General features: G+C 32.3%; 1 protein-coding gene across 1 annotated transcript; it reads left to right on the top strand.

The window, feature by feature from the left end:
• Positions 1-41878: 41878 nt before the first annotated feature.
• LOC120187674 (transcription initiation factor TFIID subunit 5-like) lies at positions 41879-47866 on the top strand. The gene is made up of 4 exons (XM_039191337.1): positions 41879-41947; positions 42210-42319; positions 42516-42642; positions 47643-47866. Exons 1-4 carry the CDS (start codon positions 41911-41913, stop codon positions 47864-47866), a joined length of 498 nt encoding a protein of 165 aa, XP_039047268.1. The 5' UTR covers positions 41879-41910.
• Positions 47867-72089: the final 24223 nt, after the last annotated feature.

The raw sequence follows: 72089 nt of genomic DNA, 5'->3' as shown, positions 1-72089 counted from the left end.
GTATATTGGTGGTTGAAACACACTAATGCATTGTTGGGTATCGAAAAGGCTGACTGCGAGCATACTAGTTTATGAACAACCTCAGTGTTACAGACATGTATTGAATTAGCATCGAACTTTGTTTACATGGATGAGGCCGGATAAAATCAACAACTGGTGCTTACAGTATTAAACGAGTCCACCTGAATCTGCCTGCAAGAGTATGATTTACTTTCTTTCGTACTTGTTTAATGCCTACTATGCACTATTCCACTATCATGAAGGATCACATATTTTTGTTACACTCTATTGTCTTTGGCCAACATATTAATGTGGGAAAAATTATATCCAATGAACTATATGTAGGTTCTCAAAAGATATTTGCATATTTTTTTCTCATCTTTAATTATTGCACTATACAAGCAAGCACAAGTGGTTTCTATTAGTTCTCATCAGGTCTTTGAGAATAGGGGTGCTATAACACCCTTATCCATTAAATGAACAATGCAACTAAAGAAGTTAGCTTTAGATCTAAGAGATGAAGGAACAAAATATGCCACTATTTGACAACAATGTTGTAAATACAAATGTACCACAACACAAACAAGCTTTGCAAGAGTTGCAAACTACTTTGGCATCAATCTCTACAAAGCAAGATAGAATCGTGTCCATGCTGAGTCACACCTTGTAGAATAAATCACAAATATATTATGCCCAAGTTTTATAATGAGAGTTTTCCCTAGAGTGAGACAAAGTAATTTAAAAGGTGTTTCATAAGAAATATCCTAAGGTGGTTGTGATGTTTGCAACGTTTCCAAGCCAAGTTTTGGAGGATTTAACTTCACCCATATTACATGATGAGGATAAGAGTTCAACTAGCACGAATGAGGATGACACCAAATATGGAGAGGATGATGTTGCCCAGGATGCCACTGCCCAAAATATTGAAGAGGAATAATAAGATGTTGAAGAGGAGGATGGTGCCGAAGATGCGTCTGGTGTAGCAGATTCTAAGGAATCTTAGAACGTCAATATCATGGATGTTGACTAGGAGAAATCTAGCCACCAAAAAAATGACTAAATTTTGGATGAAGGTAAGAATTAAGCCAAAGAAGTTGCTCGACAACTCCTTGATATGAATTACAACAAGGCTGCTTGTGAGGTTGATGTTGAGGAAGAACATAGTCTTGATGCTGATACAATTATTGGCAATGTTGTCAAGAATATCTTGAATGATGCTAAAGTGAGCTTGCCTGAGGAATCTTTTACTATAAAGGTTGGCGACATGAAGGTACAACTTGAAAAGTTAAATGTACAAACACTTGTACATGCACCTAAGAAAAAGGTTGTTCTTGTAGAATCTGTAACTCCAGTCCCTACTACTGTTGTGGTTGCTGCCATGTTAAAGTCAATCATCAAAAAATCAAAGATGACAATGAAGGTTGCAATCTCTACTAAGAAGACTCATCTTAGTCTGGCCAATTCAAGAAAGAGACTAAGGAAAGCCCAACTATGGGAGTGTTGTTTTTCCCCTTCCCATTCTATTTACTTTTATTTTTCTTATTGTTAATTTTTGCATGCATTGAGGACAATGAAACCTTTAGGTTTGGGTGTGTGTTATCCATTTTTTATGTACATATTATGTCATGTAGGACAACAAGTTAGTTTTAGTTATAGCATTTATTGTTGCATATTGTTGCATTTTGTTTGCGTTTCAGAACTTGTTGTTTAAAGCATTTAGGAATTGCATATATAATGTTGTAGGTTTAGTATTATTAAATTAATGAAGTTTTTAATTAAAACTTGATTATGCCTTATGATGAAAAATTAATTTGCGAAATGCCATGGGAGTGTTTCATATACTTTTAGAACTAGGATTTATAAAAAAACTTTTACCCTATAGGTGTATGTTCTAAATACATAGACTTTAGAAATGTTTGAACTATAAAACTCATATATTTATTAGTTATTATAGAAATCGTAGAATTTTTAGAATGGAGGTGCCTTCAACTGGCTCAGGTAAAAAAATATTTTGAAATTGCATATTGTTCCAATATGTTAAAGGCGCCACCAACTAGCTTTAGCAATATATATGGAAAAGAAAAAAAATCAAAGAAACTAGAGTGGCCCACAACTAGCTCCAGGATTAGTTATAGGTTAGGAAGATTGCTACAACATAGAAGAATCATTAACTGAGTAGAAACATTTTTTTCTAAATTTGCTAACACTTGATTGGATACACCTAGCCTGCACACAACTACACTCTATGGATCTAGATTCTATTCAGTTGGCATTATATTCCCTAATTTGAGATCATATCTAAGAATCATTAACTGTTGCAGCAATAAATATACTGAGGACTGAAAAGGAAGTTAAAATACGATTTGATTTGGTGAAATTATCATGCAACATTTTTGTTTAGAAGTAGTTGCATTGAATGCATGTTGTTGCTTGATGACACGTAAACACTTAGATTTATGTGTGTGATAACTATTCAAAACAATTATCATTTATCTTTTTACCTAAGTTAAGTTTGAACTTTAGCATCATTAGGATCATGTCAAGAATATTTTAGGTTTATTTTATCATATTTTATATCATTTGCATTATGTGAATAATTGTGAAACTTGGGCTATTTTTTGTTTTTATGTTGAATATGTTAATCTAATGATATGACAATGCTCTATGCTTTCGTTAATGTTATGAAGTGATTATGTGTTGAATTGTTGTGCAAGGCGGGTAGCAACTGCGGGAAGCAACTGCTTATTTATCAAGTAGTTATGGAAAAATTCTAGAAAGAGGACAACTGTCAAGGTAGTTTTAAATGGCCAAAATATCTTGATATTTGTGGCATCTTTATATTAAATGAAGGATTGACTATTTATGCATATAAAAGGAGGACGAGGCAATACTTTTCGTAATCCTTCTTCTTCACCAATTAATTTCTTCCAAAAATTTCTCCCTTCTAAGCCATGGCCACCTAAACCCTCCGCTATAACGTGTAGCAGCAGTTGGGGGAGCACTATTGTGCAGAACAACGATCGAGTGGAGAGCTATTTTAGTTTTCATCCCTTTGTTTGAAAAAGGGAAGTGAAATTTATTAACTTAAAATATTTCTTTATTTTTATATTGTTCGGTTTTGAAATTAAAATGTTCGATGAAATGTTTTTATTATGATTATTGCCTCTATTTTGATATCATGTGTTGTAGTTTTTACAAGATGAGTTTAGAATGAATTTATCTTTATGTATGTGACTTTGATATTTTTAGAAATGAAATTTATTATTTTGCATACTACCTTCTTGTAGAATGGTATTGCGAAAGTAATTAACATATGGGAATGTGTACAACCAATAGACATTGCATAGTTAACTATTTAATCATTTGGATTGCTGAAAATTTCTTTTAAGTGTTTAGGTAGGGTTAATCTTAGTGAATACATCTACTTTAATTGAAAACTATCAAATGATAGTCGCATATGCTAATCCCTTGATCTATTGCTCTCTAAAATTTTACTGACTGCCTGACAATTTCATCCTGATTTTATTACTTTTCTATCTTTTCATTGTTTCCCTATTTCATCCAAATATTCTTTTATACTCAATATTACAACTCTTTTGTGGCATTCACTCTCTGTAGATTTGGCATTTAAATCTCTTTTATCATCCACTTTACTACTTGGATACGATATGTATATTTGCATTGAATGTTATAGAACTAATTGTAGCATCGATGTGGCCTATGAGCACCTTAGCATGCATGTGTGATTACATTTATATTATGTAATTGATATACATGTTGCTTGGCTTAACTATTGTTGTGATACTGAGACAATGCTATGTTTGAGCCGGAATTATACCGAGGTTGATATGACATTGGGTTCCCCTCCATGATCGCCCTGAAGGCTATGTTAGGACTAGGAGATCATTTGTATGTCTAGTGGGAAGTTTACCAAGGTTTATGTGATACCATACTCTCCTATTTGTGTTTAGTACCTAAAAGTTATTGCGATACCAAGTACCAATATTGTGTTGTATGATGATGCATAGCGGTATGATATTGTGGTTAAAGACCCAAAACATGTATACTCATGATGAGGCCCTTAGAAGAAGACTAGGGGAAGCATGAGGAGAAGTAGATAACACTTTAATGATCATGCATGTATCTATTGCTTATTAACACGTCTTCTATAATGTTTATGTTTATGTGACTCATAATGCTGCTTTAGATTAGTGATTATACTGTCGGATTTTTTAAGCTCAGCATTGAAATGTTTTCGTTTGCATGTAGTAGTTTGATCCATTTGAGGAGAACCTTCGTAGCATGATTTCCAGCATCCCTACTAAAGTATTGTATTGTTACTTTTTGTAGGCATGTGTATTCGTAGGACCTTTATCATTATAATAAGTTTGTAAACTTTGAGATTTTAGTATTTTAATTAAATTGTTTGAAGGAGCTCCGGATTGTAAAAGTATTTTAAAATGGTCATGAGTGTTATATTTTAGAAAATATATAGTGTTTTAAATGAAAATAAAAAAAGGTTTTTAAGATTTAGTGGTTGCCTCGGCAGCCCATTGTGATAGTTTAAGTCCTATAGGGTTTAGGGTGTTATAGAATATGTCAACGGAGAGATTTTAGTCACATACTCTAATAATTGTTAATAAAATTATCGCTATTTTAAGATAAAATAAATAACTTATTGTAAATATTAATGACACTGTTATTAAAAAAATAGAAACCAAATTGAGTAAACAAGTAAATGTTAGATGGTAAAAAGTATATTAAACTATAATATATGGAAAAAAATGGATGTTAAGCTATATTTATATCTTATATCTTAGGTCCAAATTAAAAAAAATCAATAGGCAAACCCAATTGATAATTATTACTAGAATAACTCTTGGCTTCACACAATAAAGATATAGTTTTGGTTAATTTATTGTAATGATTAAATTTTAAAATAAATTGTTTTAGAGTTTTAAAAAAATCAATGACCACAAACTATGCGAATATGAAATAAAACAATAGAAATATAATTCCGAAAAAGGAATTAATACGGTATAACTACATAAATGTTCAAAATATGTATAGAATTAAATTATTTTAGAATAAAGTTTAATATGAATGTATTTAAAATATGGAAAAACAATACGTACTTAAAAAAACACTTGAAAATTGTCACTATAATACTATTGAAAAAAATTACCAAAATAATCTAACACGAATATTATTTTCCAGACTAAGATTATTGTTACAGATTGCAAAGAAGAAAATGTGTAGTGTTCATGCGCCTTCAGAAGATATACGGTGTACAATGCGTCTTTGGCTTACATGTTCGGTCAACCCATCTCCTTCCCCATGCTTTTCTTCCCCTTCCTACGTGGCTTCAGATTCCCATACCCTGCTAACCTAGGGAAACAATTTTAATATTAAAAAAATTATTTCAACTTTACATGTTTATGAGTTGCGGTAGGAACGAAGTGATTGAAAAAAAAGAGCAATTGGAAGTTGAAGCATTAGGGAAGAGTGTTTAAGAAAAAAATTAACGAGTTTTTCTTTTATTATTTTAAGTATTATTCAAAAATTATGTAAACTTTTATATTTTACCTCGTATTATTCTATTAAAAACATTATTTTTAATATGTTGAGTTGTTTTGTAGATAAAAGAATGAGTAAGATGTTTCAAAATATTATTTAAACCAAATTGTTTGAAGAATCTCTTAAATAAGTGTAAAGAGATTTTATTATTTATTGTTATGTTAATATCAGTTTTGAAATATTCTTTATATTGTAGTAAAAATGTTAAAATAACTTGATATTATTAGTAATTACAAAAAATATTTTTAGAAAAATTTAATCACAAGTCAGGTAATCTGATGATGAACATATTTAAATAATGGCGAAAAAGTCAAAATTAAATAATATTTTTTATTATAATTAATAAATTTTCAATTATTAATTTTATTTTAGTTTTAATAATTAACATTAATACCTTTAATATAACATGCCACAATTTTTTATTTATGTATTTTTGTTCTAAATATATATGTTTTTCGTATGTAGAGAAAATAAGAAATAATTTTTTCATGATTGTCCATTATAATAAACAAATTATGGGAAATGAGGTCAGTGTGTTAGAACCAAACCATAATAAATATGAAAAACAATCACGATCTAATTATGACAACACATCAAGAATAAAAGAAATACTAGATGCGGAAGTGTACTTGAATTAATTGATAGGTTGAAATCATTGAATCTTCCTTTAGTTGTGATCTTCCAAGAAGATAAAGTTCTCTTGAGTATAAACTCTTTGACGGGATAAAAGAAAAATATGAGATTATCTATCTCTTGTGAGCCATAACTCTTTATATAGTTGATTTAAGAATCAATTGTTGTATGTACTTATAAATCTACCTCTCATCAAATTATAAATACAACTTTTATACTATCTAGACTTTTATTTCTATGATACTTCTAATATCTTAAGAGTTTATAACATAAATTGTCACTTAATTTATTGCATATTTTATTATAAAAATATATATTAAAAATATGTGCCAATAATTATGGATTTTAATCCAACAATCTCCCACTTAGCCAACATATGTTTTGTGATAAATGTATAACCTTATGAGCTCAAAAGTTGCTATCATGTAATAGGTAATCTATAACAATCTCATCCATCAACTATATATATATATATATATATATAGTATCAAGGTCGTCTTTTTCATATCAATCATGACTTGACCCATCAATGGTCGCGTATACAAACACAATCAAATGACATAGATCAATCATGGAGTGTTGCATGGAAATTACATGAAATGTGAACTGTACATGTCTATTTTTAACTGGTCCTCTTTAAACATTTGTGGGATCAAATTTTACCACAACCAGATTGTGGATAAACCAAAACAAACTATATTTATGTAGAAAATAAATTTAACATAAATATCCTTAAATTGAAGTAATTGAAATTGTGTCTATAACAAACGAGTATTGAAATTACAAACTCCCACTAAAACTAAATATCCTTAAATGATATGACACCCACATGAGTAGTGTGATCATGAATTATCTCGGGTGACAGTTTCTTAGTAAGCAGACAATTATGAGTTTGTACCAATATGCTCTATAAATACATAACTATTCAGAATTTTCTTTAACAACCAAAAACATAATTTCCATGTGCTTAGAGTTTAAGGAGTTTCTATTTTATATGGAATAAAGGATTGCAGCTTTTTTTTCACAAAATAACTTGAGTGATCTTTCTTATTAATCTATAATTAGCAGTTCAAGTGACAAAAATTTGTATCCATATTCTAATAAGTTAGAATTTGTACACCTACTATCTCTTACTTTTTAGACCTCTGATATGTGTTGTGACACCCTAAAATTTCCATCGATGACTAAACTGATAATATTTTTAACGTTGATGACTAGTGTATTGATTTTCATAAGTGGTAGAATTAAATATGGCTCTTGGTTAAATGGGTTATGTTAAAAATTGACTCAGCAGAAGAGTAAGGATTATTTTGTTTATAATATTGTGCTAGTTTAAGGAGTGTGGCTAAAACTCTAGAAAACCCCACATGGATTTTGTGTGAGAAACTAAAGATTTTGTGAGAGAAAATATCAAATGGAGTGATACTACTAGTATATTTATTCCATGTTTAAATTTATTGCTGAGCATAAATGCACTTGTGAGATTAAGAATGCATATATGAGTATAGTTGGGTAAATAGTTATTGATGAGAAATTATTGTTTGTGCATGTGTGGAATAATTTTTAGAGTTACTCAATAAGACTCAGAGGTTAGAAATTATTGTGTCAAGAAAAAAATCGATATTTGATCCTTCTTAGAGCTTGAGTAGGTATTTTGGTAAGCTAAGTAAATGTAAGTGTAATTCAAATTGTTTAACTTGATTTATGATCCATTGAGGCTTGTGGTAAGTCTTATGAAAACATCGTATATCCGGTTGAATGTATAATAATATAGAAATTTGGTTGTATAAATAAATTGCCCAAGTAGCCTAGATAGTTGTCTTATGGTATAATGGCATACCTAGGGTCGACAGCAGTGTTCGTGGAACTTCCATTTCTTTCATCATAGCAGAGCGACTCCATATTGGTGTTGGTACTACGGTGAGGTTGACACTTCGATGCATTTGGACATACGAGTTTGTTCACCCTTATGAGTCGAGTATCGCGAATGATGTTGTGTATGGTATTATTTGTCAATCGTATTGGCTAGCTTAACCTAGCTAGACCTCTTATAAGATTACTTTGGGCACATCATTAACAAATTCTAATGTTTGAGTATGAATTCCATAGTTATTATACATGTTGGTTTATGAGTTACCATAAAAATGTCTCACTTATTTATTATTGTAATTTGAGTTCTTATTGTCTCATTAAGATGATTTATTAGCGTGTGTGGTTTTTAAACGTAGGTACTTCGAAAGAATCATAGTTAGCCAAGTGTTGCATCACCGAGCAAGGGCCACCATAAGTAATCACTGTAATAGATTTACTTTTTGTATTTTAATATCCTAGTAGTGGTATGTATATGGTGAATTTTAGATACATGATATAGTTGGCTCTTATAAAAAATTGTAATGGTTTTTAAAATCCTTATTTTGTAGGTACATAGATTAATTAGAAATATTTTGAGCATGCCTAATTTACCTTATGATTTGTTTCATGAACATATTAATTATTAATTTCATTGATATAAGTCTATGTTAATTTCACCGGTGCAAGTCTATATTAACTTTCACTACAAGAATTAAGTGTTAATTTCATCGGTGAATGCCTATGTTAACTTCCACCTCAGGAATTAAGTGTTAATTTCACTGGTGTAAGTCTATGTTAACTTCCATCGCTGGTATTAAGCGTTCATTCACTGGTGTAACTTTGTTATGAGTTTAATATTGGAATTATATGCTATATTTGACTGATGTAAGTCTGTTGTGAGTTCAATATTTGAATTATATGCCAAATTTGACTAGTTTAAGTCTACAATAAGTTTGATATTGCAATTATATTCTATATTTAACTGGTGTAAGTATGTTCTGAGTTCAATATTTGAATTATATGCTAAATTTGACTAGTATAAGTATGTTATGAGTATGATATTGAAATTATATGCTATATTTAACTAGTGTAAGTCTATTTTGGAGATCAATATTTGAATTATATGTTAAATTTGACTGGTGTAAGTTTGTTATTAGTTAATATTGAAATTATAAGCTATATTTAACTAGTGTATTTCTGTTGTGAGTTCAATACTAGAAGAATATGCCATATTTGACTGGTGTAAGTCTCTTGTGAGTTCAATACTAGAAAAATATGTTATATTTGACTGGTGTAAGTTTGTTATGAGTTCAATATTGAAATTATATGTTATATTTGACTCATGTAAGTCCGTTATGAGTTAAATGTTTGACTTATATGCTATATTTGACTAGTGTAAGTCTGTTATGAGTTCAATATTTGAATTATATGCTATATTGGACTGGTGTTAATTTTTTATGAGTTAAATATTGAAATTATATACTATACTTGACTGGTTTAAGTTCGTTATGAGTTTAATATTAGAATTATGTGTTAAATTTCAATAGTGTAAATTTTTTATGAGTACAATGTTGGAATTATGTGCTGAATTTATCTCTGTTATAAGCTTAATGATTTATATCATATGTCAAATTTCATCAGTGTAATTATTTGTTATTTTTACTAGAGTAAATTCATGTTTTGAAATATGAAACACCAAAATGAATTTATGAGATGATGAATACTATTTTATATTAGACCATATATTGTTTCTATGATTGATGTGGAATCTCTTACTCAATTATACATTTTAGATCGGGTAAGGGGTGTTACACTTAGTGGTATCAAAGCTAGAGGTTAGCCGGTTCTAGGACTAAACTGAGTCTTAAAGTATACATGCCACTATGATATCTTAAATGTGAAATATTTCTTTTGATCCTTGATGTAACCTCTTAATACAATTAATGTTACATTTCACTTTCTAGATGTCTGAGAATGATGAGTCACGACAAGTGACGAACCAAATAGGCCATAGTGAAGCCCATAGTAGGAGTAATGAGATGTCCAACAATCAACTCCTTAACCATGATCCATTAAATACACCAGTTCATCTCAGGGAATAGGTTGGTTGTCCCCATATTATGGTTGGGGTGATTGTAGAAAGAACCATTATTTTAGAAAGATACGGAGGATTTGAAAATTATAGTGATTGGTGAAAAAGAAAAATCACCGTCCAATGTGATATTGGCAATGATTGCAAAGAAAATGATGTCATAAAGACGTATAGTTTTTCTACCTAGTGTGATATATACTCTTTTCTTTTAAGTAAGTTTGTATGATATTTCCACAGTTCGAGAATTTCCAATTTTTCCCCAGATGAATCACCTGGATTACCTCCAGATCGAGAGGTGGAATTCAAGATTAATGGTTATCAAGGTATTGAACCCGTTTCTATGGTTTCGTATTGAATAGATCTAGTCGAGTTAAGAGAAAAAAAGGCTCAGTTACAAGAGTTACTTGATAAAGGTTTCATTAGACGGAGTGCTTCACCTTGGGGGTACATGTGTTGTTGGTGAAAAGAAAGATGAATATATACGGTTATACATAGATTATCAACAGTTGAATAAAGTGACAATAAGAATAAGTATCTACTTCTGAGGATTGATGTTCTATATGATCAATTAGAAGGTGCAATAATGTTCTTTAAGATTAATCTTCGGTCTGGATACCATCAACTGAAGATTAAAGAAGAGGATATTCTAAAGACATCTTTTCGTACGCGGTATGGACACTACAAGTTGTGGTGATGCTATTCATTTTGACTAGTTCTCTTGTAGCATTTATGGATTTGATTATTTCATTAATCGACTGTTTCAGCTTTATTTTAATAAAATTTTGGTGACTCTTAGAGAGAAAAAGTAGTACACCAAGTTGCCAAAATGTGAATTTGGTTAACAAAAGTTACATTTCTTGGCCATGTTATTTCGATAGATGGCATAAAGGTAGATCCCAAGAAAATTCATACTATAGTGGATTTGAAACCCCAAAGAATATCTCAGAAGTTTAGAGTTTCTTGGTACTTTCTTGTTATTATCAAATGTTCATGAAGAACTTTTCGATGATAGTGTTACCACTAACCAAGCTTTTAAGGAAAGATATGCCTTTTGTTTCGATGGATAAGTGCCAAGAAAGTTTTAAAACACTAAAAAAGGTTTTAACTGAGGCACCAATGCTCGTACAACCTAAGTCGGGTAAAGATTATGTGGTTTTTAGTGATGCATATCATGACAACTTGAGATGCGTGGTTATGCAAGAATTAAAGTTGTGGCATATGCCTTGAGGTAGTTAAAGAATCATGAGAGGAATTACCCAACACATGATTTAGAGTTGGCAGCGGTTGTGTTTTCTTTAAATATTTGGCGCCATTATTTGTATGGTGATTGGTGTTATATTTATACAAATCACAAAAGCCTAAAGTAATTGTTGACTCGAAAAGAGATGAAACTGAGATAGAGAAAATGGATAGAGCTTTTAAAGGATTATGATATGATCTTTGACTATAATACAGGAAAGACTAATGTGGTGGTGATACACTTAGCCGATTTTTTTTACAACTTTGTGAGCTTTAGATGCAAGCTTATCTTTAAACAAAGATGATGTCTTGATTTCTGAGTTAAAATTAAAATTGATGCTTTTGGACCAGATAAAAGAGATGTAAGGAAAGGATGAAAAGTTTTTGGTAAAAATTGCACAAGTTGAAAAAAAGCGAGACTAAAGACTTTGAAGTCAGGACTGATGGAGGTTTATATTATTGTGGAAGACTTTGCATTCTGATTAATAAAGAATTAAAGAAAGATAATCTCTCCGAGGCACATTACATTCCATTGACTATGAATCCAGGTGGAAATAAGATGTATCAGGATATAGAGAGTCGATATAGGTGGCCTGGTATGAAAAGAGCTATCAGGAAAATTGTGGCATAGTGCCTGATATGCCAATAGGTGAAAGCTGAATATCAAGTGTCTTTCTGTTTACTACAACCGATATCCATCCCTGAATGGAAGTGGGAACGAGTCACTATGGACTTTTTTACAGATCTACCTTTAACACCCAATAATAAAGAATCAATTTGGGTGATAGTTGATAGATTAACCAAGACAACTCACTTCATTCTAGTACAAAGAGATTATTCGATGGATAAATATGTTGAGTTGTACATAAAGAGATATATTAGATACATAGAGTGCCTTTACTTCAAGATTCTGGAATTCCTTACATGAGGCCTTGGGTACTCGATTGAATTTCAGTACTGCTTATTACTCGCAGATGGATGGTCAGTCAGAGCGGACAATTCAGATATTGAAGGATATGTTAAGGCATGTGTGATCGAATTCGAGGGATAATTAGAAAAGTATTTTCCTTTATAAGAATTTGATTATAACAACAACTATCATTCAAGCATCAAGATGACTCCATATGAAACACTTTATGGGAGAAAGAGTCGTACATCATTAAATTTGTTCAAGCTAAAAGATCAAGATCTAGTTGGCCCTGATTTGATGAAAGAAATAAAAGATAAAGTGTTGATCATTCAAGATAATCTCAAGATAGCTTTTGATCGAAAAAGTCTTATGCAGACCTAAAGAGATCAAATTCAAGTGGGTGATAAGGTTTGGATGCAAAAGAAAGCTGAGTCTGAGATTTACTGGAACATATGAGAATTTTGAGAGAGTCAGACCAGTGGCTTATTAGCTAGCATTGCCTCCCAAAATGGACAAGATCTATAATGGTTTTTTCATGTGTCGATGCTCAGGAAGTATTGATCAAATCTGTCACATATTATAACCCAAGAAGAAATAGAGATTCGATCAGATTTGAACTATGAAGAGTAATTGATTGAGATTTTGACTTGAGAAGTCAAATAACTATAGAACAAGACAATTCCTTTGGTCAAAGTTCTTTAGTTGAATCATAAATTTGAGTAAGCGACTGGGGAAAGAAAAGATGACATGAAAAGACAATATTCACACCTCTTCACATTAGGTACGTACTAAATTTCGAGGTCAAATTTTTCTTAAGGGGATGAGTGTTGTAATACCCCAAATTTTGGTTAGTGGCCAAAATATAAGTTTTGAATGTTTAATGGCAAGGTAAAAAATTAGGAAAAATTTGGGGACCTAAGTGTAATTTTACCCAAAAAAAATTATTTCATAAATTGATAGTTTACATTTGAGAGTGAAGTTTTATTGAAATTAGATTCTTAATCCAGAATTTATGTTGAAAACTAGAAATGGTTAAAGTCCGGTAAGAAATTGGTAAATCGGATCGAATAAAAAATTTTGGAAAAATTGAAGGATGATAAATTAGACTTAAAAATATTATTTTCACATGTTAAAATGAAGAAAAATAATATGGATCTTTGGATTTTAAGGTTTATTTCCATGTTTAATTTGGACCGTTGGATCAAAGTGGCAAGATTGTAATTTTTGGAAAGTTGCATGGTAAAATTGGAAAATGGTAAAATATATTTTACTTTTGAAAGATGATAAGGTAGATGTGGCTTGGTTGGATCGTAATTATCAAGTTTCATTAAAGGCAAAATGGACATTTTTTATTAAATGAATATTTTATTCATTTAAGCTTAAATAAAGGTTAAATTAACATGAAATTACATGCAAATTTCATGAAACTTAGACCATTTTTCAACTCCATTTTGTTCTCCCCATGACTTAAGGTAAGAAAAATTATCTTTTCAATTTTTGAGCAATTTCCTTTGGATTTTGGATCATGCCGTGAAATAGAAAATTGTTCTATTAAAAAAACTCTATCATTTGGTACCATTATTGCTTGCTAATTTGGTTTGTGTTTAAAGATCCCAAGTTCTAGGGTTTGTGTACACATTAGGGTTTATGAAATTGATAAAGGATTTTGATGTATTTGAGGTTGTAGAATCATATACAAGCATGATTGTTGATTAAAATCACTTGTACATGGCTATATAAACCTATGTTGAATTCGACCAAATGCTAGATTTAGGGGAAAGATGTATTTTGTTGAAATTAAGTTATGGGTTTGATCCTAGAGGTCTTCAAATGTTGAATATAGGTTGGTTTCATACTTGAATCAAGTGAAAATTATGAGAAATATACCCCTAAAACATTTGGCCATGAGGAAATAGGTTAGGAAAATTTGTGGAAAAATTCCATGACTTAGAAATGATATTTGAAAAGTTCTACAAGCTTTATAATTTTTTGGGTAATTTTGTAATTTTTCAAAAGTTAAGAGACCTATTTAGTAATTTTGAAAAGTTAGGGGTTGAATGTATAATTACTCAATAATTGATGTACATTGATGGAAATTATTGTTTGAGGGCTGAAATTGAATTTAGAATGTGAAATTAAGCCGTTTTGGAAAGTTGGCAAAGTTTAATTACGAAATGGTGAATATTGAGAAAGTTAGTGGCTTAAGTGGTAATTATGGCATTGTTGAGGTATTGAGCTTGAAATTTAATGCTGGAAATTTATTGGGCTTATTTGGGCTTGAATTGAAGAGGTTATAACAAGGGCCCATTATGAATAAAAAGGAAAAGTTAAGATGAATTTTAAAAGAATTTAAGAATAATAGTACTTTTGAGTATTACTATTTCGTCAAAATGTTAGTAAGGATACTAACATTGTATTTTATAATTGTATATACTTTGTATTGATGCTTGTGTAGATCGTGATCGAACTCGTGATACGAGCAAAGCGAAAGGCAAGGAAAAGTTCAACAATAATTGGATTTCGTTAGTAAGGCATAATAATGAGGCATACTAGGTGAGTGCATTTATTATATACTTATATGATATGAGGACAACTTGTGATGAGTCAACCTCGAATGTTTTTATAAAAGCATGTTTTACCTTATTTTGAAATATTTTCACAAGCTTTATGAAAAAGGTTTATGGTGATTTTAGGGTATGAACTGCCCCAAAATAGATGGATGAACTTTTATATTATTTTAATAGCTATCGATATTTCAGAATAAAAGTTTAATCTATGAATTTCATTTAAAGGCCTATTGTATGTACATTAAGAGTTGTAGGTGCATTTTGACATACCTTATGAATGATTGTTATCGTTCGATTTTGTTTAATGCATATGTTGCATTTTCGTATCTGTACTTTGTGTACTTTTGGTACTATGTGTGCATCCATGGTATTCATAATGAGTTTGTGAATTACCATTTCGATATATTAGTATAGTGTTGTTGTCACTAGAGAACGTATGCTTTCATTTAGCACTTATGAACAACTCATGTACCTTGCATTATCATTTGGTATACATTGGGCAATAAATGGATATTTTGGAAAATACTGATTGATATGTATGATGGGCATACTAATATTGCTTCACATGTTATTTGAAATAAACTTGGTTTACCAAGTCAATTTTATGTATTATTATGATTTATACTATCAAATTAATATTTTTGATATTTTATGATATACTTATGTTTTGGTTACACCTCATTTATAGTATTATGCCTCACTAAGTAAATACTTAGCTTGTGATGGTTTCACGAGTAGGTAATCGAGTATAATCGGAGTAACGAGTGCAGCTGATACCATCCAACAAGGATTACCTTATCAGTAACAATATGACATCTCTAGATGTTTATTTTGATATTACTAGTTGGCATGTACTTAGATATCATGTGATGCTCTGATAAGATACTTGGTATTTGGTTGTAGTATTATATTACATTTGATTTAAATTACTGTTTGATGGATCTTTAAACGTCATTTTATATATTAGTAGTTGAAGAACACTTTATAAACTATATTATTAATTTTTTTATTTAAAGAAACAAAATTTTATGGTTTTCAAGTTCGAAAATGTTTTAAAAATCATGTGAGATCTGTGAGTTGTGTACGGGGATGTATACAAGAAATGAGTGTTACTTAAAGTTTGAAGCTTCGCACGTTTTGTTGAGTATTATCGGAGATTTATGAAAGGGTTTTTAATGATTACATTACCAATCACCAAGTTGGTAAGGAAAGATGTTCCTTTCATTTACAACGAGAAATGCTTAAAGGGATTTGAAGTATAATAGCCCAAAAATTTGGTTAGTGACCAAAATGTAAATTCTGAAAGCTTGATGGCCAACGTAAAAAAATTAGGAAAAATTTAAGGACCTAAGTTGTAATTTTCTCAAGAATAATTTTTTTCCATAAATTTATAGTTTACTCTTGAGAGTGGGGTTTTATTGAAATCAGATTCTTGATCTCGAAATTGTGTTAAAAACTAGAAAGTGTTAAAGTCCGGTAAAAATCGGTAAATCAGATCAAATAGAAATTTTTAGAAAATTTGAAGGATGATAAATTAATCTTAGAAATATTATTACCCACATTTTAAAATGATGGAAAATAATATGGAGTATTGAATTTGAGAATTTATTTCCATGTTCAATTTAGATCGTTGGATGAAAAATGGCAAGATTGAATTTTTTGGAAATTGGCATGGGCAAAGTTGTAAAGGGAAAACTATTTTGTCCATCTTTGACTTTGGAATATGATAAGGTTTTTGTGGCTTGGTATTGTTGTAAATATCAAGTTTCATTAATGGTAAAATGGACATTTCTCATTAAATGAATATTTTATTCATTTAAGCTTAAATAAAGGTTAAATTTACATGAAATTCATTAGAAATTTCATGAAAACTTAGCCATTTTCAGCCAACATTTCTTGCTCCACGTGAACAAGGTAAGATAATTTTTATTTTTCATTTTTAAGCAATTTCCTTTGGATTTTGGAGCATATCGTGCAATAGAAAATTATTTTATTCGAAAAACGCTATCAATTGATAGCATTTTTGTTTGCTAATTTGGCTTGTGTTCAAAGATCCCAAATTCTAGGGTTTAAGTTCACATTAGGGTTTATGGAATTGATAAAAGATTTTGATGTTATTGAGGTTGTAGAATCATTGCCAAGCATGATTGATGATTAAAATCACTATTACATGATCATATGAATATATGAAGTTTCGGTCTAACCCTAGTCTTGGGAGAAAGATGTGTTTTTGATTAAATTAATTCAGTTTTTTGATTATAGAGATTTTATAAGGTTGAATCGAAGTTGATTTCATGGTTCAATCGAAGTTGATTTCATGCTTGAATAGAATCAAAATCGAGTAAAATCATGAAAACCCTAATCTTGAACATACAAAGCATTCGGCCTTGAGTATAAAGGATGAGAAAAATTCTGTAGGGGCTGGAAATTATGTAACAAGTATTATACAATCCTTAGAAAAATTTGGGGACCATTATGTAATTTTTGAAACGTTAGTGGACCAAATCAACAATTTTGGAAAAAGTTATGAATTGTTGTGTTATTGTTCAATATTTGATGTGTTATGTTGGAAATTAATGTTTGAGTGTTTAAATTGAAGCTAGGATGTGAAATTGGATTATTTTCGAAAGCTTGTAAAAGTTGAGGTTTAAATCATAAATACGGAAAGGTTGGTAGCTTAAGTGAAAATGTTATATGAAGTTGGGATAAAAGGAATTTGAAATGTTATATGAAGTTGGGATAAAAGGAATTTGAATGGTTAATTAGAAATATTAAGGTCAACATTTATGTTGTGACATGAAAATTGTATCGAACAAGCATCGAAAAATTCGTTACGAAATTATTTTCTAAAGTATGTCTATGTTGGTAAGATTCTAACATTTTGTTTGAATTTGTATATGTTTGGTAATGATGATCATGTGCTTGAAATAAAGACCAAATTTTATTAAAGCTATGGAGAAGCTTAAGGATGAAATGGGAAATTCTAAGGAGGTTGCAAGCTAAGGACACCAGGTGAGTGCAAATTTAATTTGTACTTATGTTATCGAGAAAACATTGGCTTGAGATGAGCCAGTGATGGATTTATTATGGTAAGGAGTGACTCCTAAAATGTTATGTTATTTGTGATGCATGCATATATGTGTATTTGGTGAGCTAATAGAATTAGTTAACAAGTTGAAGGCGCAAATTGGTGAAATCTGCTTAGAATTTATGTTATGGAAAGTATGTTTAGAAAATCACCATAAATTTTAAACAAAATTATTAGAAGATGATTTTATATCGTTGGATTCTTATATCTATAAAGTTTTTTTTAGAGCAAACATAAACTGATTTATATGTATATACAAAAAGATATGAAATTTTAATCGATGATTGGTCAGAAAACGAGGCAGCAGATTATGCTCAAAACAGATTTTGTCTGTCAACTTTGAAAATTCCCCATAAATTGTACAAATTGAACTAGAAGGAATGCCTTATATGGATATGTTAGTATTTGAGTCTATGTTCCATTGGTGTAAACGGAATAATTTTTTAAGTAGTAGATTAATACAGAATAATATTTCTTTAAAGGTAGTGCAATTTGCCAGTATATGAAATTATGACAAATTTTGGGATTTAACCAAATTAGAAGAAAATGATCAAGTTAAAGCTTAATGAGACTTATATTTTGACTTCTATATAAGATCAAAATGATTCGAATGCATGCATAACATTATACATGGATGTTCTATACATCATCGGATAGGACTTGCAATGAGTTTACCTTGATTATGTTGGCATGATATTTATGTCATTCATCATATATTTGACATATTATAAATATGTCAAAGGTTTAAAATAGAATGTATTGATAATTGGTTATTATATATATGGTTTTTATCATGAATATATATAATATTTATTACAAATGTTACTTCAGGTATGAACTACCCAATGTTAAAATTATATTAATATACATTACCATGGATGAAATAAAAAATATACTATATTCTCAAGTAAGTCATTGAGGGACAAGATATAGTTGACATGCCATAGAGTATAGCAACTGCATGTTTATATTAGCACTAGTGTGTAAGAACACTAAATGCATGTAGAGGGTACAACCTCATGTTTCATATTCGGATCAGCACTAAAGTGTAAACCTAGTGTAGGTGGTGGGCACAACCTTATGTTTCATATCCGGATTAGCACTAGAGCATAAGCTTAGTGAAGGTTTAGCACTAAGATGCATATATTTCACTCGAATACCTAGGGTTTTTAGGGTTTAAATTGGGCTATGGTTTATTGGTTAATAAATGATAACAGACAAATAAGTTTATGAGCTTGTGGAATGAATGACAAGTATATTGGTAAGAAACTTGATATCCGGTTATATTATATTAATATATTAATATATGGTAACATGGTTGGAATATAAGTAAGTGATCATATTGTATTGAATATGGTTATTCATTTAAATTTATCTGTTGTATTGCTTTGAATATTCACATGATTGTCTCATTAAGTGTATACTTAGCGTGTGATGATTTTCACGTGTAGGAAAAAGAAGGAAAATGAGTAAGGAGCATAGCTTGGCATTAATCACCAAAGAAATATTTATAGGTAGCTGGCATGTATAAGATAATGAAATGTCTAAAATTTCTTAATATAATTAGTATTAAATATAATTAATATTATGAATACATATTATCACATTAAACTATGCTTAAAATAATTATATTATAAAATGTGTTAGACAGTCTTATTTATTTTATGAAAAAGAACATAACTGTCTATCACTACTTGAAACTAGTTTTGAATTGGTAACCAAAAATATTATATTATGATTTTTCTCTGAATAATTATTTTATAATAATTGTTCAAGTTATGAAACTGATGATGTTTGAATAAAACAAAATTTTACTCAGTTCAATTAAAGAAATGTTTGAATTCTAATGTGACATTTGTAACTCGTATTGATTTGCGTATATGGGTTATGGGTGTTACATTAAGAGTTAAAGAAAATTTTGAATAAAGCATCGGAGTTAGTGCAACCAAAATATGGAAAGGGCTTTACCTTGTTTAGTGTTGATGCAAGAAGTTAAGGTAGTAGACTACGTATCCTACCAACTCAAGAAGTTTGAGATAAATTATCCAACTCATGATCTCAAGCTTGTAGTAGTGTTGTTTGAGCTTAAGATTTGACGTCATTACTTGTATAGAGAAAAGTGTTACATCATCACGAACCAAAAGAATTTAAAGTATTTGTTGACATAAAAATAGCTCAATTTGCGACAGAGGAGATGGGTCGAGCATCTAAGAGACTATGATTTCATGATGGACTATCATCTAGGAAAGGCTAACGTGGTGGTAGACGCACTAAGTCAAAAGGCCTTTTCTACTTTAAGGTCCTTGATTGTACAATTATCTTTAAAAGATAATGGTACTTTTTATCCAAATTACAAGTGAAACCTACCTTAGTAGATAGAATTAGAGAGCTCTAACTAACAGATGAAAGGTGCTTGATGAAGAGAATGCAAGTTGGAAGCAATGATGTCAGAGATTACGATAGCAAGTTAAATGAGTGTTTATACTGCCAAAAAAGAATTTATATCCTCCATGATGATTTCTTGAGACAAGAAATTTTACAAGAGGCTCATTGTAATCCTCTCAAATTGCATCCAGGAGGTAACAAAATGTACCAATATTGAAAAGTCCTTTTTGGTCACCGAGAATGAAAATAGTCGTGACAGAATCTATGACCAAGTATTTTACATGCCAACAAGCGAAAGATAATCACTGAGTGCTTTTTTGGTTGTTACAACAAATAAAGATTCCACAATGGAAATGAGAATGGGTTACGATGGATTTTGTGATAGGACTCCCGTTATCCCCAAGCAAGAAGAATTCTATATGGGTAGTGGTGGATTTACTCACCAAGTCAGGCCATTTAATTCCAATTAGGACAAACTACATCATGGAAAGGTATGCCGAGTTATACATGCTAGAGATTATGAGACTCCATGGTGTACCGATTTCTATCATTTTGGATCATGATATGAGGTTTACTTTAAGATTTTGGTGTTCTCTTCATAGAGCCTTAGGGACACGATTAAACTTTAATACTAGGATTCACCCTCAAACAGATGGTTAATCTGAGAGAGTTATCGAAAGTTTTGAGGACATATTACGTGTTTGTGTGATAGAATTCGAGAATTCATGGGAAAGGTAGTTTCCTTTGACGGATTTCACATACAACAATAGATAGTGTCAAGATGGCCTCGTACGAGGCTTTGTATGGTAGGATGTGTCGTACTACGTTAAACTGGTTTGAACTCCATGATAGCCAAATTATTTTTCCCGATCTAACTAGGAACGTCAAAGACAAAGTGAAGGTTATTCAAGATAACCTTAAGATAACTTCATATAGTTATAAGTCTTATGCAAATTTGAAAAAAAAATATATTGAGTATAAAGTCAAAGAGAAAGTATTTCTCAAGGTCTCACCGTGGAAGAAAAGATTTCGACTTGGAAGGAAAGGGCAGCTCATCTCTCAGTTCATCGATCCTTATGAAATCTTAAAAATAATCAATCTAGTAGATTATCAGTCATCGTTACCCTAAGATTTGGCTAAAATTCACAATGTTTTCCATGTGTCCATGCTGAGATGATATCTTTCAGTTCCTTTACATGTTTTAACTTCTGAGGCAATTGAGATTCTACCAAACTTGACTTACGAAGAGGAGCCTATAAAAATCCTCGAGATAGGATCAAATAATTAAGGAATAATTTGATTCTTTTAGTGAAAGTTCTATGAATAACCATAAGGTTAAGGAAGCAACGTGGAAAACTGAGGAAGCCAAGCGCAAGTAATAACCCTAATTGTTTTATTGAGGTAAGATAATTAGGGGGAATGTTTCATACAGAAGGGAAAGCTATAAACCCTGAAATTTCCATAGAGGACTAAACCGATAATTTTTTTATGTTAAGGACCAGTGTATTGATTTCGTAAGTGGTAGAATTAAATATGAGTTTTGGTTAAATGAGTTATTGTTAAAAATTTACTCAGTAGAAGAATAAAGATTAAATTGCATAAAAAGGAATTACACAACTCTAAAGTGGAAATAAAGGAACAGGTAAACTCTTTATAGAATAATATACTCAAAGGAATTATGGATACTAGCATAGAAAATGGATGTCAACCATTGCATTTTGTTGGAAAACTCCATCTTTAATCTAAGCCATTAGATTTGAGATATTATATTAATTTTACTGGAAAATAAAAAGGGTTATATTATAGGTTTGAAAGAAGAAAATATAAACAAAAACTTCTCTCGTATGCTATTTTAGCCAATGTAAGGCTTTTTATCTTTTTCTTTATTTTTCTCTTAAATGAGTGATATTTTGGGGTAGCTTGTGAAATACAAAAATGTCCTCCATAGAATTTCCTTTAAGATTGGTATAGTATTATGCTAATTTAAGGAATGTGGCTAAAAGTATAGAAAATGCTACATAGGTTTTGTGTGAGAAACTAAGGATTTTGTGAAAGAAAACACGAAATGGAGTGCTAGTACTAGTAGAATTGAACTATAATATTTATTCCATGTTGAAATTAATTGTTGAACATATATGCACTTGTGAGGTCAAGAATGCATATGCGAGTATAGTTGGATAAATATTTGTTGATGAGAAATTATTTGAATGGTGTAAGTCTGTTATGAGTTTAATATTGGAATTATATGTTAAATTTGAATGGTGTAAATCTGTTATGAATTCAATGTTGGAATTATGTGTTAAATTTATCTATTGTAGATCTGCTATAAGCTTAGTGATTTGAATCATATGTTAAATTTCGTTGGTGAAATTATGTGTTACTTTCACTGTAGTAAATCCGTGTTTTGAAATATACCAAAGTTTTTTATGAAGTGATGAATAGTAATTTATGTTAAAGCATATATTGTTTTTATGATTGATGTTGGATCTCTTACTCGGTTATACGTTTGGACTGTGTAAGGGGTGTTACATGTGAACATGTATTCTTTTTTGTTATAAAATGTATCGTTGAATCAATTTGGTTGTTATCCAACAATCTACACCCAAATTGCTTAAATATCTACTTAATATCCTAATATCATACTCTATGTTTGAATGTGTATAATCCTAAGTATACATTAAACTCTTAATCTATTTTGAGGTACAATTACATTTTCTTAGTTTCAAAACCATCCTTAGGGAACTGATCAAGACTGAACTTGTTTCCTTTAGGAATAAAAGGTATCACTTGATTTACTCTCATTGAACTTATAATATACACAACTGTTAACCAAATTTATCCCAAAACCAAACGAGATAATTACTTGGTGAAATTTTTATACAATTAACAAGAGTCGTACTTAAAATCATAAATGAATTTCCTCAATTTGCATATCATTAATTTTGTATCATTAGACATAATTTTCTAATTGCACAATCTAAATAATCTCATTAATTTTATCATCGAGAAACATAATATTTAAATCCAACTTATGTAACTCAAGATCAAATATGAGCAACAAATATCATTAATTTCCTGAAAGACTCTTTAAATGAAACCAAAGAGAAAGTCTCTATTAAATCAATACTCTCTTTATGTGTATATCATTTAGATATATGAATGCATTATACCTGTCAACATCACTCTTTGCATCAATCTTGATTTTATATATCCATTTGCAACCAATCAATTTTGTACCTTTAGGTAATGAGACAAATTCTCAAACTTTATTATCATGTATAGAACTTATACTCTTCATAATGGCATTAATCCACTTTTGAGAGTCAAAACTTCTATGACATGATGAAAGTTAACTAGATCATTTTTCATCACTTCACTGTCATCTTTATTTCTTTCTAAAACATAATAATCTAAAATAATATTTCACTCATAATGTGGATCTTCTTAATGAAACTTGTTCTTTGAGGTTGTTGAGTTTATTCTTTTGTAATAATTTCTCATCCTAAATAGAGAGTTGTTTAATATTGTCTTTTTGAGGTTTTAGATTCATTTCTTGATTAACGACATGTATGAACACATGAATATCAACAAAAATGATCATAGAATTTGAGTTATAATTCAATTCTCCCTCAAAAGTTATTACTTAAACCTTATTGCTTCCTCTAAACTCAACATTCTCAAAAATAATATTATAGATCCCATCATAAAAATATTCCTAATTATGAAATCATAAAGCTTGTAACCCCTAAACCATGCTAAATAACCAAAGTAGTTGCGCGAGCTCCTAACTTATTACAAAAGAGAACAACTCATTGCAACATATTGTTGTCTCTTTTGAGTTGGAATGTTAACAACTCGTTTCTAATTTTATTTTTTCCCTTATCTTTATATGCTCTATTTAGTTCTTTCAAACTCATTATGATTTAATATTTTTTGTTTAGCACATAATGAAAAAAATGAGCTCATTTAGAGATCATTTATGCCTCTGAGTTGATTAAATTTTATAGGAAGCAATATTGAAATCATAAGAACAAGTAATTCTTTACAAAAACTCAGTTAAGTGTCTTAAATCTTAAAGTGATATGAAACATATTCGTATTGTATCCCTTCATATTTCCTTGATCCTTATGGGGATGTATAAGGAAATTCAGCCTAATATAAGGCTTAGAAAAGGCACTATCGAAAATGTTAATATTTTTTTAACATTTCTAGTAGAGCGCTACCTAAAATGTAATTTTTTCTGCTGGAAATGTTAATATCAGAAATACTCATTTTAGGTAGAGAAATTAACATTTTAAGTACAAAAAAGAAACATTTTAGGTATCACTCTACCAGAAATGTTAAAAAAATATTAACATTTTCGGTAGTGCCTTTCCTTAACCTTATGTTATGCTGCCGTACAACAGAACTACCCCACTTCTTATACTTTATGGACATCAAATAAGTTGTAATTGATGTCCTTTAAGCCATGTTGTTTTTGAAAAAAAACATTTCTGAATTTCGTCATGAAGACCATTGGCCCAAGTAATGATTTCAAATTTGTGCCCCTAAAGGCTTCTAAAATATTTTGATTCATGACCACTAGACTTATGAAATTAAAAAAAAATAACATCTCAAATTACCTTATATCAATTAAGGATGTTATCCCCCACGAGAGGTGGAAATTGTTCTATCCTTAGTGCCAAGTCTTTGTTCAAACAAACAAAACCTTATGTAAGTGCATTTTTCCATTTGTTGAGATTCTCTTTCATAATCATGAGTCAAAAATGTATAATAGAAGATATTTTGATAGCAATAAATAAATAAATAGCTTAATATAGAATAAAACATAAATTAAAAGTCAAGCTCACAATGTTATTCACGAGTAAACTCAAAAGTAATGGTTAATTATCATCTCAAGATACCAAACATTACATCAATATCAAGACTTTGGATAGTACTATTAAAAATAAATTGTACTCTTGTTGTAGTAATCAAACATCGACAATAAGTTATGTCGAATAAAAGACTAATCTTTGTACTAATGCAATACTCATATAAAACACATTATACTTGTCACATATTATTACCACATGTGTTGCTTGAAATCTAGCCAAATATTAACTTTCCTTTGGGTTAATTAATAAATGCATGAATAACAAAAAACAAATAATCATCTTGATATTTCAAATAAATCAGTCTACACAAAAGTTGTCACTTTAGTAGCATTTTATTTCAATTAATCTATCAAAACATTAGAGCTAACCAAAATATGAATTAATTTGTTTCAATATATATTCTAATAATCAAAAATCAAAATTGAAACTAAATTGAATATATTCATATATTACATTAACAATATAAATATTGTCAATCAATAAATTTCTCTTAATTTTATCTTTCAATTGAATTGAAAGATAAGAAAAATAATAATAAATTTGAATACAATTAAGCATCATATCAATATATTAGATACTCCATTAATATTTCATCTTTAGATAAAACATTCACTTTAAGTGATATCTGAAGTGGTAACCAAACACTGAAAATAAGAACATGTAAAGCAAGAATCTTTCTTTGGACTGATTTGTTATTCACACATCAAACTGAATAATTATCACATGCTTATTAAATTTTTTTGTTCATGCGATTATGTCAACTATTAATTTTCCTTTGGGTCGACCAATACTAACATATCCTAAGTAACATGCATATAACCCTTCATATTTTAAAATAAAATATTTACCGTAACTGAGGTAACTTTAACAACTTATTACTTTAATTAAGGCATTCCAAAATAAATATCAATATTCAAATTTAATATTTGTCGTAATTGAGGTCACATTAACGTATTTATGGTTTAAGGCATAGGTTCCCAATATGTCCAAATACAATCATTTGTGTTGTAGTACCACTTAAAGAATATGATGATATTAGATACATGATTGAATTAAATTACTAAAAAAATTCAAGTTAATGATTAATTTGCTGAGGTATGTAAGATATCTTATGTTAATGGGTCATAAAGAAATGTGGTTGAGAATTCATCTCAAATGGTTTTCGGAAGTGAGTTTGAGGACTCGACATATAGGCTGATAAAAACTTTAGTAGCACTGTTGGAAAGTGCAAATGAATTTGATGGAACATAAACAGCTGTGAAGTATAGGGAAAGAAGCATACACCATCCAGAATCCACTATTAATGTTGGCGCTCAAAACCACTAGGGAGAAATACATGATAATTCCAGCAAAGATGAAGAAACCGAGGAACTCATTTTGGATGATGTTGAAATTATTTTCAGTGGTGGTGATGAACTTGATTTAGTCATTGATGAACATCTCACACCGTATCAAACAACCCCTCACATGTAAGAGAAAGATTATGATGCAATTAAGGCACGTAAATTCCTAAAGATGTTGATATAATTGCCAATAGCCAAGACCCGGAGAACTACCCAAGTGGCCCATCACATGAGCAAGGGCTAAGGAGTTTCAAGCACCCATGGAGAGTATTATAACATCAAGATTGGGATGTGATGAAGGATGAATAATAAGGGAGGAACACTTTATGTTGTCTATGCATGAATTTTCATGAGAATTTGAAGTTTGTATAACATTTATTGCATTTAATAAGTGTGTTGTTCATTTAAGCATGCATTGCATTTAAATCATATAGTTCATTTAGGGAATTAGTTTATTTATGTCATTAGATCATTTAGTAAGCTACTTCATTCATGCATCTAGTTCATTTAATAAAGATAGTTAATTTATTAAACTAACTCTTAATTGGTTCATGCATATTTTCAATTAAAGATTGAATAAAGTTCACCTTTGTGTCTAGGTGCATGAGAGAAGTTGAACGGTTTAATCAGATGCAAGAATGTCAGTCAGAATGTCTTCCAGTTCTGGATGCAATAAAGACGTGTTTGGTTCTATAAATCAATTGGAAATTATTCCTCTATCTCTTATCTTTCCAACACCTCTTGAATCACCTTAATATGATATCGGGAGCTTGAGATATAATCGATTTATTGAAGACAGTGCAGGCTGGAATTTTGTTACGGAATTTTATGCATGGATGATTTTGATGAGTTTGAGCCAAGGGAGATTCTTTTCAACTTCAGCCAAGTGACAAGACATTCAAGTACTCTTAATTCACCCATTCAATGCATTCAAAGCTGATTGTTATCATATAAATTCAAGGGTTGTTCATATTCTTCAAGGGAGCATGCAATGAAGGGTAATTTAATTCACTTATTAAGACAATTTTCAGCATGGAATAGCAAGAGTCTTCCACCCCTTGAACGAAATTAAGGCCAAATTCAGCTTCAAATTGTCTAGATTCATCCCCAAAATGATCTAGAATATTCGACCAACTTTGAAGATAAGAAGACAAATCATTCAAGTGCATTTTATTCTTAAGTTGACGAGAATGTTTTCATCTTTTGAGTCTTTTCATATGCTGCTTAGAAATAGTATAAATAGGCACCTTTTGGATCGATTATAGACAAATTTGAATATATAAAACATCTTTGAGAGGTTGCTTTCATTCCTTTTCTCTTGTATAACTTTATCGGCTTCAAGATAGTCATGTAGTCTTCATCCATTTCCTTTTGTTATAGCGTTGGTTCCTAGCTCATCTATAGCTAGTGGTTGAATTCCATATCCCACCACTTCGTTTCAACCTTTAATATATTGCTGGTTCCTAACTCTTATATAGTTAGAGGGTCACAATCCATTTCCTTGAGATTCTTCAACTATACACCAACTCCCTACTATCTTCACCAACATTTTAATCCTTTATTTTCCTTAATCACAACCATCACTCTTCTTACAGTGCTAATCCATTTCAACATATCTTTCATCTTTCAATTTCCATATTTTATTTATCTATTTATATTTTACAACGTTGTTTACGAATTTCAAATTACATTCAAAGTACTGTGGAGTTCTTACCTAGAATCACGATCGAGCATTCACATATACAACTAGAGACATATAATCGAGATCATATCATTTGGCATTAGAGCTAGCCGATTCAGTAAGATTATCGTATTATTTTCTCTCTCCCGAGTTCGTAAAAAATTTAAAAAATTTTAAAAAAACCAAAAGAAAGAAAAAGTTTAAAAAGGGAGGAAGTAATTCTTTTTATCTTTAAAGAAAAAAATATTTACCTCATCTTTATATTCCATTATTCAATTTTGTTACTTTTACTTACCATCTTTTTTCCTTGTAGTCAATTTCTTTTCACTATCCTTGCTAGCAAGCCACAATTGTTTCAGTCGAAGTCCACTAGAAACTTGTAAGCCTTGAGGAAGTTCCCAAAAGGACTTGAAATCAAAGCACGAGTGGTAAAAGGCAAGAGTCATCATCAAGGATAAAGTCATCCCAAGTGAAACACAAGTGGGAGTGACTTTTCTTAGAGTGTTTAGTGAGGTTTTTCCTTTTATTTATGAGGTTTTTTATTACTAATTATGTCTTATCATTCGAGAGATAATTCTCAAGTTATAGGTAACGTTGAACCAAACAAAAAATGCAAGCCATGGTCATGAATTGACCAGGATTTTGAGGGAGAAGTTGGAACCTCTCCATGAACGTATGGATTGCATTGAAGAGGAGCATACTCAAGGATTATGAGAGAATAAGATGTCAATCAAGGAGGAAATGAAGAAGTGGAAAGACCAGAAGAATATCATGCATCACAACAAAGAATGGGAAATCGAGGTATAAGGCCCCAAAGGTTTTTCCCATTAATGGATGACAATCCTGTTAATATTAAGATTTCCATTCCACCATTCCAAGTTAAGACGGATCCCGAGGCTTACCTAGCATGGGAAAAGAAGGTAGAGCACATCTTTAGGTGACATGATTATTATGAACTCAAAAAGGTAAAACTCGCTACCCTTGAGTTTACAGGTTATGCACTAATATGGTGGGATCAATTGACATCAAGTAGGGGATGCAATGGAGAACATCCTATCACTACATGGGATGAAATGAAAGTAGTGATGTGAAGGCAATTCATTCCAACCCACTACCATCGAGAGTTGTTCTTCAAAACCTTTCACAAGGTAACTGAAGTGTTAAATATTATCACAAAGAGATGGAAGTGGCAACGATTCGAGCCAACATCGATGAGGATCGAGAAGCCACAATGGCAAGATTTATAGCGAGACTTAATCTGTACATTGTGAACGTTGTTGAGTTGCAAAATTATGTGGGGATGGAAGACATGGTGCATATAGCAATGAAGGTGGAAAAATAACTCAAAAGAAAGGGTGCTACATGATCTTATGAGAGTGCAACTTCAAAATGGAGGCAAAGTTCATACAAGAAGACTCCTCTATTGCCATCCCACGAAAGAGGAGAATAACCCAAAGGAAGTAAGCCCATTGCCGAAACCAGCAAGGGTAAGACTACCGTCACTCCAAATCATTCCCGTGATATATAATGTTTTAAGTGTTTGGGGCATGGACACATTGCAAGCCAATGTCCAAATCGCAACACCATGCTCATTCGAGTTGATAGAGAAGTTGAATCAAAACAAGAAGAGGACGAGAATGAAGATGCTACCATTGATGAAGAAGAATTAGGGCATGTCGTGGAGGAGAGGTTCTTGTTGTCAAAAGAAGCCTGAACGTGCAATCCAGTGGAGGAGATGAACAATGTGAAAATATCTTCCATACTCACTGCCACGTTAGAGGAAATGTATGATTTGTTATTATTGATGGAGGTAGTTGCACTAACGTTGGTAGTACCTTAATGGTGGATACACTTGTCTTGGCAACAACAAAGAATCAACAACCTTACAAACTACAATGGCTCAATGATGGAGGAGAACTCAAGGTGACCAAGCAAGTTAGAATTGCTTTCTCCATTGAGAAGTACAAAGACAAGGTGTTATGTGATGTCGTTCCAATGCACGCAAGCCATTTTCTACTTGGAAGGCCATGGAAATTTGATAGGGTAGTGATCTATGATGGGTATACCAACATGTATACATTCACCCATGGGGCAAGGAAGATTAATTTAGCTCCACTTTCACCAAAACAAATACATGAAGACCAAATTTAATTGAGAGGAAAATTCGAAAGAACCAAAGAGAGAAAGACCAAAATGGAGGTAAAAGTAAAAGAGTGCGATCAAAATGAGGGAAGGAAAATCATCATTCTTTCTAAAGAGATAAAATAGAAAAAGTGTTTAATGACAGCAAAAGAAGCACTTGTGCTCATGTACAAGGAATTTTTTTGAACGTTAACTACCTTGATCAAAATTTGCATGCTTTTATTGTGTCTTTATTGCAGGAGTTTGATGACCTATTTCTGGAAGAAATACCAAGTGGGCTGCCACTTATTCGTGGCATATAACATCAAATAGACTTTGTTCCTGGAGCCATCATTCCAAACTGACCAGCTTATCAAAGCAACCCTGAAGAAACTAAGGAATTATAAAGGTAAATATCTGAGTTGATGGAAAAAGGATACATGAGGGAAAGCCTTAGCCCTTGTGTCGTGCTGGTTCTACTTGTGCCAAATAAGGATGGAACTTGGCGCATATGTATGGATTGACGAGCGGTAAACAAAATTATGGTAAAGTATCGCCACCCAATTCCTCGCTTAGATGAAATTTTGGATGAGCTTAGCGGTTATAACCTATTTTCCAAGATTAATCTTAAGAGTGGTTACCTCTAAATATGAATGCGGGAAGGTTATGAGTGGAAAACATCATTCAAAATGAAGCAAGGCCTTTATGAGTGGTTGGTTATGCCTTTTGGCTTAACTAATGCAACAAGCACATTTATGAGGTTAGTGAATCATGTTCTTAGGCCATTCTTGGGTAATTTTTATGTGGTTTACTTTGATGAGATTCTAATATATATTAAAACCATTGAAGAACATGTTTAACATTTGAGGTTAGTTTTACTTTTTTTGATGAAGGAAAATTTGTTTGTTAATTTATAAAAATGTATGTTTTTACTAATAGGGTTGTTTTCCTACGTTTCGTTATGAGTTCTGAAGGTTTGGAGGTTGACAAAGAGAAGGTTAAAGCCATTGAAGAGTGGCCATGACCAACAAGCATTTCTCAAGTTAGGAGCTTCCATGGACTTGTAAGTTTTTATCGGAGATTCGTCCCCAAATTTAGAACCATAGTTGCCCCACTAAAAAGTGTTATTAAGAAGAATTCTAAATTCTTTTGGGGAGAAGATCAAAAGAAGTCCTTTAATAGCATTAAAGATTGTTTAATTCATGCCCCTTTACTTACTCTACCTGATTTTAATTTATCTTTTGAAATTGAATGTGATGCATCAAGTGTAAGAATTGGAGTAGTTTTGTCTCAAGGTGGACGTCCTACAACCTATTTTAGTGAGAAATTAAGTGGAGCTACGCTTAACTATCCTACATACGACAAGGAGATGTATGCTCTTGTGAGGCCAATGGAAACATGGCAACACTACCTTTAACCTAAGGAGTTCATTATTCACACCGATCATGAGGCGTTGAAACATATTGGGGGTAGTATAAACTCAACAAAAGGCATGCCAAATAGGTAGAGTTTCTTGAAACCTTTTCATATATTATCAAGTACAAGAACGAAAGGAGAATATAGTTGTTGATACATTTTCACGAAGGTATGTTCTTTTAAACACTTTGGAATCTAAGTTGTTGGGTTTTACTTTTATTCAAGACTTATATGTTTCTGACTCTGATTTTTGAGAAATTTACAAAGTTTGTGAGAAAGGGATGATTGATAAATACTTTAAGCATGATGGTTTTCTATTCATGGAAGGGAGACTAGGCATCCCTCAATGTTCCATGCGAGAATTGCTCACTAAGAAAGCCCATGGAGGAGGATTAATGGGACATTTTGGCATAGCAAAGACTTTGGCTATACTTTAAGAACACGTATATTGGCCCAAAATAAAATGAGATGTGGAAAAGTTTTGTGAGCATTCCATTACTTGCAGGAAGGCCAAATCTAAAGTCATGCCACATGGACTTTACACACCACTACCCATACCGGAAGCACCATGGATGGATATTTTAATGGATTTTAGCTAGGGCTTCTACACACAAAGAACAACAAAGACTTCATCTTTGTAGTTGTTGATAGATATTTTAAAAATATCTCATTTCATTCCCTGTGACAAAACTAATGATGCCTCACATATTTCTACATTGTTTTTTCAGGGAAATTTTAAAGCTACATGGCACCCCCAGAACTATTGTGTCTGACCGGGATGTGAAGTTATTAAGCCACTTTTGGAGAGCCCTGTGGAGAAAGATTGGTACTAAGCTACTATTCTCCACCACTTTCCACCCTCAACCGGATGGTCAAACTGAAGTGGTGAATCGTGTACTTTCCATGTTACTTCGATCCATCATTCGGAAGAATTTGAGAACATAGGAGTAGAGTTTACCATATGTGGAGTTTCCATAAAACTGTTCAATCTATACTACTACAGGGCGCACGCCTTTTGAAGTGGTGTATGGGTTCAATCCATTAATATCGATAGACTTGTTACCATTACCCACTGATCAAATTATGGATAAAGATGGACTTAACAAAGATGAGTTTGTTAAGAAGCTTTATCAACAAGTGAGGGAGAACATTGAAAAATGAACTAAGCAATATGAGCAGTAAGCAAATAAGGGTCGTAAGCAAATTACTATTGAGCCAGGGGATTGAGTGTGGATGCACATGAGGAAAGAAAGTTTTCCAGCACAACGAAAGTCTAAATTAATGCCTCGGTGACATGGACAATTCCAAATAGTTAAGAAGATCAATGACAATGCCTATCAATTTGATCTTTAACGTCAGTTTAATATCAGTTCAACCTACAATGTTGCTGACTTGTCTCCTTATGATATAAGTGACAATTTGGGCATAAATCGCCTTAAAGAGGGAGGGAATAATATGATCCCCAATAGAAAAGACTTGGAGAAGTAACCAAGTGGCCCCATCACACGAGCAAAGGCTAAGAAATTTCAAGCAGCCATGGAGGAGTATGTTTACATCAAGTTTGGGACGTGATGAAGGAGGAATAATAAGGGAGGAACACTTTACGTTGCTTATGCATGAATTTACATGAGAACTTGAAGTTTGCATAACATTCATTGCATTTAATAAGTGTGTTGTTCATTTAAGCATGCATTGAATTTAAATCATCTATTTCATTTAGGGAAGTAGTTCATTTATGCCCTTATATCCTTTAGTAAGCTACTCCATTCATCCATCTAGTTCATTTAATAAATATAGTTCATTTATTAAAATAACTCTTAATTTTTTCATGCATAATTTCAATTAAAGATTGAATAAAGTTACCTTTGTGTCTAGGTGCATGAGAGAAGTTGAACGGTTTCATCAGATGCAAGAGTTTTAGTTAGAATGTCTTCCAATTATGGATGCAATACAGATGTGTTTGGTTCCAGAAATCAATTGGGAATTATTCCTCTATCTCTTATCTTTTCAACGCCTTTTGAATCACCTTAATCCGATATCGAGAGCTTGAGATATGATCAATTTATTGAAGACATTGCAGGCTGGAATTTTGTTACGAGAATTTTATGTGTGGATGATTTTGAGCCAAGGGAGAGTCTTTTCAACTTCATCCAAGTGACAAGCCATTCAAGGACTCTTAATTCACCCATTCAAGGCATTCAAAGCTTATTGTTATCATATAAATTCAAGGGTTGTTCATATTCTTCAAGGGAGCATGCAATGAAGGGTGATTTAATTCACTTATTAAGACAATTTTCAGCATGGAATAGCAAGAGTCTTCCACCCCTTGGACGAAATTAAGGCCAAATTCAACTTCAAATTGTCTAGATTCATCCCAAAATGATTTAGAATATTCATCCAACTTTGAAGATAAGAAGACAAAGCATTGAAGTGCATTTTATTGTTAAATTGACGAGAATGTTTTCATCTTTTGAGTTTTTTCATATGCTACTTAGAAATAGTATAAATAGGCACCTTTGGGGTCGATTATAGACAAATTTGAATATATAAAACATCTTTGAAAGGTTTCTTTCATTCTTTTTCTCTTGTAGAACTTTATCAGCTTCAAGATAGTCTTGTAGTGTTCATCCATTTCCTTTTGTTATAGCGTTGGTTCCTAGCTTATCTATAGCTAGTGGGTCATGTTCCATATCCTACCAATTCTTTTCCAGATTTAATATATTGTTGGTTCCTAACTCTTATATAGTTAGAGGGTCACAATCCATTTCGTTGAGATTCTTTATACTATATACCAACTCACTACTATCTTCACCAGCCTTTTCATCCTTTATTTTCCTTAATCACAACCATCACTCTTCCTACGTTGCTAATCCATTTCAACATATCTTTCTGTCGGGACCGTTGGTGCATCCCACGGTGTAGTGGAAATAAAACTCCACGGTCTCACCAGTGATCCAAGTGCATAAATCCAAAGTCGGGAGGAAAGGATGCGAATACTTACAATGGGTTCCTTGAAAAATAGCAAAAATAACAGGGAGAAGTGGTGATCACTAACGGTTCAAATCATAAGCCTCCACGAAAACACGTCTCGGCCTCTACTTAGTTCGCCTGGTTGAGAGCGAAATTTTCTCTTTCCAAAATAGGTTTTGAGAAAATGGCTGAAGTGATCGACTGTTAGACCTTACCTCACTTAAATATATCAGTTACCCTAACACTTAGGGTTTTTATTTATTTCGAATTAATAAATTTCTTATTTAATTAATTGAAATTAAATATACATTAAAGCCTTATAACCTGAATTACAATCTTTAATATTTATTTTAAATCTTATTTAATTATTTTGAATTAAATATCAATTAAAAGAGTTGTAATCAAAATTACATTCTTTTAATGTTTACTTACTATATTCAGGATAATTAAAATCATATGTATATCAAATATACAATTATTAACTCTAGATTTATTTTAGTAACATATAACAAATTGTACATCTTTGCTCATTTCAATCCTAGGGTGTGACCCTGTAGTTTTTTGTAACGTTAGTAGTGATTATTAGATCAATTCTAATATTACATACAATGAGTGACATCTAGCAATATATCATTGTCACCTAAGTTACAAGAAATTATGATTCGACATATCAGCTTCATGATTAACTCTTTTATGTATTATATCCTTTTGTCGTTTATATCTAGAATAGGCACAAGTCTTAGAATAGTCACACTTGTATATCCCATCTATTGTTTCTTTATATCTAGAGTAGACTATAATTAACGAATAATTTGTGATATCACATATCAACTTATTCGAGCATGGCCATGCATTTCTAGTCTCACTCAATCAAGTGGCCTGTGATATATTTCCTATTTTGTAGGAAGGATAAATCATATCATAATCATACACACCCCACTACATATATTAAGATATATTCAATAACAGTCTTTATAGTGCAACCAGTTACGGAGCATGTTTAACTGTATCAAAACATACAATAATATATGTTGGGATGACATTGATCTTAAGTCTGATGATCATACATATAGTCATCATAATGAGAAATGTTATGACCGTTACATAATAATCCAAGACATATATTCATGATGGGTCAATCCAATACATTGTTCTCTAATAATATAATCATGTATCAATTATGACATCTCCATGTCAATGACAACTCCTTGGCATCAATCAATAACATGTTAGTCTTAAGCATATTATTATTGTCTATGCCCATAATAATACTTGATTATGGATCTTTTAATAATGTTATTATATGGACTTTATTATCTTTCAGTTTATGTTAAACTCAAACATATAACTAAAAATAATAGTGGCAATGCCTTTATTTAATAAAATCGGTAAATAAATGTATTATTATAATCATCATATGATTGGTCTTTGGGCATATTCTAACACTTTCATCGTTCCATTTCCATATTTTATTTATATATTTCTATTTTACAATGTTGTTTATGAATTTTATATTACATTCAAAGTATTGTGGAGTTCTTACTAGAATCACGATCGGGCATTCACATATATGACTTGAAACATATAATCGAGATCATAGCAGACGTCATATTTAGCTTCAGGCCACATGGCTGAATCATCCAAAATCTTTCGTAAATGATCAGTTGAGAAGCGATTTAGAAGAAAAAATGAAGCTACGTTAGAAATTAAAGAATATTTCATAAAAGTCCATATAGAATTCAAGGTTGCAGAATCAAAGTAGAAAACCATATATGTGAAGTGTGATGATTATGCTCCTAAAAGTAAGTGGTTGATCATAGTGTACAAAATGCAGAGGCAAAATTCTTGGGTTATCTTATGGTACAATGGTTCACACAAATTTTTATGAAACTCCACTGAACAAGACCATCAATTATTGGACTCCAAAGTAATATACCAATATGTAAAGGTGTTGGTTAAACAAAATCCAAGGATCCTTTGTTCAATGTTAGTTGCATCTATTCAAAATCGGTTCAAATACCATGTAAAATACAAAATGGTTTGGTATCTAAAGGAGAAGGTTGTAAGGTTTGTATATGGAAAATGGGATATCATACAATGAGCTATCAAATTTGTTATAAGCTATGAAATGATTTATCCTAAGAACCATAGTGAAGTCTCAAACCATGCTTGCATACAACCTAGAAGGTCAAGTTCTTCAAGGAAGGAGATATTCCATAGTCCCTTTTAGGCATTGAGTTCATGCATAGAATGATTTCTATTTTACAAACGTATTATCCAAGTAGATGGTATGTTGTTGTAAGATATATATAAGCATATGATGTTGATAGAAATTGTACAAGATGATAAATTAAATATATTCCTGATTGCATTCACCATTGTTAAAGGAGAGATAATATAGACTTAGGATTTCTTTTTTACTAGTCTATGTAAGTATATCATTCAAGAAGATGGAGTTTTCTTGATCTCTGATTGAGTAACATACATTTTGGTGACAATTTAAATCATTAGAATGTAATTGGACACCTCTCTACGCATATCCTGCATATTGCATCTGTCATATTAGTATGAATAATATTTAGAAGTTTTATAACGACCACAATCGTAGCTAGATATTAAGAATAAGAAAGTTTTATTTTCAATAATTGAATCCATTTATGTGTTTTTTTAAATTTATGTTAATAACATATATATTATCAAACAATATATGATCTAGAATGACCAAATTTTGATAAGAGATTGGAGAATTTAAAGGTTTATGAAGTGCATGTTTGGAAGCGGGCTTCGAAAATCGAGGGATAAAATCGTGTGCAAGCATACAATGGTGGTAGATGATACAGACACATGAAGGCAAACCTTTTTGAGGCCATTAATTTAGTAGCAAAAGATACATGACATCTCTTAAATGCCTAGTGTGGTAAACGAGACATACTTTAAGTTGGCTAAGGTTTCGTCCGATAAAGGGAAGGAGATTGAGTGTATGATAACTATAGGTAAAATTTATGGCTCCTATAATGGTGTAAGCAATAGAAGCAAATGAACGATTGGAAACCTCAATATTTGTTCACTACTTCAATTAAATTAGGCATACTTTTGGAATCGTTACATGCATATTCTGCAATGAAGTAGGAGGACGAAAAACATTTAGAGTTGATTTATTACAAATATGATATAATTTTGGACATTTTTCAGGCATGGAGATATCTATGTGCTTATGTAGTCGATACATGTATGTATACTGGAAAAAATGCGTACACCTATGTTGATGAGTGTGTTCACCTATAAGGGCTATTAAATATCTACAACTTTGAGTTTAGAAAAATCTCAATTGAATCATATTAGTTGAAAAATGATCATGCTGAAAGACTACCAAATCCAATGATTCGTACAATCTAAAGGGACGACCTCAATCCACTCTCATTCATACCAGCATAAATATCCATATTTAAGAGAGAGATCAACTGAAGAGATGTGTATTATGTAGGGGTGAAGGTCATTAAAAAAGTTGTTCAAACGTACCCAGATACAATACTCAGTGATAATCTTATTTGTATTTGAATGGATTTTTTTATTACCTATTTGTATTTGAATGAATGTTTTGTTTTGCCTATTTAATTTTTGAGTGAATGTGATTGATAACCATATTAGAATTAATATTCACTAGAACAAAATATAACCTTTAATGACACACGAACGATGACACACACTAATTTATGACTTGCAAAAAATGTGTGTCATAAGAAAAATGTCATGTTTCTTAAAATCTAAACAATTTATGACTTACAATAATGTGTGTCATGTTTAATAGTCATAATCCAAAAAATTTCAAAAACACAGAGTACATTTTTAATTGTGTGTCATCTCTAAAAGTCGTATTTTAATTTCCCCATAATTTTCATTTTCCCGCTTCTTCCCCCCTCGATAATCAGTTCACGCCTAATGTTTTCCACACCTTTCATTCTCTCCTTTTCTCTCCTTCTTTTCATCTCGATTCTCTTCTTTTTGTTAGGCCCGAGTTTGTATCCCCAGCCTCTACCACCCATTTCCAACTCTGATGAACTCGACGATCTTCGTCTCTTCCACCGCACCACTGTATCTCCCTCCGCATCATCCTCACAATGATCCCACTCTCTTGTTCGCTAATGCTGGTATGATTTATTTTCTTTGGTTTTCTGTTTAGTTGCATTTATAACTTTAAACAGACGAATCAACCCTCTTCTTCTTCTTCTTCTTGTTTTGTTTTCGACCATTCGTCTATGGCCCTTGACTATGATTCCAAGCCTGACGATACCCGTACTCCCGACGCTGCTAATTTGTCTCGCAAAAAGGCTATCCCACCTCAACCCGCCAAAAAGCTCGTCATCAAACTCGTTAAAGGTTTGTGTTTCCTTTTAATTGATCTCATTTCTTGTATAATTTATTATCTAGGTGTTTTTTTATATAAGATTTTTTTTATTTTCAGTTAATTAGAGAATTTGATCTTAGCAATTTAGTGGCTTTGGTTGTTGGGTCATTTTTGGAATTAAAAAATTGGGGATTAGAGGAGGTGAATTTTAGAAACTAGGGATTTTGTTCGGTCTTAAGATCTTAGGATAGGCAAATTTATGTTTATTGCTTTTACTATTATACTGAGCTAACACTAATTAATTAAAATTGGATTATGTCATTTAGGCTGTGTAAATTGAAACCTATTTCTTTGTTAGCATATTTGATGCGTTATTGCATAAGTATGATAAGTTACTTCATCTTTCCAACCAGCTAAATATGGATTTTAGTTAGCAGGTATTGATATTTCATATTAATAAGTCTACTTGCAAGGAACTGTAATCAGGTTTGAAGTATTATTGGTTTTTTAGCCAAATCTGATTATATATTGTTTATATGAACTAATTATAAGAAAATAGAACAACATTGCATTTACTAACAATGATAATACTTTGAAAATATACTCATAAGGGTTTTTGATACAACTTTAACTTCTCCTGGTTCTCTGTAGCAAAACTGACATTGCCTACAAATTTTGAGGAAACATGGACAAAACTGAAGTCGGCCATGAATGCTATATTTCTGAAACAACCAAATCCTTGTGACCTGGAGAAGCTTTATCAGGTAAGTCTCAATTTTTCCTCTTTCTCTTTATTTTGATTATGTAGCCATTTGCAGTGTGAGAAATATTGACCCTTGGAATTGTAGTTGAAATGTGAATTCGTAAATAAAATAAATTTGGATATTGTTGTTTGAAATTGTTTTAAAAATTTTAATAATTATAAATGTTTGTTTAAATTGATATTATTATGATTTAATGTAATGACAATAGCTAAGACTGCAAACCAAACAAACCTTTAATAAATCATTCGTAAATTGTTTAGCGAGAAGTTCATTTATGTTCGTTTATTTATTAAACGAATAAACATTAACAGAATCTGGTGTTCGTTTAATTAAATGAACGAACAGGAACAAAGGGCTCGTCCGTTTATTTGCGTGTTCTCCTTCTTGGATCATCGTAATCTTTGTAATGCTGCCATGATTTGTAGGCAATGGCAGTCAGCTAGTGCTCATGAGGATTTTTGGAGGTATTTGAACTTTGAAAACTGGAATTTATCTCTTGAACAATTTGAGTCTCAGATTTTCTCAATATCTTTACTTAGTTCTCATTAATTTTAAATAGTGTACTCTAAACAAAGTTTAGAAATTTTTTGGAGTTGACATTATTTTTTAGATAAGAAAACTTTATGGGTATTCGATTATAATATTATTTTGCATGAGAAAATGGTACATTAATGTAATGAAATTGGATGCCATACTGCAATAACGTTGCATTTTGATCTTGCAGTTGATGACATTTGTCAAAGATATCCAAATGCCACTGAAGTGAACCTGAGTGGCACTCCTAGCATGCACCTTCTTGTTATGAAAGTATCCATTCATTACGGTAATATTTTGTTGACATATTTTATGTTCTAATAAAATGAATTTTACACAACCTCTTATTAATGTGTATAAAAATTTCTGATTGGTAGAAATCTTAAGGCTTTAACATTAGGAAAAGGGCTACTAGGGGATGCTTTTTTCTATGCATTGACTAAGTGTGGTATGTTAAGGAGTTTGGATGTGAATGATGCTATTCTCGGTGATGGTGGTCAAGAGAAACCTATTAACCATGATAGGTTATGTGATCTGAAAGTAACTAAAAACCGTGTGATGCATATATCTATCAGGTGAAGCAAAATCTAGATTTGATTGTAAACTATATTTTGATGTCAATCTGTTCTTCTGTTATGATAACATCTGATCTTTTGTAGGTGCCCACTATTAAAGAGTTTGTCCTTGAAATGTAGTAATATGGCACAGGCAGCCCTTAATTTCCCCCTTTTTACAACTGCTTGATATAAGTGCATGCCATAAACTTACAGATGCAACAATTCGTTCCACAGTGACTTATTGCCCTCAATTAGAGTCTTTAGACATGTCAAATTATTCATGTGTTAGTGATGAAACATTGCAAGAAATAGCCCGCTCTTGTTCTATTCTCCATGTTCTGAATTCGTCATATTGTCCTAACATATCTCTTGAGGTCAGTTTTTGCAAATGGTTAATTTAGTTCTAATTAGTACCGCTTTCTGGTTAAGCAATATTTTGATGCATTTTCTTTCTATGAAGTCTGTAAGACTACCAATGTTAACGGTTCTTAAGCTTGACAACTGTGAGGGTATCACTTCAGCTTCAATGGGTGCAATAGCATACAGTTATATGTTGGAGGTTTGAATCATTTTTCTCGTATATATTGCTGCTACCTATATGTTTTTTTTATCAGGAGATGGAATTTGCTCGTTCTCTTAGGCAGAGTAAAATAAGGGCATTAACAGACCATTCACTTAATCAAGAGATGGAATAATCCCAGTTTCTCTATTACTTTTTATATGATGTAAGTGCTTAATTTTAATTTTAGTAAAACACAATATAATTAATCATCGTACTTGTCTAATGTTAACATCAAGATATGTCAGGTAAAAGCCATAAATTGTTTCCTTGGTAACTGCTAATAGATAAGAAAATAATCTATTTATTTCCTCATTTACTGTTGAATTTGTTGTCAATCACTTTGACAATATTCCTATGATCTTCTATTGCAATATTTGCATAAAACACAATCCACTGCAATGTTATGGGTCATCAATGAACACATTAACTTTCAAGGTGATGCCATCCAGCTCAGTTGGTAGAGCACAAGGCTCTTAATCTTGGGGTCGTGGGATCGAGTCCCATGGAGGGAATTTCATAATTTGGAGGTCTCCTACGGAAGCTGCTCTCAGCTTGGCGTTGGGGGCAGCCTACTATCCTAGCTCTCCCTTACCCTATTATATATGGGAATAAGGGTTAGCTAAGTTTTTTTATATTCTACATGTTATGTATGCAAAAGAGGTGTTGTTTGACTATTGTTTTCTTTATTTCCTTGCAGTTTCTTTTGGACAGCCCAGTTCCATTTCTGATGATGCAGAGGTTGTAACACTTATTGGAAGTTGCCAGGATGCAGCTAATCAGATAAACCAGAAAGAAATACATTGGGGAGTGAATTGCTGAACTGGTCTTATATATATGGATTTAACAGATATAATTCTCCTTCCATTATGAAAGTAAAAGGGTTTCTACTGCCATCAGGTCTATACAGAATCCTATTTGTACTCCACTTAAATACACAATTGCATACTTGTTCACATATTTCTAATATTTTTTTTTAACTTTGAGCTTCTTATACTTCTCATAATTGCTTGAAGATTCCCTAGAAGAACGCTTGGAGAAAGCTGGAGGTTTGCTTTCTGATTCTGAAAAGACAGAAGAAGAGAACAAAGAGGGGGATGTAGATGAGACTATGGTACTTTTTGCTGTAAAAGGTCATGTAACAATTCATTATATACCTTCAGTTTTTGAATGAATATATTTTACTTTTATTAGTTTTTATATGTTCAAGTTTATTGTAGTAGGATTATGAAGTTACTGTGTGATTAATGGTTGAATCAGGTTTTTGTTCTTTAATTTGTTTTATATGTTCCTTATATCGACATATGATTGCTATATTTTTGATAACGTAATGTGAATATATTGTATGCAAATGGATTGCTTATATATAATATGATATATATATTTAGTATAATGAGGCATTAAATGTGATTTAGTTTGATTATTTGTTAATCTATAATGTATATATATATATATATATATATATATATATATATATATATATATATATATATATATATATATATATATATATATATATATATAATTTACGAAATATAATCACGACAAACGAATGTGTGTCATCTTCATTTATGAAAGGGCTTCAATGACACGCAATGTAAATCATTCATGCATGTCATAAATTTATGACACACAAATGTGTGTCATTTTCATTTATGACGGAGGCTTCAATGACGCGCAATGCATGTCATAAATGTGCGCCATAAATGAGCGCCATAAATACGTGTCATAAATGCGCATCATAGATTTATAACGCACAATTACGTGTCATCTGATATTTATGTCAGTGGATTCAATGACACGAATTTGTGTGTCATCTGCACCCATAGATAACAAGCATTGCGCGTCATTAAAGGGGTTTTTTCTAGTAGTGATTGGTGACTCTATTTCCATTTAAATGAATGTTTTGTACACTATTAAATTTGAACTTGACATTTTAATAATTTTAAATAAACATAATTAAACATACAAATAATTTATTTGAAGAACATTTAATTTAAAATTAATTTTTCATACAAAAATAATGAAGCATTTACAATTCTTATCGGTGTCGAGGTATTGGTGAATGATAATATAAAGGATAACATTGATTGTGTTGTGGTTTCTTAGGAGTCTAATCATCATAGCCAACCTTTTCACTCAAAGAGGGCATATGATCTGGTGTCGTAAATATTTTCCAACCACTCTACTCTCCCATCTTCAGGGGAGACATAGGATGACAAAAATCATATTTGACATCATATATGTCATGTTATCACAATCAAAAGTTGGTCCAAACTTGGTAGAGTATATGGGTGATTAAGGAGAATAAGCTCACACTTGTAGGTCATAACATCATAATCATCAAACGCTTGATGAAATGATCTCGTATTGAATAAAGGTTAAGATGAGCTATAATCTACTTGTGTTGTTTCCACTTCATGGTAATATGAAATCTCACTCCTATTCAATCTAGATTTTTTGGCTTTACAAAAAAATATTCTTATAATGTATCAATTGTTTCCATGCCTTAATCATTGTAAAGTAAGGCTTTCCATTATCTCAATAATAGTTAAGGTAATTCAAATTATAAAATAAAACGTCACCCTCTTTAGTAGGAGTAAGAGTTGGTAAGTATGAAGCCATGTTATTCTAAAGATAGATTAAGTTGGTATGCCTCACAACCCAATACTCATTGTGCCTACCCCGTCCATCGAATCTATGGATAGTGTTATGATTGTCTAGAATTTGCAGAATATGTTGTATAGAGTCAAACTAACTCAACACTCTATCGAAAAATTAAAACTCAACAAAAGAAAAATGGATCAATGGTGTAACAACACACCAATATTAACAACCATTCAAAACATGTTGTGACACACACGGTATTATTTCTTCATATTCGTATGACCTCCAATTCAATGAAATAAATAAATTCTAATTAAGATTATTACTTTCCAACAAGAGGAAAGTCCATCGCATTTTGGCTATTCGGTATTAAAAATAGATGTGTGTGACAATCCCACGATTGTAGTAACATCAATATCATGGTATAAGAATACCAATATCGCAGATCCCCAACAATCTTGACGATTATTCAAAAAAGTATTCAAAAAAGAGATATATTGTGTACGAAATAGACTACCAGATTTATCTAACATCAAAATTCTCCCAATCAAGTGTAGTGATACATTAATCACAAGGCTCACATCAAACAAAGATGGACTAAAGCTTCTAAGTGATCCACACGATAAAGTATTAGAATAGAAGAACAACAGAACAGCAGACTTGCGACTACATTTAAAAGATATCTTAATGTTATTTGGGAACATGTCTTCTATACTTATGACTGGCTATTTCTTAGCTTTCCAACAGTTCTTTAATCCCCTCAATCTGATATCGGGAACTCAAGATATGTCCATTTAATTGAAGACAACGCATGCAGAAAATCCTATACATGATTAATACGAGAATTTATAAATATTATGAATTTTCAATATTTTCATTGATTATCAATTTATATAGGATGATAAATTATATTTTAGGATAACATTTATTATTTTATTAGGAATTAATATTGAGTTAAAACAATTATATTTAGTTTATTGCTATTAGAACATCTTTAATTTTTTACATAGTCATGTTACAACAAGGATTCCTCCTCACCTATATAAAGGAGGCTCATCCCACCATTGTAAACATCATCTTTTCTTTGAATAATAATACAATGTGAGTAAGTTCTTACAAGATATTATTGCCTTGTGCCTTCAAAGCATCTTTCCCTTTAAGTGCTCCCAAGTTCCTGAGAGAGATATCTTCACACTCCGGTTTGCCTTCTCAATACGATTAGAGGGTTGGTTAGAGTCGTATTGCGAAGTTTGTCTTTTCATTGCAACTAGGAGGGTTTGGTAGGAAATATCCATCTATCTTTCATCTCCATAACTCATTATCTTCCTCCTCCATCATCATGCCACCATCATCACCAAATCCTTAAGGTTTGCGTTAAGCACGTACCTACCGAGGGTAAATTTTTGAATCAATTTTTATGAAGATCCGACTGTCAGAATTCTGATCATTCCTCTTTTTTTGTCATCTTTATTTCATTATATTTACAATGAGCAGTCATCCAATAAAATTCATCTGCAACAACCTCTTGTAGTCCACCATAAGGGAAGATAACTTAATTCCTTTATTACATGTTTGTCTTTTAGTTTCTTTTATTTCCATGTTTCCTGTCCTTAGAATTATATTATGCTTATTTTATTGTCTTAACATATTCTTATTGTCTTAATATCATAAACTAAAATCGCTAATCCAATTACCTTTTTGCAGCCCACATCTTTCATTCACCCTCTCATTCTTTGATCGAGTCTATAGCTTTCTAGGTTTGATTCCTCCATGAAGAGCAACGATCATCATCCACTTCTTCTTTTCAATAAATTGGAATCATATTTAGGATGGTTCTTGGAGTAAATCAAGTATTCTTGATTGTTCTTACGAACACACTTCATCATGGTACCCCCAGCGAGGCTAGTTAAGACAAGTTCATCGTTTTCGGGTTATTTTTCAATTTTTTTTAGTTTAGTTTTAATTTATTCTTGTTAGTTTGATATTTTTCATCAAACATAAAAGAAAATAAAAAAAATCAGAAAAAGAAGAAAAAAGGCACAAAAAAGAGAAAAATCCAAAAAAAAAATAAAATATATCTAAAAAACTCAAATAAGAGAATTTGGAATTGATTTTTTATAGAAACTTTCCCCATCTTAATAGAAGTGTCCAATTCAAATTTCATACCAATAGACCTTCATTGAATCCCTCTTATCCATCATTCAAGATTGATTGGTATATTTGAGCACTAGTTACACTCATTGGGAGACATCCACAAACAATTTTATAATTTTTAGAGATTGTAAACCCTTTCAAAGATATTACTAAAGTCGATCTAACTAATCAGGGTTTTTTCGGGTTTATTTTTTAACCTTTTCTTTTACTCTTATTTCTTTAGGTTCTTTTGTTTTACCTTTTAATTTTTATTATATATCATCTATCACATTCTCTTTCTTGTTTTATTAGGATTAAAGAGTTTTCATGCTTCTTCTTCCTTGCATTCTTGTTCTCTTGGAGTACTATCTTTCTTTGGCCTCTTAGAACCTGTAAGTAAAGTTTTATTCCTTTTCTAATGATTGAACTCTGATACGAACATTGGAAAACGTTTTGGAGAAGAAAGTTTTAAAGAGTACAAGATCGACTTTCTTTTCGCTAATTGTACTACTTCATTGGAGTGACTTGTGAGGATTCTTGTTTTTTTTTCTTTTCACATTAAAATTAATCTTTTAGTGTTGTAATTTTAAGAAGGAAGAAGAAGCTTCTTTAAATAATACCTTAGCAAAACTATTGAATGATTCAAATCAACATTTCACTTTAGTGTAGGAAATTCAACGATGATTTGATGAAATTCTACCTAATCTCACCATGAGAAGACAAGAAAACGCCAATGATAAATCGAATTTTCATAGGCCTAACCGTTTTGCTAAACCAAAGTTCACAATTCCACAATTCAAAGGAGATTGCGATCAAGATGGCTACATGGGTTGGGAGAGCAAAGTTGACCATATGTTCTCTTACTGCAATTGTCCTAGAAAAAACAAGTAACATTGATCACCTCAAAATTCCAAGGTTATGCTCTTACTTAGTGGAAGCAAACACGAAAGATGATGCAAGGTTTTCAAATACCAGACATCATGTGTTGGACAGATCTTAACAAGTAATGAGAAAATGTTTTATCTTGACAGACTACATTTGTGAAGTAAATCAACAACTTAATAGACTTTGACAAGACAAAAGTTCATCAAAAGAGTACTACAAGGAGTTGACGCCCTTAATGAATCGTGCAGACATACATGAAGCAGAAGGATACACGATGAATAGATTTGTCACTAGATTACATCCAAACATCACTAATCTTCTTGACTTACATGGTTATTAAAGGCTTGAAGATACACTGAAGAACGCAATGATAATCGAATCACAACTTCAAAGGAAGTATCGTTTCAGAGACACTTACCAAGACACTTAATCTATTTACCCAGGTACTTCTTTACTTCGCAAGGTAATTCATCTACTTCCACTTCTTCTACTATACTTTCTACCACAGATATTCAATCAGACAATGACATCGATGAATATGACGCTAGTAGCATTGTAATAGAAGATACCCAAGGTTCACCTACTTCCACTTCTTCTTCCACTCCACCTTCTACCGATGATACTGAATTAGACAATGACATCGATGAATACGATACTAGCAGCATTGTAATAGAAAATACCGATCTTCAGTCACTTAACCTTAAACCATTGAAATCAAAATATATAATTTAAATTCATGTGATGAAATTTTGTGAGGAGTGTGGGAAACACAAAAAGAAAGAGACATTAAAAAAATAGGCAAAAATGAAAGAGGTCACAACCCATAAAAGCCATCAACATGACCTATGAGAGGTGAGTGAACCTAATTATGAAAAGAAAAGAGTGACTTAAAATACATATGTGAAGACAAAATAATTAAAAGGGAACCTTATTCACAAAATTCTACATCATTTTTCACTTTAGGGAATCAATTGTTTTAATTTCTAACATTAACAAGTATTTTTCTAGTGTGTTTATTTATCACTTACAGGATTTTTGAGAAGTTTTAGGTTATCCACCTAATGGATTGCCACCGGAAAGAGGGAAATAACACCATACTAATTTAATTCAATGTTCTATCATGCCCTATCAAACAAATAATCTCGAAGGAACCAAGGAGTTAGATTTGCTACAAAAAGACTACATATAGGAAAGCCTTAGTCATTGTGTCATTTCAGTGAAAAAACAAGAGTTAAACCATACCAAAGGTAAGTATGTTATTTACTTTGATGATATTCTTATCTACTCACCTTCTCTTGATTTTCATCTCCCCCACTTCCACTTGGTTCTTGAAGTTCTCCAATGGTAACACTTTTATGCTAACATGTACAAGTACTTTTTTTTGTAAGCATATCTTTTTAGGCTTTATAATAAGTGCATAGGAAATCCATTCGATATTGAAAAGGTAAAGGCAATTCGAGAATGGCTTATGTTATCTTATATAATTGAGCTAAGATTTTTCCATGGCTTAGCAAGCTAGGATTTCTCTACTATTGTCGCACCGTTGACGAAAATCACAAAACATTAAGTTAAATTCAAATGGAGACCACAAAAATAAGAAGCATTAGAACTTCTTAAAGGTATGTTATGTTCTTCCCCTATTTTTCATCTTCCCAATTATTCTACCACTTTTGAGCTAGAATGTGATGCTTTAGGTATAGGCATAGGCATAGTTCTTATGCAGGAAAGATATCGCTTACTTTAGCAATAAGTTAAAAGTTTCACAATTGAATTAATCTACCTAACACAAAAAACTTTTAGTATTAGTTCGAGCACTCGAAGTGTGGCAACACTACATTATTCCTAAATAGTTTCTCATACACACAAACCATGACTCCTTGAAGTTGTTAAAGGGACAAGGTAAGTTAAACAAATTACATACTTAATAGGTTAAATTCATTGAATCTTTTCCTTACTTCATTAAGTATAAAAAAAGGGAAAGATAACATTGTAGGTGATGTATTACCTCGAAGGTATACTCTTACCTCCCAAATGCATACAACTTTTCTGAGAATTGAACATATCAAATATGCATATCATGATGACTCGGATATTTATGATATATATACTCTTTTTCTTAAAAGTATTTTTAATGAGTTCAATTTTGTATATGGGTTTTTGTTTCAACTAAACAGGTTATGCAGTCCATAAAGCTCCTTACAAGAATTCTCAACTCATGAACCACACTTATGAGACTTCATGGGTTACTTTCATGAACTGCTTGACATGGTTTTTAAACACTAATTCTCACCACACAATATTAAAAACAATAAAATGGCGTATGAGGCAATCACAAAGAAAACCAAAAGTGGTCGACGCCATGTTAAATTTTAACTGAAACACTAGATTTGAAGACTTGTGTTCAAAAGCGAATTTCAAGATAATAAGAATTTGATTCCAACAAGGAAGAAACCTCTACTAGAGTTCATAATGACTCATCAAATTGATTTGGGTAGGTATTTCTGTTGAGTTAATCGATCGATGGAATTGGCCAAGAGGGGGGTGAATTGGCAATTAAAATTTTGGTGGAAGCTTTTGCAGAAAATTGAAAAGATTTGCACATCGATTTAGAGTGGTTCGACTTTCTCAACCAAAGTCTACATCCACTACCTTAGCTATCCACACTAAGGATTTTCCAACAAATTAACTAATTTGTTCTTTCTTTTGAGGCCAAAGAGATAACCTTACAACTCCCTCAAGAATATACCCCAGTTCTTGAGAACACTCTTTCTCAAAGAGAAGATTACATATTTGCAAACTTACAAGGAAATCCTCACAAGGTAGATTATTTGCACAATTTTAGAACAATGAAAATAACACTCGAAAATGAATACAATTGAGTACAAGTAGTGTTCTTGAAAGCAAAATGAATATTGAATGATAAAGAGGCTTGAAATGCTCAAACTTGAGGTTTGATGCTTTCTCTTTGATTCTCTCTTGATTCTTGTTTCTTGTTTATTCTTGTTGTTGATCAATGGATTCTAAGCTTGTTTAAATACTCCTTCAAATGATTCTGAATGTTGGGGATGGATAGTGGAGTTAATAGATATGTTTAAGTGTGAAAACAATTAATTAAAGTAGTTGGGAGCGTCAGTGCATCGATGCATACCCATGGTGCATCGGTGCATCGGTGTAAAATTCAAATATTTTGACTGTTGGACCCTTAGTGCATCGGTGCACTAAGATTGCATCGATGCATCAAGTGCATTCGATGTTTCAAAATAGCCGGAGTGCATCGATGCATCAAATGCATTCGATGTTTTCATAAAATCCTCAGTGCATCGATGCATGGTATGTGCATCGATGCATGAAATGCATTTGATGTTCAATTTAATTCATGGTGCATCGATGCATGGATTGGTGCATCGGTGCATCACTTTGATAAATGGATTTTAGGCTTGATTTTGGTTCAAAATACTTTATGAAAATTGTTTCAAAAATAGTTTAAGTATAAAACACAATTTTACACATTTAGTAAGGTTTTAATTTCAACTTGAAAGACTTGGAGTAATAATTTGATATTCGATTAATTAAATCAAATATACTTAGAAAATCATTTGTAAAATCTTAAAATTCATTTAAACTTAATTTGTTATATCGAAACACAAAAACGTTTTCAATAATTTCACATGTTGTCTTTCCCACATATCTAAATTTCTTTCTCTTGAATTTCTAGATATGTGGACGATTCTTTTTGTGAAGGGGGAATGGCATATGTACCAGAGTCCATAATGTTGACAACGTATGCTTCTATGGACTATTGGTTCTACTCAAACTTACTAGGAGAACGAAGTCTAGAAGATTCAAAGCATATCTACTGGTAAGTATAAATTTATTGAATTCTTAAAAAGCTCTAATGTTTTACCCATTTGATGTTTCAAATTTGAGGTCGAATCCTTTTTAAGAGAGAGAGGATGATACATGCATCATCAGGATCACATCAAAGAAAGATGGAATAAATCTTCTAAGTGATCCACACGTTAAAGCCTTGGAAAAGAAGAACAACAGAGCAATAAACTTGCAACTTCTTTTTGAATGGGATAGTTATCTTATTTGGTCAACATGTTCTCTATAGTTACGATATATTGTCTCTTATCTTTCCAAAAATTCTTGAATCACCTCAATCTCATATTGGAAACTCAAGATATGTCCATTTTAGTTAAGACAACGCAATGCATAAAATCCTAAACGGGATTAATACAAGTTTTTATAAATATTATGAATTTTCAATTTTTTCATTGATTATTTGTAATATAATTTAATATAGGATGTTACATTATCTTTTAGGATTATATTTATTATTTTATTATAATTAAGGTATTTAATTTGTTACTTAGTCATGTTACAAGAAGGATTCCACCTCACCTAAATAAAAGAGGCTCCTGTAACACCATAACCTGTATAATTATACCTATACAGATTATAGATGTAACCCGAATTTCTAAAACCATTTCCAATTCAAACCGTTATTTAAAATTTATTTTCTTAAAATGGTAAATGATATTATAAAAATATCATATCATATGAATTATGCTTCGTTATAACAAATTTAAGGCAAAAGATTTTTTTATACAGTAATTTCAGTAAAAATATATAAAACTCATAAAATTACCATTTTGTTTCCAAATTTGTTCAACAAAGCAATAGAACATTAATAAATACATGCCACTAATCAAGTCAACATTACATCTTAGGATGTCTTACTGATATTGAAATATACTCCTCGATGCTTGATGTCGCTTTAAACTCTTTATTCCACTACTGGCTTTTTAGCTACGCGTGAAAATTATCACATGCCAAGTATATACTTAGTAAGGCAATTAAAACAATAAACAGTGCAATACATTTCATGCATGAATTTCATTGTCAAAAACAAATGCCATTAGATCATGTTACATACATGTCTAATATTTTTCCATGATCAAAATAAGATAAAATCTCTTACCATTTATCCCATAAGATCGTAAGCTTATTTTACCAAAATACTTACCATTTAATCCCATAAGCTCGTAAGCTTATTTTACCAACATAATTACCATTTAATCCCATAAGCTCGTAAGCTTATTTTACTAATATACTTACCATTATTCCATAAGCTCGTAAGCTTATTTGCCAGTTTATCATTTATTAACCAATAAACCATAACCCAAAGTATAATTGTATGAGAACCCGGTATAGGAGTTAAATATTGCACCGAAGTGCTGAGGTCGAGCTTTGCTCACCTAATAATGCACCTTAGTGCTGAGGACGGGCTTTACCCACCTTATACACCGTAGTGTTTTGTACTATTTCTTTGCTAGACACTTTGAGGCCTGCACTATGTACCTTCTCTAGACACTCTAGTGTTACCTAATAGGCAGCTGCTAGACTCTATGGCATGCCATTAATACCACTGATCCTCAATAACATCCTTGGGCATATAGTCAATTTTATTTAATCCATCCATGGCAAAGTATATTATCATAATTTAACAATGGGGCAGTTCATACCCAAAATAACATTCATGGTAAAATATCATATTATTCATGATCAATGCATTATAAATTCACATTATGACATATCAATGTCATATCGAAGTTATAAAAATGACATATTATCATGCTGATATAAACAAGGTCGACTTATCGCAAGTCTTCCTGATGATGTATAAAACATCTATATGAATGATGTATAAAACATCTATGTACAATGTCATGCATGTATTGCACTCACCTTGACACTTTATATATTCCAAAATATGAGCCTCACTATGTTTCACAATAAACCCTTTTTATGCTTGACTTACTTCAATCACAAATCAATCACGATATGTATAAATCACAAATTCATAACGGTACATATGTTAGTATTTTACTAACATAAACATATCCCAAAATAACTCCATAATATACTTGAAACTCATTTTCTATCAAAATACTCAACACTTAATAATTCCTTTTAACATTGGAACCAACTTTTCCAATTTACTCAAAATAGTCTTTCACCATTTTATCACTTAAATTCTTAATACCAAAAATTTCAGCATTGAATTTAATACCATTCAAATGCTTTTACAAAGGCATAATTGCATAATTACATTTAAATACCCCAACTATACGAATGTTGTACTTAAATCACCAATCTTTTCAAATTTCCAAAATAGTCATATTTCACATCTAACACTCATTTCAATTCCAAAATAGCATTTTCCATTGTAGTATATCAACTTTTAAACAAATATACAATCATTCACAACTTTTCCAAAGTTGTCGAATTGGTCCCCCAACTTTTCAAAAATTATAAAATGGTCCCTAAATTTTTCTAAGGCTTATAGAATACTTTCTACATTATTTCCAGACCTTATATAATTTTTCCATAATTTTTCTCATCCATTAAGACCAAGGCCTAAAGGTTTAAAGTTCCAAAACTAGGGTTTTCATGATTTTGCTCGATTTTGATTCGATTCAAGCATGAAATCAACTTTCAATCAACCTTATAACATCTCTACAATCAAATCCCTTATCAATTCTCATCAGAACACAAAGTTCTCCAACTTATAATTGGGTCGAGTTTTATAGAATTATTTATAGGAAGATTAAACATGTTATAACCATGAATCAAGCTTGAAAATTAATCTACAACCTCAAAAACATCAAGATTCATCATCAATTTCATGATCCCTTATATGAACATAAACCCTTAGATTTGGGATCTCTAAAATCCAGCAACATTAGAAAACAATATTTGTACCAAATGATAGCGTTTTTTGCGTAGATCACTTTCCTATTTCACGGCATAACCCGAATTCCAAAGGAATTAACTCAAAAATTGAAAATAAAATATTTTCTTACCTTGGAAGCTATCTCACGTCCTTTTCTGGAGAAGATGAACATCTTGGCATGATATTTTAGTTTGATATCATGCTTATCATCCTTTAAAATAATATATAATTCATTAACTTGGGAAAATACCAATATACCCTTAATAAAACTTCATATTTACCATAAAGCCTAAATACTTTTCCTTATCATCTTCCAAATCAGAGAAATACTAGCCTTATCATCTTTCAATAATCAACGATGAACAAAATAGTTTCTGCTTTACCGTTTTACCCTTGCAATTTCCAAAAATTACAATTCAGTCACCTTAATCTAACGGTTCAGATTAAACATGGAATTAAACCATTAAATATTTTTTCCAACATTTTAAAAATGTGAAAATAATATTTTTATTCCCTTATTTTTGTAACCTATTTGTAATTTTTCAAAATTACATTTTGGTCCCTAAACTTTTCAAAGTTTATACTTTAGTCACTAAACTTTACCAAATTTCTAATTTGGTCACTAAATAAATCCATTTATAATTTGGTCACTAAATAAATCCGTTTATGGAATAAAATTATTTTTGGGAAAATTATCACTTAATTCCTTAAACTTTTCCCAAATTTTCTACTTTGACCATCAAACTTTCAAAATTTGCATTTTAGTTATTATCTAAATTTTTGGGCTATTACAATTCTCCCCTCCTTAAATAAAATTTGTCTTCAATTTTTAAGATGTACCTAATATGAAGAGGTGTGGAAACTGCTTTCTCATGTCCTCTTCTCCTTCCCATGTAGCGTCCTCGACTTTATGATTTTACCAAAGTACTTTGACTAGAGGAATCGTCTTGGTACGTAGTTCTTTAATTTCTCGAGCTAAAATCCAAACTGGTCCTTCTTCATAAGCCAAATTGGATCTCAATTTCCTCTGATGAAATGACATGTGAAGGATCTGATCGATACTTTCTAATCATCGACACATGAAAAACATTGTGTACTTTCTCCAACTCTGGAGGTAATGCTAACTGATAAGCCACTGGTCCGACAGGCTTTAAGACCTCATAAGGTCCAATGAATCTTGGACTTAGTTTCCCTTTGCTCCCAAAATGTAAAATCTTTTACCAAGGCGGTACTTTAAGAAAAACTTTATCGCCTTCATGAAATTCAATCTCTTTTTGTTTCAAGTATGCAGAAGACTTCTGGCGATTAAATGCCATCTTGAGATTATCTTGAATTATCTTTACTTTATCCTCAACCTCTTTCAATAAATCTGAGCCAACAAGATTTTGATCTTTTAACCCGAACCAATTTAATGGTGTTCGACATTTTCTTCCATATAAAGTTTCATACTGAGCCATCTTGTTACTCAATTAATAATTGTTATTGTAGAAAAATTCTACTAAAAGCAAGTACTTTTCTTTTTCCATGATTCCTTAGAATCCATCACACATGCACTCAGCATATCTTCCAATATCTGAATAGTACTTTCTGACGTACCATTCGTCTGTGGATGAAAAGTCGTACTGAAATTCAATCAAGTACCCAAAACTTTATGCAAAGATTTCCAAAATCTTAAAGTGAACTTTGGATCCCTGTCAGATAAAATGGATACTTGCATTCCATGTAGCCGAACTATCTCTTTAATATACAACTATGTATATTTATTCAATGCATAGTCCATTCACATCGGAATGAAATGTGCCAATTTAATTAACTGGTCACTATTACCCAAATGGAATCCTTTTTATTTGATGTCAAGGATAGTCCAGTAACAAAATCCATAGTGACTCTTTACCACTTCCCTCTGGAATAGAAATCAATTGTAACAATTTCGAAAGCACTTTATTCTCAGCTTTTACTTGTTGACCTGTCAAACATGTAGCAACAAACTCAGTAATGTTTCTTTTCATACCTGACCACCAAAATGACTCTTTACATCCTAATACATTTTTTCCACTTGGATGTATAATCAGTGGACTATAATGTGCCTAAGAAAGAATATCTTTCTTCAACTCATCATCATGAGGAATACAAATTCTTCCTCGATAATACAGACATTCATCATACTTGACTTCAAAGTCTTTAGTCTCGCATTTTTCATAAGTGAAATATTTTTTTAAACATCTCTCATTTTTTTCTTTTTTTCTATTTTCTTCTTCTTCTTTTTATTTTTCTTCTTTCTATTTTTTAGCTCTTATGCCATCTGCCGAGACAACATGACCAAGAAAAACAACTTTTGACAACTAAAACTAGCACTTTGACAATTTGGCATATAACTTTTTACTCTTTAGTATCTCGAGCATAGTACAAAGATGAACATTTGCTAAAATTGCTTGACATCCATGTGACAACAATTTCTTGACATCCACGTGACAACAATTTCTTAGCAGTAAAAGCTGAGATCACATTGGATAAAGGATTTACCCTTTCTCTAACAAATATTATCTCTGAACCCATTGTATCTTTTAAAAACAATCTCTTCAAACGACAATCTACCCAACTATAGCAGAAAGATAGCCAATCCATGCCTAACATTATCCCGAATTCCTCAAAAGTCAATTCTAATATGTTTCCAGGAAATTCTACTCCTTGTATCTTTATCGGACATTCGTTACAAATCCGATAAATTTTCGTACTATGGACCAATAGATTGATTACCACAATATCACTAGAAATAGGATCTAAAAAGATTCCCCTATCTCTTATCAGTTTGGTACTAATATACGATTATGTAGAACCGAGATCAATCAATACGAAAATAGGTTCATCAAAGAGATAAAAGGTACCTGCTATAATCTCAGGAGCATCTCTGTCATCATCAGTCTTAATGTGATAAACTCTTACAATAGTTTAAGATGCATCCTCAGATGTACCAGGCCTGCCTCTTTTTCCACTTCTAACCTTCTAAGGTCCTGCTACAGACTGATCTGGAAATAGCACTGGACACTCCCTTCTAAAATGACCAAGTTGTTTACAATGAAAACATTTTCCCTCCATGAGTCGACTTTGACCGTAATGATTATTTCCATAATATTCTCATTCGAGAACAGGTCGTACTCCTGAACCTCTGGTACCCATTTAAGTTGTATGTCTCACATTGGACTTTCCTCTAGAAAATCTTTTTCTACCTGTGGATACTAAGGAAACATAACTTTTCTGCTGCTGGCCCTTGTTGCGTTTGGAAAAGGGTGCAGAGTAAGAGCTTCCAAATCTTTTGTTTGTCTGAGCCTTCTTCACCTCTATATCTTCAAGGTCAACTTTTTTCATAGCTTTAACCTTATTTACCGCTTCTTGAAAAGTAGTAAAATGATGAGAAACCAGAATTCTCTTATACTGAGAATCCAATCCATAAATAAATCCATCAATTCTAGATTTCTCAGTCGGAATAAACTCCGAAGAAATCGACTCAGCTTGTGAAACTCGCATTCGTACTCGTAAACTGTTTTGCCGGATTACTTTAAGTTTAAGAAATATTGCATCATCTTATTGACAAACACGTCCCCAATATAATTTTTCTTGAATTCCCTCAGAAAGAATTCCCATGTGATTTGCTTAGTGAAAACTCGAGCGGCGACTGTATTCCACCATACATTGCCTTGCTCCATCAGTAAAGACACTACTCTTTCAACCATTCCTTGATCATCACAAGGAATCATGTTGAGCATATTATCGACGTCATTCAACCAGAAGTCAGCAGCCATCAGATTAGCATCTGAATCACCTCAAAATTCAGGTGCTCTCATCTTCCTCAGTTCTTTAGGAACTGACGCTGGGGTTCGACGGTTAATAATGTTGTCTAGGGCTTGTAAGAATAACCCCCAATCTTGAACAGGCATATCCTATTGATTCAGATTAGACGGCTCTACATTCGGTTGAGCATTGGCTGGATTCTGATTCACCTCATTACTCCCACTCTGTACAGGATTAACATGCTCACCTACCCTACTCGATTCTTGATGATCTGACATCTGAACACAGTCAAAATCATCGTACTTTAGTAAAGAGTAACTTTACTCCTAATAAGCATCATCACAGTATATATACAACTATCAGTAACTTTTGACATCCTAGTGACATGTATACACTTTTTAACTCAAAACAAACTCGATTTAGTCATAGAATCGACTAAACATGTAGCTCTGATGCCAATAAATGTAACACCCATAACTCGTATAATTATACCTATATAGATTATAGATGTCACCCGAATTTCTAAAACTATTTTCAATTCAAACCGTGATTTAAAATTTATTTTCTTAAAATAGTAAATTATATTATAAAAAGATCATATCATATGAAATTATGTTTTGTTATAACAAAATTTAAGGCAAAAGATTTTTTTTTATAAATAGTGCTTTGAACAGTAATGAACAGTATCGTGAACATTGAACATTATACCAATGCACTGCTACAGTACCGTGAACAGTGTACCGATGCACAAAAACTTCAACAAAAACTACAGTATCGTGAACAATGTACCGATGCCACAATAAACCCTTTTTATAAAACTCATAAAATTACCATTTTGTTTCCAAATTTGTTCAACAAAGCCATAGAACATTAATAATTACATGCCACAATAAACTCTTTTTATACTTGACTTGCTTCAATAACAAATCAATCACGATCTGTATAAATCACAAATTCATAACGATACATATGTTAGTATTTTACTAATATAAACATATCCCAAAATAACTCCATAATATACTTGAAACTCATTTTCTATGAAAATACTTAACACTTTATATTTCCTTTTAACATTGGAACCAACTTTTCCAATTTACTCAAAATGGTCCTTCACCATTTTATCACTTAAATTCATAATACCAAAAATTTCAGCATTGAATTTAATACCATTCAAATGCTTTTACAAAGGCATAATTGCATAATTACATTTAAGTACCCCAACTATGCGAATGTTGTACTTAAATCACCAATCTCTTCAAATTTCCAAAATAGTAATATTTTACATCTAACACCCATTTCAATTCCAAAACAACATTTTCCAGTGAAGTACATCAACTATTAAACAAATATACAACCATTCACAACTTTTCCAAAGTTGTTGAATTGGTCCCCAAACTTTTCAAAAATTACAAAATGGTCCCTAAATTTTTCTAAGGCTTGTAGAATACTTTCTACATCATTTCCAGACCTTATATAACTTTTCCATAATTTTTCTCATCCTTATAGACCAAGGCCTAATGGTTTAAAGTTCCAAAACTATGTTTTTCATGATTTTGATTCGATTCAAGCGTGAAATCAACTTTCAATCAACCTTATAACATCTCTACAATCAAATCCCTTATCAATTCTCATTAGAACACAAAGTTCTCCAACTTATAATTAGGCTGAATTTTATAGAATTATTCATAGGAAGATTAAACATGTTATAACCATTAATCAAGCTTGAAAATGAATCTACAACCTCAAAACATCAAGATTCATCATCAATTTCATGATCCCTTATATGAACACAAACCCTTAGATTTGGGATCTTTGAAATCCAACAACATTAAAAAAAATATTGGTACCAAATGATAGCATTTTTCGCGTAGATCACTTTCCTATTTCACGGCATAACCCGAATTCCAAAGGAATTAACTAAAAAAATAAAAAAAAAATATTTTCTTACCTTGGAAGCTATCTCACGTCCTTTGCTGGAGAAGATGAACATCTTGGCATGATATTTTAGTTTGATATCATCCTTATCGTCCTTTAAAATAATATATAATTCATTATCTTGGGAAAATACCAATATACCCTTAATAAAACTTCTTTCATCTTCCAAATCAGAGAAATATCATCCTTATCATCTTTCAATAGTCAAAGATGAACAAAATAGCTTCTACTTTACCGTTTTGCCTTTGTAATTTCCAAAAATTACAATTTTGTCATCTTAATCCAAAGGTTCAGATTAATCATGGAATTAAACCATTAAATATTATTTTTCCAACATTTTAAAAATGTGAAAATAATATTTTTATTTCCTTATTTTCGTGACTTATTTGTAATTTTTCAAAATTACATCTTAGTCCCTAAACTTTTCAAAGTTTATACTTTGGTCACTAAACTTTACAAAATTTATAATTTGGTCATTAAATAAATCCATTTATGGAATAAAAGTATTTGTGGGAAAATTATCACTTAATTCCTTAAACTTTTCCCAATTTTTATACTTTGACCATCAAACTTTCAAAATTTGTATTTTGGTTATTATCTAAATTTTTGGGGTATTACAGCTCCTCCCACCATTGTAAACATCATCTTTTCTTTTAATAATAATACAATGTGAGTAACTTTTTGCAATAGATGATCTCCTTGTGCATTCGAATAATCTTTTCCTTTAAGTTCTTTCAAGTTCTTGAGAGAAAGATCTTCACACTTCGGTTTGCCTTCTTATTACGACTAGTATGGTTGGTTAGAGTTGTAATACCGAGTTTGCCTTTTCATTGTCACTAAGAGGATTCTGTAGGACATATCCATCTATCATTCATCTCCGTAACTCATCATCTTCGTCCTCCATCATCACGCCACCATCATCACCAAATTCCTAAGGTTTTCGTTAAGTTCATACCTACCGGGGGTAAATTTTCAAATCAATTTTTATGAAGATCCAGCCGTCAAAATTCCGATACAACTTCTTCATTATCATCCTAATTTTTTTTATCTTTCTAACAAGCATTCATCCATCAAAATACATCCGCAACAGCCCCTTTCCATTCACCATAAGGAAAGATAACTTAATTCATTTATTAAAATGTTTGTCTTTTAGTTTCTTTTATTGCCTAATTTCCCTTTTTGTCCTTAGAATTAAATTATGCTTATTATATTATCTTAAAAAAATTCTTCTTATCTTAATATCATCAACTAAAAGCCCTAATCGAATTACCTTGTTGCTGCCCACAACTTTCATTCACCCTATCGTTCTTTGATGTAGTCTAGAGCTTTCTAGATTTGATTCCTCGATAGAGAGAAACGATCATCATCCAATGTTGCTTCTCTATCAATTGGTATCATATTTGGGATGATTCTTGGAGAGAATCTAGTATTCTTGATTATTCTTACAAGCATACTTCATTACGGTACCCCAATAGAGCAAGTTGAGACAAGTTCATCATTTTCAGGTTCTTTTTTAAAGTTTTTTATTTAGTTTCAATTTCTTCTTGTTAGTTTGTTGTTTTTCATCAAAAAGAAAATCAATATCAATATCAAAAAATAAAAGAAAAAGGGATAAAAAAATATAAAAAACTCAAATGAAGGAATTTGGGACATATTTTTTACACTACTTGACTCATCCTAAGAGCAATCTCCCATTCAAATTTTAGACCAATAAAAATTCATTTGACCCCTCTAGTCCATCATTCAAGATTGTTCAGTAGATTTGAGCACTAGTTCTTGTCAAAACTTTTCAGAATTTTCCAAATCCAAACTAAACTCATTGGAAGACATACAAAAAAATTCAGAATTTTTGGAGATCATAAACCCTCTCAAATACGTTGCTCAAATCGATCCGGTAAATCAAGGTTTTTTCGGGTCTAGTTTTTCAACCTTTTCTTTAACTCTTATTACTTTTGGTTCTTTTGTTTTACCTTTTATTTGTTCCTCTACATCATCTAACACATTATCATCCTTTTTTTAGTACGATTAAAGAGTTTACATACTTCTTCTTCCTTGCATTCTCATTATTTTGGAGTCATATGCTTCTTTGGCCTCTTAGAACCCTTAATTAACGTTTTCTTCCTTTACTAGTGATTGAACTCCGATACGAATATTGGAAAGCTTTTTGGAGAAGAAAGTTTTAAGGATTACAAGATCAACTTTCTTACCACTTATTTTGTTACGACCTTGAAGTGACCTGTAAGGGTTCTTATTTTCTTTTTACTTTAAAATTTTTCTTTCAGTGTTGTGATTTAAGGATGAGAGAAGAAGCTACTTTGAATAATACCTTTGCAAAACTATTAAGTGTTATAAATCAACATTTCGCCTTACTGCAAGGAATTCAACAATGATTTGATGAAATTTCGCCTATTCTCTCCATGACAAGACAACAAAGAGCCAATGATTAATCGAGATTTCACATTCCAGACCTTTTTTCTAATAACAATTCCAAAATCAAAGGAGATTATAATCTAGACGGCTACATAGGTTGGGAGAGCAATGTTGATCGTATTTACTTTCACTGTAATTGCCCCATGAAAAAATACAATTGATCACCTCAGAATTCCAAGGTTTTGCGCTCACTTGGTGGAAGAAAACATGAAAGACGATACAAGGTTTCTGAATACTAGCATCATGTCTTGGATTGATCTTAAACGAGTAATGGGAAGCGGTTTATCTTGACATACTATATTCCTGAAGTTAAGAAACTACTTCGCCGACTTTGACAAGATAAAAGATCAGTAAAAGTCTACTATAAGGAGATGACATCCTTAATTAATCGTGCAGACATTCATGAAGCAAAAGGATATACGGTAAATAGATTTGTCACTGGCTTGCATCCAAACATCATTAATCTTCTTGACTTACATGGTTATGAAAGGCTTCAGGATACACTAAAGAAAAACAATGACAATTGAATCATAACTTCAGGGGAAGTATCGTTTCAGAGACACTTGCCAAAGTACTTCATCTATTTTCGAAGGTACTTCATCTACTTACCAAGGTACTTCTACTACTTACCAAGGTAATTCATCTACTTCTGCTTCTTCTACTCTTCTTTCTACCACAAATATTGAATCAGACAATGACATCAATGAAAACGTCGCTAGAATGTTGTAATAGTAGATACCCAAGATAATTCATCTACTTCCACTTCTTCTGCTATCTACCGAAGATACTAAATCAGACAATGACATCGATGAATATGATGCTAGCAACATTGTAATAGAAGATATTGATCTTCAGTCAAAACTCCTTAAAATAGGATAGAGTTCTACTATGATTTAAACTCCTAAAGATAGGATCCACAAGCACTATAAATAGTCATTGTAACTCACTATTGTAAGGGACGATTTACAGACAAAATACAGAGGAAAACACGGAAAATACAAAGGCAAAGCTATTGTAAACGATTCGAAAAGGAAATAAAAGGTAGCATTTTTTTTGATTCGTTCATTTCTCGCATGTGCACGTTATTTGTTTGAGATTTGGTTCGAATAACCCAAAACATGGGTTGCGCCGATGACCAAAAATGGGTGGGGTTTCAAAGTTTTGAACCTAGATCTACCCCGAGGCGTGTTCATTTTTTATCCCCCTAATGCGTAATATCAACGTTAATTGTCTTTCAAATTTGGCCCCAATCTTTATTTTTCTTTATATTAGTCCTTTTATTTATTGTATAGATATTTTTATTTATTTATTATTTACATTATTGTCATTATATAAATATATATACGTATGTTCTTTTAAATGATTTTCAATTGATTTTTTTACACTATATATTATTATTATCTATACATATATTTTTTATTTATTTATATTCATTTGGTTATTTTTTAATACTATATTTATTATTTTTTTATATATATATATACTTTTTAAAAAAATATTTTACTTATAAGCGTATTATTACTATATATATATATATATATATATATATATTGTAATTATCTTTATTTACTTTATCATTATACATATATATGTATGTTTTAAATAGTTTATTTATAAGTCAATTATCATTATATGTATACTTTTATATTTGGTTTATATATTTATTTATTTTTGTTTTTGGTTTTTTTTATATTATATTATATTTTCATATTACTATTATTATTGTTATGATTATTATTTTTCTATTTTACTCATTATATATATATATATATATATATATATATATATATTTTAATATTTCATTTATTTATTTATTTATTTTTCCTTTTATATTTTTACTTATTTTTATTCTTCATTTTTTCATTTATTCTTTTTTTCCCTCTGACACATCTTATGACTTTTTAAGGGTATTTTCATCAATTAATCAGAGGTAAGTAATTCATTATCAAATTTTACCTTTTAATTTAAAATTACAATTTTCTTAATTAAGACAACGGGAAATTACGTAGTACCGAAAGGGCAGTTCAAGGGTGCTAATCCTTCCTTGACCGTAACCGACTCCCGAGCCTGACATATTTCTGGTAAGATTCAGATCAGGTAAGAAATAGGGTATCCGATCAACCCATTTATTTTTAAAAAAATGATCGGTGGCGGCTCCCAATCCACATTTTTCAAGTCGAAGCCCAATCGCAGGGCCCAACCGAAAGACGGTTGCGACAGCTTGGCGACTCCGCTGGGGATAGGTAAGTGAGTCAAGCTAAGGTAATTTCAGTTGTCTTTTTAACGAAAAGGGTAAGTTTAAATTTTAAGGTAACATTTCGATCCTTTTTTATTTACTTTTGATTATATTTTCGGGTAAATAGTTGTACTAATCATTTTCTCGTGATTTCAGCCTTCAAATGTTTTTCATTTAAGGCTCTATACCCGATCTCTAAACCCTATCTTAAGTGGGGGTGAAAGCGATGCCTTCATGTGAATTTATTCACCATGCGGGCCTAGCAAGTAGCCTTCGGGATTCATATACCTTATGTCTTCGTGTGAATTTATTCACCGTGCGGGCATAAAGGAATGTGTCCTCTCGAGCTTAACTTAGTCTACACAAGCCTGTGATAGGTTTAGGACTAAGGGTCTGGCAAGCCCAAGGGGGCACCAGCAAGGAGAACTCGGGTACTGTTTTTAGAACCAAAATCGGGAAACCATGGAGAATTAGAGCCTACCCCGAAACCACATTCCAAAACCTAAGATATTTTTACCCTAACCATTTTCTTTTTTGTGTTTTTTTCTTTCGTTATTTTATTTTTATTTTACTAATCCTTTTGCATTTGTGTTTGTTTTCTAGCATTTGCATCATAACAAGAGGTTATTGATCCTTAAAAAATGTTTGTTAAACACAAAATAAATCCGAATTAATGGATAAAGGTGTTGTAATACAAGAGATTAAGAACGTCGAGGCACGACTATGGTCCGAGATGACTCAGAAAAAGAAGGGAGACAGTCTTCAGGGGAACTACATGTTAGAGCTGGTTAGCTATGCATCTATCAGCCTGAAACAAAATGATGTCCAAGAACTGCGAAATATTTGGGATAGTTGGGGGAATGACAGAAAGAAGAAGTTCAGCCAACGATATGGTGATATTTCCCTCTTACTCCATGTCAAGACTGATGAGCCCCTGCTCCGAGCATTAATTCAATTCTGAAACCCGGGATATAGTTGTTTCACCTTTAACCAGGAGGAAATGGTGCCCACAATTGAAGAGTATACTACCCTACTGAACTGCGAAAACATCATACTAGAGAGGGCATATATCAAACACATCAAGAGTCAGCCTTTCAAGAATGAACTAGCTAAGATTGTAGGGGTTGATGAAAAATGGGTGACTGATCGACTTCGACACAAACGTAACGGGGAAGGAATCGAGTGGATCTATATAAAGAAACTAATGAAGAACCACCCTGATGAATGGAAGACTATAGATCTTTTTGCACTGGGTCTGTACGGTTTGATTATCTTTCCGATGACCTTGGGGTGCATCGACGCAGCCGTAGTAGAACTATTTAAACAACTTCCAAGGCGATTCAACCCAGCGCCGACCATCTTAGCTGAGACCTTTCAGTCTTTTAATCATTGTAGAAGAACTGGTGGATGAAGGTTCATTGGATGTGTTCAGCTCCTTCAAGTCTGGATTCACAGCCACTTCTAGAAGACTAACGGGGTTGCCTACCGCCGATTCAGCACTACCTATTCACCATTGGGAGAGTTCATCACTATGAAATGGCATGAAGGTGCTTCGAAGGAAGAATGGATGAAGGTCTTCATTTATCTTTAGGACCGGGATATTACTTGGAGAGCCCCCTGGTTGTTCCTCAGTGATGTTCTTTTCCGATTTGGGGATTCTGACACTATGACCTTACTTGGACTTTGGGGTGCAGTTGGGTATGCTCTGTTGTTGGCACTTAGACAGTATGGGGAACGTCAGTTTATCCCAGCAATATACGGATTATCTACATCAGAGTTTGTGTATCACGGTGACAGTTATAAGAAGATGATCAAAGAGGCAGCCGAGTCATGGAAGAAAGTATCCCGGATGGATGTCGTGGCTGCCAGAGATATGCTTACTCCAGATTATATGGAGTGGCGAAGATTGAGAAAGAATGATAGCATCCCGATGCCAAACTGTGAAGACACCCGGACCATGGAGGAACATCTCAGGCATGTCCCTTCTGAACTTGAGATAGTCAAGGCAGAGTTTGATGCTGTGAATAATGAGCTGAAATAGAGAGTTAAAGAACTTGAAGTTGAACGTTATCAATGGAACTAGATATCGATTCTCAGAAAGATAGAGTAGACAAACTAGAAAGGGAGCAGAAAAGAGTATATTTTGAGCTTGAAGACCTGAGAAAGGGGTACCAAGATAAAGTCAAGGATAACTCCTGAGAATCCAACGCCTGAGAATCCAAATGGCTGATCTGGAGAAACAACATGAGAAAGATGGTAAAACAATAGCTTCAAAAAGCAAGCGAGTGAGCTTCAGATAGTTCCCTTCGACGGGGTTTGTAGTGACGTTTCCGTTGGGAGCAAGCACAACAAAGGGTGAAAGCCAGAGACGTAGTCATCCAAGATTTCCTGGATCAAGTACAGAAGGTAGCTTGCCATCTACATGGCCTGGCAAGGGAAGCTGGAGTGGTCCAACAAGGCATACAACCAGTGACAGATGAAAACAAAAGACTTGTCAACCTGCTAGAAGCTGTTCGGGGTCTAGAGGATTTAGTCCGAATGTACCTTTGATTTTTTTTATGTCTCTTACAAGATAAAACATTTTTGTCGAAATAAGGATTATTTATAATAATGGGCACTTTTTTGGATCAATGCCTCGAACATTTCATGCATTTTTTTCATTTTGCGTTGTGAATCTACATTTCATTTTTAAGCATTTTTATAAACATGAAATCTCTTCATGGAGGATCCGATGAAGTGGTTTTAACCACATGACACCACATGGAAGCAAGATTGTAACATCAAAAGAAAAAAACTGAAAACAATACAGTCGGAGCCTGATCAGCTGATTGTAGGACAAAGCCTGCCAGAATGATCTAAGAAGAGAATCCCCATATCCTAAGGGCTACGATGTTAAAGCTGAGAGTTGTTACCACATAAGAAGCCCCAAAAATTCCTCTGAAAACTATAAGGCGCTTGCCGAAGAAGGGGGCATGGCATATACCATTTGCACTTAGAGGATTGTTTTGTTTGAACACGTCTTTGATCTTTCATGTTTGCTTAATTTTTTAAATGATTGAATTTATGCTGCTTTCTAAGGTGGAGCAATTGAACAAATTTTAATCTTTAGTTCTTTGAATATTAAATGAATTAATGATTCTTTTAATTCTTCAAGAATTATAGATTTTTGACATATGGAAAGATTAGACCTTTCTTACCCTGTCTCAAACCCCAGAATAAAATACCTTGATTCTTTGCCCAAAACAACTCGTGGTTATTACCAAAAAGACCAAATTTTGACATTACCTCCCTTTGAAATTCTTGAACATTACCTTTATCTTTTTGATACACCCACACCTTTCTTTGAGTCAATAAGATCACACCACTGTCTTTTTTAGACTCAAAAATAACCTTTCTTACCATTAAAACCCAAGGCATTGAGTTGTTCATTTTAACATGAGCATTCTTCTAAAGAACCAACTTGGGGTATCTCGCGGGGAGCCTGAACATTGAGACATCTGGAAAAAAAAAATTCATTCGAAATAATTCTATCATGCATTAATTACACAGTTTTTATGTGAATAGAATTAATCTTGAAAATCTATCCCCCTGGGGATACCTCTTCTGTAAAGATTTACATGTATGAAATGATGAACGGCTTTCTTTCTTTATCCCTTCACAACAGGAGAAAAAAATATATCCCTTGTGTCCCCTTTTGAGCCTGTAGTATTTTTCTTCTGATTCAACCCTAACCAAGGATCACCCTCCACACTGGGGGGCAAGGTGGAAGAAATATGCTCACATGAGCGAAGAAATTGATTCAGATGAGATACCAAAAGGTGGACCAAATGGCAAGTGAGAAGATTCAATCAAGAACAAAAAAGAAAAGAAGCAAAAAAGCAAAAAAACAAAGAAAAAAGAGAAACAAGAACAAAAAGAAAAAGGGACAAAAAACACATGCAAAGATTCCCTAAAAAATGGCACATCAAGCTTCAAACTATGAGATTGATCAAGCACAATCATTCCCGAATCACTGAATCACTTCACTCGAAGATCATAGAGCATCAAGAGAGAGAAACATTTTGAGCAGGATTGAAGACATCATAATGAATTGATCCTTGGTTCAACACCCTGAAACACTTGTTTGAAATGGTACATCAAGCTTCAAACTATGAGATTGATCAAGCACAATCATTCCCGAATCACTGAATCACTTCACTCGAAGATCATAGAGCATCAAGAGAGAGATATTTTGAGCATGACATGATTGAAGGCATCAGAATGAATTGATCCTTGGTTCAACACCCTGAATCACTTGTTTGGGCCTATTTATCCTTTTCTTTCATAACCATAAACCCTGACCTACATTACATGCCTTAAAAGTCTCTTCTAATCATACATGGATTTCTAAACATAAGAGATTATCTTCAGATTTCATCCCGCCCATCAGGATTAATCTTTATTTGCAAAAAACAATGTAATTAATGCATGGTAGAGAAAAATAACAAAGGGGGGTTCAAGATGTAAATCCTGAATAACGTCTTGAAACCAAAGGAGGGTTCGAGTTGAAAACCTGAAAAGGCGGCTCGAATATAAAAATTGTGCAACTGAGGCGATCACACAAATTCCTTGATACGGCATCACACAACCCGAGTGTAACCACGAAGGTTGGGAGTCAAAGAACACTTCCAGTAGAGGAGCATGCAAGCTACCCCATCAAACCGTTGAGCATCAAATGCCAAACCGTTGAGCATCAAATGCCAAACCTTTCAGCATCAAATGCCAAACCTTTGACCAAACATAATAACCTGAGATTTTTTTTATCCTTTCCTTACTTAACCACTTCCCAAAAATAGATTTGATCTTGGCACTTGTCAAATAGCTATAATTCATTGAAGGATTAACAATATAATTAATTCTTTGATATCCGATGAACTCTAGTTTATGATTCGTCTCAATTGTAAAACCGTGAAAGTGACAATATTTTCAAAACTTTGGATCAAACATTTTTCAAAACTCTTTTAATTGATATTCTCATAACTTTGAAAATAAAAGAGAAAGAAAAACATTTTTTTCAAACAAGACAGTCTCTCTAGAGTGGATCTTGGTAAATGACATGTCACTTTTAGACACAAAAATCATGCTCAGAATCAATATTGAAGCAAGAAATGAGGAACATTTGGGGCATCTTTGAAGATTCAACATCAAATATTGGGGCATTTTTGGATTCAACATCCTAATGCAAATTATCAGACCTTTTTCAGGAGATAAAATATAACCAATTCATGTTACATGCATCTTATGCATACATTTTAGATCATCATATTTATCATTTTCCACATACATAATTTTTTGCAGCTTTTAGAGTCATGTTTCGACTTCAAGACGAAGGATACTCGATTCAAAAGCACATTTAAAGATTCATGTTGGTTGCTTAACTCAGTAGCAAGAAGCCACACTTCGACCAACCCGACAGATTGAAAGTTTCTCTCGAACTCACAATTTGCTCGAGAGTAGATTTCAACTTCACAATGAAGGATATCTAGCTCGAAGCCAAACATCCACGATTTCAAATCCACGACGGAGGATATCGTGCCACTCAAGACAACACAAGTTCAACTTCACAACGACGGGACCGCGGGTTGTCAACAAACAACTTCTCAATTTCAGAGCCAATTTCAACTTCACAACGAAGGATATTGGACTCCAGACAACGCAAGTTCAACTTCACGACGAAGGGACCACTGGTTGTCAATAAACAATTTCCCAATTTCAGAGCCAATTTCAACTTCACAGCGAAGGATATTGGACTCCAGACAACGCAAGTTCAACTTCACAACGAAGGGATCATTGGTTGTCAACAAACAACTTCTCAATTTCAGAGCCAATTTCAACTTCACAACGAAGGATATTGGACTCCAGACAACGCAAGTTCAACTTCACGACGAAGGGACCGCTGGCTGGTTGTCAATAAACAATTTCCCAATTTCAGAGCCAATTTCAACTTCACAGCGAAGGATATTGGACTCAAGACAACGCAAGTTCAACTTCACAACGAAGGGACCGCTGGTTGTCAATAAAAAACTTACCAATTTCAGAGCCAATTTCAACTTCACAGCGAAGGATATTGGACTCCATACAACGCAAGTTCAACTTCACGACGAAGGGACCGCTGGTTGTCAATAAACAATTTCAGAGTCAATTTTAACTTCACAACGAAGGATATTGGACTCCAGACAACGCAAGTTCAACTTCACGATGAAGGGACCGCTGGTTGTCAATAAATAACTTCCCAATTTCAGAGCCAATTTCAACTTCACAGCGATGGATATTAGACTCCAGACAACGCAAGTTCAACTTTACGACGAAGGGACCGCTGGTTGTCAACAAACAACTTCTCAATTTCAGAGCCAATTTCAACTTAACAACGAAGGATATTGGACTCCAGACAACGCAAGTTCAACTTCACGACGAAGGGACCGCTGGTTGTCAACAAACAATTTCCCAATTTCAGAGCCAATTTCAACTTCACAACGAAGGATATTGGACACAAGACAACGCAAGTTCAACTTCACGACGAAAAGATCGTTGGTTGTCAATAAAAAACTTCCCTATTTCAGAGCCAATTTCAACTTCACCGAGAAGGATATTGGACTCCAGACAACGCAAGTTCAACTTCACGATGAAGGGACCGCTGGTTGTCAACAAACAACTTCTCAATTTTAGAGCCAATTTCAACTTCACAACGAAGGATATTGGACTCCAGACAACGCAAGTTCAACTTCACGACGAAGGGACCACTGGTTGTCAGTAAATAATTTCCCAATTTTAGAGCCAATTTCAACTTCACAACGTAGGATATTGGACTCAAGACAACGCAAGTTCAACTTCACGACGAATGGACCGCTTGTTGTCAATAAACAACTTCCCAATTTCAGACCCAATTTCAACTTCTCATCGAAGGATCTTGGACCCAAGACAACACAAGCTCAACTTCACGACGAAAAGGCGGCTGATTGTCAACAAAATTTCATTCAGAGTCAATTTCAACTTCACAGCGAAGGATATTGGACTCGAGACAACACAAGTTCAACTTCACAACGAAGGGACGGCTGGTTGTCAACAAATAATTTCCCGGTTCCAGAGCCAATTTCAACTTCACGACGGAGGATATTGGACTCAGAACAATGCTACTTACTTGGATTTCAACTTCACGACAAAGGATATCCAATTTCAGGCTCAACTTCATGACGAAGGGGCCACCCGCGGTTTCAACTTCACGACGAAGTGAATCGTGCACACAAGCATCATCCATCTTTAGATTGGATTTCAACTTCACGACGAAGGATATCCAACTCAAAGAAGGAGTATCTGTCAACAAAGACCTTCAAGTTCGACTACGCTCAGCTCCAAGGCACATCATTTACAGTATAACTCAAGGCTAGAAGGGTTATCTGCCATCAAAATTGTCGAGTTCGATTCCATTCAGCTCGATGACACATCAATCGCACTACTTTCCAGTTGCAGTCGAGGTTTTCAAGTCGAGAAGAGGACCTGGGTTAACCGTGCTTTAGTGACAAGCAACCATTTTCAAGCAAAAGCTATCGTTCAATGAAGATTTCTCAGTTCGATTCCGATCCAAGGTTTTTAAACCGAGAAGAAGACCAAAGGGCAACGAGAAGCCACGTGCTGATTCAAATTCCGAACTACAGCTTCAATTTCATATCATTTCAAGATGAACTCGGCTTCACGACGGAGGAGTCATCCATAACTCAATTCGACATGGAGTTATTGAAGCATCAGAGTCAATTTTCAACTCCACCGAACGAAAAGTGTGTCTTTTAATC

The sequence above is a fragment of the Hibiscus syriacus genome, unplaced genomic scaffold, assembly GCF_006381635.1.
Source record: "Hibiscus syriacus cultivar Baekdansim isolate YM2019G1 unplaced genomic scaffold, ASM638163v2 tig00113725_pilon, whole genome shotgun sequence".
Lineage (NCBI taxonomy): Eukaryota > Viridiplantae > Streptophyta > Magnoliopsida > Malvales > Malvaceae > Hibiscus > Hibiscus syriacus.
The sequence above is the reverse complement of the archived record's forward strand: the minus strand, read 5'-3'. Positions and strand labels throughout refer to the sequence as shown.

Bases quoted from the DNA above. Each gene is read 5' to 3' on its own strand.
- LOC120187674 (XM_039191337.1), top strand. From the start codon at position 41,911: ATGTTATGGGTCATCAATGAACACATTAACTTTCAAG. The intron at 41,948-42,209 runs GTGATGCCATCC...ATTTCCTTGCAG, and splicing joins TGAACACATTAACTTTCAAG to TTTCTTTTGGACAGCCCAGT. The intron at 42,320-42,515 runs GTGAATTGCTGA...TACTTCTCATAA, and splicing joins AGAAAGAAATACATTGGGGA to TTGCTTGAAGATTCCCTAGA.